The 72,089-nt window shown below is 36.7% G+C and overlaps 2 protein-coding genes across 2 annotated transcripts; both read right to left on the bottom strand.

Annotated features, from left to right (window-relative positions):
- Window positions 1-27,895: 27,895 nt before the first annotated feature.
- LOC129243103 (basic helix-loop-helix neural transcription factor TAP-like) lies at window positions 27,896-29,269 on the bottom strand. The gene has a single exon (XM_054880228.1). The coding sequence runs from the start codon at window positions 29,267-29,269 to the stop codon at window positions 27,896-27,898; it is 1,374 nt and encodes a 457-aa protein (XP_054736203.1).
- A 33,060-nt stretch (window positions 29,270-62,329) lies between these two features.
- Window positions 62,330-71,773, bottom strand: LOC129241941 (uncharacterized). The gene is made up of 10 exons (XM_054878491.1): window positions 71,601-71,773; window positions 71,081-71,522; window positions 70,736-71,007; window positions 70,058-70,666; window positions 67,164-68,031; window positions 66,539-67,105; window positions 64,260-64,318; window positions 64,040-64,195; window positions 63,754-63,943; window positions 62,330-63,678 (listed from the first exon to the last, which is right to left on the bottom strand). The coding sequence occupies exons 1-10, from the start codon at window positions 71,685-71,687 to the stop codon at window positions 63,188-63,190; spliced, it is 3,741 nt and encodes a 1,246-aa protein (XP_054734466.1). The 5' UTR covers window positions 71,688-71,773; the 3' UTR covers window positions 62,330-63,187.
- Window positions 71,774-72,089: the final 316 nt, after the last annotated feature.

The following is a 72,089-nucleotide window of genomic DNA, read 5'->3' as shown; positions in this document are numbered from 1 at the left end:
GTATAGAATTGGTCTTTTGTTCGATTAATTCGGAAGAGTGCTATAGAGCACGCATACACCTGTATTTATCTGTTATATACAGCTTTTTGACCTGCTCAGGGCTTAGGATTGTTTTTGTTGCAATATTAAAAAAATGTTAGACCATTGCTGAATTAATTTTTTTACTCGTACTTATACTTTTCTGCAACTCCGTAAAAAATATGTTCAACCATTCAATTTATTTTTGTAATAAAATGTTTCACCAAAAACACTTAGGGCTTGATAATTTTTTTTTAGTTCCAAAGCTGTCATAACGACAATTTTCTAACTGCCAATGCTGAAACAACCACAATTAACAAGAATAATCAAATTACAACAAAACCACTGGAAGAATAATACAACAAAAACATTGCGCTTCGCATAAAAATTCATAAATATGAAATGTAGTTAAAATAATGAGCAATTTTAAGCCCAGTAGACGAGATGAAAAGTAGCATTTGAGAGAAAAGGGATGACGGAATGGGAAGCTTGAGTGCTGCAGAAAAAACGCGGCCCAAATCTACAGGGCTGAAGCAAAATGAAGCAGAATGCCAAATTAATTCAAAGGGTGCAATGAATAATGAGTAAGGGAAGGGAAGCAGGAATGTAATACAACCAGTACAAAAGGGAGGGAAGTGAAACATTTCCTTTTCACATATACGAGTATATATGTAAGTAGTGGAAGTTATATTACCAGCATATATATATTTTTGTAACTTTTCGAAATGCTAAAATAACAATAACTTTACTGCAAAAACGGAAATCACTTGCACCAGCAAAAAAGGTGAAGGGATGTAGTCGCATATATCCATAAAGAAACGTGTCTAAAAATACAACCAAGTACCTACGTTTGCGATTTGACAAATTTCATATATGTACTTATATGTAAATGCGTACACTTTAATGCAATTCTCAATATATTGAAGAATTACAATAGCAGTGGAATTCAAAGAAAAGCACCAGAAACGGCAAGAACAAAATTAGTTGCAAAAAGCAAATATTTTAGTGAAATATGATAATTGAAGAGAAATTTGATTTTAGGCAGTGTAAAATGTGATTTGAAAAAATTGAAGAAAAATCAGACGTGCACAAAAAAAAAATAAACGTAAATTGCGCGAACACTTCAGTTAAGTGTTTGGCCGAGCTTCTCCTTCTATTTGTGATGTGCGTCTTGATGTCGTTCCACAAATGGAGGGACCTACAGATATGGTAGTCACGCCAAAACTCATTCGGCTACGGCGGCCGCATAAAAAAATGCGTATTATAATTATGGATATTATTGTTTTACAATAAATCATTATGAACATCTTTTTATAGTTCTCTTTTTCCTGTCCTATTTACAAAAAAAATTACAACTACTCTAAACAACTAAAGCGCCGATTTGATACCATTATGAGACCTCCAAACCTCTACAGCCAGCCAGAGCTGTTGGTATAATGGAAGAAAGATGGATTTAGATTGGCGCACTGCCTCAGGATATCGAAGACAGGAGCGCCCAGTGAAATTAGTCGTCTAACTGCCAAACCTGGACATTTACAGAGAAAGTGCTCTACAGCCTCCTTCTCTGAAAGGTCGCCACAGCTACTGCAATGGTGGTTAAATTGTAACCATAGCTTTTTCGCGTGTGTGCCGATCGTCCAGTGACCGGTAAACACAGCTAAGAGTTTGGAAATTGAATGACGAGGAGTCCAAAGGACTTTCTGAGTTCTTCGTATTCAGGCCCCTTCCTGGCAAGCTCATCAGCAATTTCATTTCCTTTTATGTTCCTATGTCCAGTCAGAGAAATGTTACCTGCACACCCAAGAAATTTGATCTCCTCCTTACAGGAGTTTACAAATTTCGTAAGTTCGAAAAGCAGATACTTTAAAAACGAAATACTCGAATTATGTGTTTTTCCTGCAGAAAATTTCGCAAATCGAACGCGTAGGAATACATAATATTTTTGAAGTCCTGAAAAAACTGGTATGGTAAGTATCTATTGGAACTGTAGGAATCCTGTATCTAGAAAAGTATCAATCAAACAATTTAAAGTTTATGCTCGCAGTCAAGGTGACATTTCACACTAAAATAAATTCTTTTACAATTTTTTGCTTTGTTCCATACAGTTGTAAGTTACAGGGTGTTAACAATGGAAATTAGCAAAAAGAAAGTTCGGTACATTTGACAGTTTTTCTCTGATTAAGGCGAAAATGTAAACCAGGCCGAAAATCAACGCCATTTTGTAGCCACTGGTAATTTGCACTTAATTATACTAGAATTGAAGAATTCTAAAATTCTGTAAAATTGCATATCAAGAATTATTCCAAAAATTCTGGTGAAAATTTGTAGAATTTTCATAATTTTTGCACACAGTTTGTGAAAACGACTTATACGATTTTTATTGTATAATAAGTTAAACTTTTGTAAAACTGTAATAGAAATCAGATTCCACTTACATTCGTTGAGTCTACAAATATGTATTCGAACACCATTTCTGTCTCCATTGCGTATGCTTCGCGGATCCCAGCATTTTTGGGACTTAAAAAATACCGAAATCCGGAATAGACATCTCTGGTTCATATGTAGTTACAATATATTATTAGTAAACTGACACTCCACGAAAGCCTCAATAATGATTCCAACAAAACAATCTGCATAATTTACGACTTCACACCCACTACAAAAGGTAAGGGTATTGCATAGCCTACAAATAAAACTGTGTGGAACATTAATATTTACGTTGAGGCATATACACAGGGATGCTCATGAGTGAAATTTCATTCGCGTGAGTATGTATGTATTTTTCGAGCTGTAAAAATTTACATTCGTATGCGTGCGCATTTACGACCAACTAAAGGATAAAGTTGGCGGCACAGTTCATTGTTATGCAAATGCAGTTAAACGTCCTTTTCCGTAGTAAAATGCCAAACGATTGTACATATTGTCATACAAGCAATGCACGTGCACTCCATGCTTAGGCATTATGCAACAGCAAAAACAAAGGGTAGTGTTTTGAGTGTAGCGCATTTCTGTCTCATTTCAATTCATTTCTATTTCCATTGTTGCTTTTGGTACTAATTTTTTATGGTTGACCAGCCGAGAAGTCACTGTAGAAAATTCAGTTGTTGTTGCAGAATTATACAGTGGTTGCTGGAGTAAAAAAATATACATAAACAATATAAAAAAAACATGCTTTACGGCAATCCAATTTTTATGTGAAAATATTAAGTTTATTCACATTTAGTGGGTTTTAATGTCAATATTTAGGTTTTATTAGCTCGAAAGTAAATGGAACCAAGTGTTTTCCTGATCTTTCTAACGCAGAGGAGGTTTTCTTCTTCCTCTACTACCATCTGATACCGCATCGAACACTTTCACAATCTACCGGTGGTTTTTGGGTTGTATGAGTGGGTCATGATTTTGGCAATCGTGCAAGATGTCGACGCATCCCCTAAAGTTTTTTTTATATTCTTTATATCTTTGGCCGCCGTAGCCGAATGGGTGGGCGCGTGATTACCATTCGGAACTCACAGAGAGGTCGTTGGTTCGAATCTCGGTGAAAGCAAAATTAATAAAAACATTTTTCTAATAGCGGTCGCCCCTCGGCAGGCAATGGTAAACCTCCGAGTGTATTTCTGCCATGAAAAAGCTCCTCATAAAAATATCTGCCGTACGGGTCGGCTTGAAACTGTAGGTCCCTCCATTTGGGGAACAACATCAAGACGCACACCACAAATAGGAGGAGGAGCTCGGCCAAACACCTAACAGAAATGTACGCGCCAATTATTTATTTTTTTTTTTTATATCTTTGACCGGGAGCTCTGCTCCCTTGGGTGTTCCAGTCCAGTGCCATTCTCGCAATGCTATCTGGAGGTTTTCTTAGCGTGTGACCTAACCATCGCCGTTTTCTGTATTTAACTTGCAATAGAATGGACTCTTCATTCGTTGAACTCAACAGCGCATCGTTACTGATGGTGTTCGGACAGAATAATCTAAATGATGCGAAGTCATTTGTTGACAAAAGAATGTTATAGCCTCTGTGTGATAGTGTTGGAGAAGATCAGCCAAGTTTCACTTTCGTACAATAATACAGACTTCACACATGAGCTGAATATTCGCAATTTAGTGCACCTAGAGATTTGGGAACTCGCCCATGCTCTATGCATTCGCCCGAACGCCGCCTTTGCTTTGGATAGGCTGCAGTTGACATCTGCATTTGCTCTGCCGTCTGTCGTGCAACCGAGGTAGCAGAAGTTTTCGACAAATTCCACCGGACACCCGTCAACCATTATAGGTCTTGTTTTATTGTGGCTGACACTCATAGCCTTGGTCTTGGCGATGTTGACGTATAGTCCGACAGTACTAGCCACCGTGACTACTCTGTCCGTCATCGCTTTCATGTCAATAAGTTTGTGGGAGAAGAGATAGATGTCATTAGCGAAACCCAGGCCTCCAAGATGTCTGGTGAAACTCCATACGATACAGCAGAATCAATTGGCTCATAACGTCTTCTAGAACAATGGCGAAGAGAAGGGGCGACAGGGGACAACCTTGCCTTACGCCTGCGTTGGTGGTGAATGGGTCGCTGATGTTGCCGTTGTGGAGCACTGTCAGTTTGGAGTTCTCGTAAAGGGCTCTGACGAAGTGCATTACTTTCTAAAGTAGCTGGCAAAACTATGGGCTTCCAACGATTTTAGCTAACACATTAGCTCTGCCGGAGCCAAACAATATCACGGCTAAATATTATTGTCGCCATTGCTTGTGAAAACTGCACACTGTAAATGCCACAATGAATGCTAAAAAAATGTGCTTATGGGAGTGTAAGAACACATTACTATTTTGCATACTCGCACCGTAAAGTGTTAGAAAAATATTTAAATTTAAATTTTTCATGGCTTTGTGCATGGAGTGGGCTCATTCGCAAACTTTGCACATACACTCAAACATATAGAGTGCAACAATGTACATTTATATGCTATACGTTTTTTTCGTATTGCCCTGATCGCTGTTAATTAAAATGCAATGTCACCGAGAGTGCTCGCAACACACTTGAGCGAATTTCAAAAAGTTGGAAGATGTACCTACGTTGATGCCTTTTTTGTTGATTTTGGATAATTAATGTGACATTTTAAATTTATGGTTGATTCTTGCAAATTAGAAGAAGAAGAAAAAAAAACATCCTATGCGGAGTTAATATATTACGAGTATAATGGGCATATGTATGTAGGTATGGGTGTTGAGTTATGATACGCTGCAACGCAATCTTTATTTTACCGACAAACGGTTGCATGCCTAGTTAGGGCGAATGTAAACAAGGCAAGCCAGCTCAATGTTTCTAGTTGTTTTTATAGCTCGCTAACGGTAAGTTTTGGAATCACGCATCTTAGGGGTGTTGCCTTGTTAGTACCTTTGATTGTAATTTTATGATTTGTGATTTTATGATGGTGCCGAATGTTGTAGGCATCTGGTAATGAATAATCATTGTTGCAGTTTTGCTGAGTACGGCGGTCCACTGAAAAGTAACGTATTTTGCAATATTCCACCATTGATTAGACGACGAGTTTTATTGATCAATCACAAAGCTGTCGAATTGTTTTGAGGTGGCGATAAAAAGAAGCTTAACTGGGCTTATCACACCAGTAGCCAAGAGGTGGCAAAAAACGCCAATGATGAAAGAAAGAAGAGAAAAAATAGCATGAAATGAAAGTTGAGAGCAGTGAAAATATACAAAAAGTAATTACCAGCAGATAAAAAACTTCTAAATAGTGCATTAATCCCCCTACTGGCAGTTCTGTTGTTCGCTTTTTCCTCTCAAATCACTTGCGTTATGTGGTACACCGTTTTTCTTTTTCGCGCACCACTAATTCAGCTTTAATCAACGCGGCATTGTCCTGCTGCTGCGCCATTATAACACGCACCACAACAGTTACTGCCAAATGTGGCTCAATTTTTTTGACATTTTCTTCCTTTTTTATTGCGAGCTATACTTTTTCCTTTCAACTGTGTTGATTTAGTTGTAATGTCCTTCATTATCCTCTACATACTTTCCTGTCATATCCCTATTACTTCCGCTATTGAGACACCCATTAATTATGTGTAGGGGTTTTAGCTCGTGCTCGGACTGTTACAAACATCTGCCTGCAAAACGGCTGGCGCGCAAAGTGTGAACGAGTCAAAAAGCCGTCAACTACATACTTACGTACTGACTCCCTGGCGCAATTGTACTCCGAGGCTGTACTTAACTGTTTCTACTTTTGCTCTGCACACCTGCCGCAATGCTTTGTGATTTTTTAACTGTTTTTCTTTTTATTATGTTTACTCACTTTACGCGTGCTACTAATTTCACATTAGTGACAATCGTGTGTCATTGCATGACCTGCATGGCTGAGTGGCTGCCTATTTGCTATTGCATTTGTTGTTTGTTGTGCACAATTAATTGTTGCCCCGTTTGAGTAAATGTTCTTGCCGATTCTCTGGAGCGAGTTGAAACAAGTAAATATGATTTGTTGCAAGATTTTTATCTATGCATTTCAGTTGCGGACATGACGTGTATGTACAGTACACCACTTAAGTAAGCGATGCCACCAAGAGGAAAAAAGTTTCTGATGATTCGGAAAATTTGATAATATTGTAAAATATCTCAAAGAGAAAAAGTCATACGTGAAATCGGTTGTTTAGTAGATACAAGTTTTTCTACAATTAAAAAGATCATAAATAAAAATAAAAGTGAAGGAAAACCTACTAATACGTCGCGCTCCGAGAACCCACGGACATTCAGTGACATCAAGAATGGCATAATCGTACGCTAAATAAGAACAAATTCCAAGATAAATCCCACCAAATTGAAATCTGAAGTAGAAAATGAGATTGGAAAGCAATGTAAAGGGTGATCAGTTTGTAGGTACCATTAGAACCTCTGACTAATGTCAAACTAAATACATAATTTTTTTTAGTCTTCTTTGATATTTCATTATGAAAAGACTTACGCCTCAGCAACGTTTACAAATCGTCCAAATGTATTACGAAAATCGACGCTCTGTGAAAAATGTTCATCGCGCGCGCTGGTCAACTTATGGTGTACATAATCGTCCTACTAAATGCACTATTCGGCAAACCATCGGCAAAATTGCCATATTTGGGCTGAAGAGCAACCCGAAGCCATTTAATAACAACCCTTACATCCATTGAAAGCAACCGTTTGGTCTGGCCTGGAAAAAGCATCGGCCCATTTTTCTTCAAAGACAAGGCTGGCGCCAATGTAACAGTGAATGGCGAACGCTATCGCGACATAATAAAAGACTTTTTGATGCCTGAAATTGAGGTCCGTGATCTCCACAACATTTTGCTCCTACACGATGAAATAACACAAATCCTATATTGTTTGTTTTCTTTTCCTACAGGTATTTGGAACACCTGGTGTGACGTTCGTGAAGTGACGAGTTGGCGAGGAATGCATTTCGAAATGTTCATTTTCGCGGGTCGCGTGGACAGTCAAAAGTACGCAAATGTATTGGAAATTGTACTTTTGCCTTCGATACTGCTCATTTTCGGCAACACTACTTTAGATGAATTTCAATTCCAACAAGACAATGCGACAACGATGCAGTGGTTTAGAGACAATAACATAGTTTTGTTAGATTGGCCAGCACAGTCTCTAGATCTAAACCCCATAGAACATTTGGGGACTATTTTTAAACGTAATATAAAGGAATCCAGCATAACATCGGAAATAGCCCTAAAAAATGCTTTAGTTCACGAAAGGAGGGCCATAAGTGTACGCAGCATGCCCCAGAGGATTTCTGCTGCCATCAAAGCAAAGGATTTACCTACTAAATATTAATGTTTTTACTCCTTTAATTCCTTTTATTTGTACTGATATATTAATAAAGGATCATTAATCCATTTTTTAAAACGAAAAATTCAGTAATTAATAGGGTGCCTAATACTTTTCGCCAGGGTTGTATGTATAAAAAATACTATTTTTTTTAATGCGATATTAATCCAATTTCATAATAACTTGGTTAATTAGAAGATACCTTTAATTTGATATATTGTAATGTATAAAAAAAAAGTTCTTAAAAAACTTTTAAGAACGTAATTTTTAAGAAATGCCGACGACAAGAGCAGGTAAAATCAGTGCACGTTACTGCGGTAAGAAAAATAAGTCTGTTCTATTATAAATATAATAAGAAAAGGAATAATATTCGAAAGTTATTTTAATTACCTGTAGAATCATATTAATTTCGTTAAAATCGAGAAAAACTATTCTGCCTTTGCTCCATTTTTACTGCAAAATGAAGAGAACCAACTAAATTACTTTAAGGTTGACAACAACATACTTACATATACATACTGTAGTGCATTTGTCCTGTACATATAGGCCATTTTTTGGTTCACACCTTTTTTTGCCGTTTTCAAATTTGGCGCAGTTGATAATAGTGCTCAGTATCATTCCTTGAAGCGGCCGCCGTAGCCCAATGGGTTGGTGCGTGATTACTATGCGTGATTACCATTCATTCGGAATTCACAGAGAGAACATTGGTTCGAATCTCGGTGAAACACCAAAATTAAGGAAAACATTTTTCTAATAGCGGTCGCCCCTCGGCAGTCAATGGCAAACCTCCGAGTGTATTTCTGCCATGAAAAAGCTCCTCATAAAAATATCTGCAGTTCGGAGTCGGCTTGAAACTTGAAACAACATCAAGACGCACACCACAAATAGGAGGAAGAGTTCGGCCAAACACCCAAAAAGGGTATACGCGCTAATTATATATATGTATATATATCATTCCTTGAATTCTCAACAACTTCTCTACACTTCACTTGTTCGAAATTTCCAGGTATGTCAAAAACACAAAACACCACACATCTTCAACGTCTCAACTTCATTATTTCTAGGTTTATTTTATCAAAAAGTAGCTAGTCTTTTAAACTTCCGACTGACATTAATCCTTTAAATATTGACTAAAGCGCTTTTAACGGATTAAAATCATCAATTGAAACTTTGAACAAAAAATTATCACAACTCAACAAGCAAACGTCACTGTCACTGCACACAAATTGCGACTGGTAATAGTAACAACAAAAACATTACAACGTCAATGTGACATATCAAAGGATTAAAGTAGAAATATAAAATAAAAAACGCAAAGCCGTAAAGAATACTTGTTAAAAACACTCGCAACTGTTTGTTTATCCAATGTTGTTCGGTTAAAAAGATACATAGACTCATATGCTGGGATGCACCATACCGAAAAATTAAATAAAAGCCAACAACACTAAATACAACACGTGATGCCACATCACAAGCCAACAATGATCTATTTATGTACAGATGTATGTATGTACAAACATAAATGTACGGTACGTTAAAAAATTGAAAACGCATGAATGGGTTGAAATTGTTACAAAATCCTTTAACCCGAAAATGCAAAATGCGAACAAACTGTGCGACGAAAGGGCATAGTGCACATTTCACAGATAAACCAATTCGAGCAGGGTAATAAAACATCCGATAAAAAGGTCGCTACATACTCATACATACATACATATTATGCATGTATGTGTGTCGATGAAGGGGTAATATGAGGCGGCGGCAGCAGCGAACTTCGCTGAAGGAGTGTAACTCTACAACCAGAGCAAATTTGGAAGTACGAAAAAACGTGCACTTTTATTTGCGAAAGGGTTTTATTTGATTTGATTTCCGATTTTGCGTATTGCAAAGGGGGTTCTCCTGGCATTTTAACTATTTGCTCTTTGCCATTTTCTTAATAGGCATGCCAGTGTATCAAAGTTACTTTTTCGACACTTGCGCGCTTCATTTATTGCGAAATTATTTATTGCCCACTCGCCGCCGCGAATTGAAATTCTGTTGCTGTTAAGTAAAGTTGCGTCGTTGCATTTGCAGTGTGTAGAGGTAGTAGTAAATTGCAGCCAAGTTAAGGCAAATTAATTTCAATAATATTCACAAATGAAGCGTTACATTGAACTTTTGTTGATTACTGTTTGGCGATTGGTGATGGTGTCAAATGGCATGCCAATGAATTAGTTGGATAATTTTTATTTTTTTATTGAGGCGGTACGACTGGTTTGAGTTGATACTCAAAAACACCGACATTTCGAACATTACTTCGCTACATCTTCGAGCGTTTTAGAATGCCAAACTCATAATTTGTGCTCCTTTCGTATCTGCACCCATGTGAACGAGGCTATAGATTTTGCGTAGGTCAGTTTTATGAAGGCATCTCCCACGTCTGTCTGACAGCAGAGTGGTTCTATGAAATATGCTGCGTATTTCAGAACAGTAGCGCCACGTTCCTGCTATCAATGGCTTCTGTAGTAATATCTAAGTTCCGCAGCAGTAGGCAGTGACTGGGAGGTCAAGATCCACTGCTTGCTTACATCCGGGTAATGAAGATTTTCTTGTTCAAGCAGAATTGTGAGACAAATACGAAAATCACAGCTTTCAGGCATGAAGTTTTCCTAATTTTTCTCAGCACACTTACCTTAAGAGGACAGATACCTGCAAAATTTCGAAAAAAAAACATTCTTCTTTTTTATAAAATGTTAATATAATCCTTTAAGAATGTTTAGAACGTAAATTTAAGTATTTCCTATATTATAGGTTGTCAACCGTGACGACTCTATTCTTTACGGTCGAGCGCTGGGAGATGCATAGTTACGTTGTATTCAAACTTTAGACGGGGTTTTTTTTTTTCAAAACTATATTTTTTGAATTGGCGTACACGACAACTCGAAAAGTTATTGACCGATCTCCTTGAAATTTTGCACACTTCTTTTTTATAATATTACTTATTATGTGAATACAAGTTTTCGAAAATTTTTCGATAAAATAATTTTTTCGAAGCAAAAATTCATTTTTTTTTAAGCTTATTCCGCGACTTTTTTTCCTCCCATTTTTGTTTCATCCATATAGAAATTATGACATTCAAAAATAAAAAAAATTTTGGTTTTTATATTTCTTTTTCTTTTTTTTATATTCAGGTCACTGTCGTCGATGTTACAATGCCCGCCGATCGAGAAGCCTCTATTATTATTATAATGGATAAATAAACTGTATGCCAATTTTGAAAAAAATATAATGACTTCTACTTTTACAGGTATCTGTCCCCTTAATTGCAAACAGGTCGATGCTGGATCCTTGGAAATGTATGTTACTTTTGGATGGGTGGGTGAATAAAAGGCAGCTGTTAGATGAGTTAGTTTAATTGCGCGTTGGTTGGTGCGCGATCGGATTTAATTAACGAGACCACATGGAGAAGTGAACCTTTACCTAGCCAAGTTTTCGAGTGAACATAGATGCTTCAAAGCATATTTATACAGGTTTAACTACGACGACAATCCCTATTGCTACTACTGCGTCGAAAACGTTTTAGAGGACGTTTTCTACATATTCTTCACATGCTTGCGCTTCCGTTCTGAGAAGAGAAATTTCAAAGAACCTTTGGAGAAACTCTTTCGGCGGAAACATCCGTGCATGTTATATTTGACGCTAGTTCCGCGGCCTCAGCCTGGTTGCAAAAGGCCACTGAGGGTAGCGCAGTACCATAACGACTATTTTTATTTGGTTTAGCTTCATTTGTGAATTTTAGGCAGATTTGAGAAATGGTTTATTTGCATTTCCTTTCTACAACTGTTTGAAGAAAATTTAATAAATATCATGGAAAAGCTTAACTACTCGTAGATGTATATGTATATGATTCTTGAATTGTACCTCGCCTCTTGCAAGCTTGCGTAAAGTTGAAAGTTCCCATGTTTTTATCGATATAAAGATAATTCACGCACTCAAAACTTACGTCGGTGGTGTGATTGGCGATCATTTTGTAAAATTATATGTACTATTAAAACAAAATTTTCTCAGCTTCTACGTAAGTTCATGATTATAAGTGTAGTATGTATTATTTAGTATGGTTAACATCTTTATTTCCTTTTTCCATCTACGAATCAAGTTTTCGAAGCCAAGCAGAGCAAGAACAGCAAGCAAAGCCAGCCTGCATTATGCCAGCACCTTCAGAGACGGATCATCAAGTGGCTGTACAACTAAGCGAGGAGGCAATCAATGGCTACATTGGCTTTAAACATCATCATTTAAAAACAAGGGGGAAAATTACGCATTCATTATAACAATATTTGAGTTACTGAATTAATATAATATTTAATAGTAAATAATAACACCGCTGTAACAATTATGAAAAGAAAATAAAAAGTAACCCTTTATGGTACTGGGAGTGAAGTGCAAAAATATATTTACTAGGTTGTTCATAAGTTTTGCGGTTTGGTTTATAAGCCATTTATTATCGACATGCTGAAGGTGTATAAGGACTTTTCGCCATCAATTAGTACAGTAAAAAGATGGATTTCTGAATTTAAACGTGGTCGTACAAGCTTTGAAGACGATCCACGTCAAGGACGTCCAAAAACGTATCAACATAAGAAATTGTAGAAAAAATACAGTATTGGAAACTCGTAGAGAGATTGCACGAGATTTAGTAGATGCCCTAGGCATCTCATTGACATCATCGCAATATTTTGACTGACGTATGGGGTTTCAGAAAGCTGTGTGCAAAATGGGTGCCGTATTCGCTAACAATGGAACAATGGAACAATGGACTTTCGACTTGCTGAGCAACATTTAGAGCGTTAAGTGGATTTCAAGTGGATCTTGTACCCCAATTAATCACTATGGATGTGGATTACTTGCAAACTGGTAAAACAATAAATTCTGAATATTATTTAACCTTTTAGACTATCTGAAAGAAAAAATTCGTGAAAAAATACCCATTTTGCAAAAATTATTTTTCATCGGGACAAGAGCATACAAGAGCTAAAATCCATGAAAGAAATTTCGAATTGCTCTAGCATCCACCGTATTTACCAGAATTGGCCTCTAGCAACCTCCATCTCTCTCCAGACTTAAAAAATCCATGCGTGGAAAGCGTTTTTCATCACATGAAGAGGTCAAAACAGTTGCGGAAGCGTATTTTGCAGCCCTTCCAGATTCTCCCTGCAGGGATGGAACTCATAAATTGGAATCTCGTTGGAACAAGTGTATTGGTGTTCAAGGATACTATACTGAATAATAAGTGTATTTCAAACCATATAATTTTGTTTTTTTATCGAACCACAAAACTTCTTGAACAACCTAGTATATGTATATATATATATTTTATCAAAATAGCATTATTCCACACTTTATATTACCATATTTGGAATTATTTTTCCATTTACCCCATTATTCTGCAATCACTTTGGAAAGTGTACTCCTTTGATTGCCTCAAGTACCGTTTGTAGCCACAAAACAATAACAAATCTGCCCGTTCAATTGCCCATTCAGCTGTTGAATTATATATGAACCAGCATATACTCGTATGTATATATGTATGTGTATATATGCATGTATATAAGCGTGTATGTATATATGTTTACGTCAGAGTTTTCTATTGTGCAATTGAAAGCGAAAATCACCAGTCATGCTGGAACCATTAAGTAGTCGTGCAAAGAATGTACGCGTACGTGAACTTTGCAAAATCTCTGAGCCACAAACAATAACAATAACAAAATGATCAAGTTAATTCCCAAAAGTATCAGCGACTACACTTCAGTGACACAAATGCGATGTAAATGTTGGATAGTAATTTGTTTCCTTTTGGTTTCCTTATCACTTCGCGAATATCAGAAAATTGTTTTCTATTAATAATTTTGACTAAACTGCATTAACATACACACGTAAGGTATAGCCAGAAAAAAATGTCGAAAATAAAAAATCAGAAAAAATTCAAAACGGAAAACCGAGTTTGCTCGTAACAGATCAGACGTAATTTGAAGGATAAGAATCTACCCTAGCCGGGCGCAGTGCATTAGTATATACGTATATATGTATGTATGTACACACTTATTTGCGCATAAATGTTATTATGTTGCCAGGAGTTGGCATAAGCCAATGTTGTTGTTGAAATGCTTTTATTTCGTTTTATTTTAAGCAGAATGTCATTCTCAACCCCTACCATTTTTCGCATTAATGCAGCAGTCGGTTGGAGGTTTGGAAATCCCAAATCTGTCCTGCTGTGTATTTGTGTGCCTTTCTATGGATTTCAACAAATGATGGCAAAGATAAATCCTAACACCTTTGACAAAAACTCACAAATGACATTTTGTGCCACACAACAGCGGTCCAAAGCGAAAGCCATGTGTTGAAGTTATGTACATTTTGTTGGCGCTACAGCACTCAAATTTGGTTTAAATCATTCGAATGGAATAATCACTATTTAGCTACTTGTTTCATTTTCGCATTTATAAGCCAAAATGTTGTTTGTAAAAAACTCAGCTAAAAATGAGTGACAGAGTTGAAATTATGTTTTGCAAATCATTGCAGAAAACACTTTATAATTCTTACGAGTGCACGAGAACACTGAAGCATTAAAATTTTAGCTTTACAAGACTCGTTTTTATACCCGCGCACTTGTATACCCCACTACATATGTACGAGTATACCTATATATGTATATACTCAAATGCTCAAGAAGATGAGAGGAGTCGATTTATTGTTTTTATTTTATTTTAATAATCTACAGTAAAAATTACCCCACAGACTAGACAAAAATCAAAAAAAGAAAAATAAGTCAAATTTGGCACCTGAAATAAATAATAGCAATCAGGATAAATACGATATTAAGCAACTAAATTTAAAATTTTTACAAAATTAAATTTAGATAAAGCGAAATCAAGCAGGCTGAAATTGGGTAATGAATTATAATCCCTAAGTGCACGAGCAAAGGGTGCATTACTCGCAAATTTTGTCTTAAAGTTTTCCCCATAAAAAGTGTAAAAATTCTAGAGATTCTACATATGTACATAGATTAATTATCTTTAGCCGAGAATTGTTAATTAACCATGTCTTTTCGATTTAGCCATGTCCCTCCATCTGTGCACACGATAACTCGAACAACCATCAATATATTTCAATTAGATCTGGTTAGTTCATATTGAAAATGGGTGAAATCGGCCATTAACTACCCCCACCTCTAGTGCAACAATAATTTTCATAAAAGAAAAAACGTGGTGTTTCTATTATAAATGAAGCAAAATTACTACAATTTCATAAAATTAATAAGTTAAAAAAATAACAATAATAACGCGATGAAATAAACAATTTGAAACTATGCTCACTTTTCATATGTTAAAAAGACATATCCGTCCGTCGGTCAGATGTTAAACGCTGAAAATTTTACTAAAATGTGCGCAGGTGGCCACCGTAGCCATGTTTGGAACTAACATTCGGAAGCGTACAAGTTCGAAGCGGGCACGAAACTCCATCAATTGTGGAAAAAGATTTTTTCTATAATAATTACGGTCGCCCTCGACAGGCAATGGCAAACCTCTTAGTGTATTTCTGCCATGAAAAATGTACTCATTAAAAACTATTTGCCCTTTGAAGGCGGCGTAAAATTTTAGGTCCCCCCATTTTTCCAAAAATATCGAGACGCGTACCACAGATAGGAATGAGCACTCTCTTGCCTGTTACATTTAGTATTGAGAAAGCGAAAAAACGTGGACCATCGAATAATTTAGTTTTAAAATTACACTAAAAACACCATTCAATGTTTTGCGCTATTACAAAGTGAAAACCTAATTACTTAATAAATAATGATTAATGTTATACGACTTGTGTGGACATCTTGATACGACTAGAGCACGCCCACAACTAACTATGCAGTACAGTACCAACCACATCGTTTTGCACACCTCTGTAGCGCTTTCCGTGAACCGTACCGTGTGTGACTTACCTAAGATCACATTTCGTATTTTATGACTATACATGAGTTTTCCCAGTCGTCAATGTCAAAAAAATTTTGCTCGTTAACATAATTCCTACTACAAAATCCATAAAGAAAAACGGTATCGAAGCAATTTCTGAATTAATTGATCATTATAAGTGAATAAGTGAAGAACATTATGCGGGATATTGGTGATCCCTACAGCCGAATACAGATATTTGCCTTCTATCCAGAAGCTACTTGAACGAGGTAGAAAATTGTGAACTGCTCGTACTGCAAGCGAAATAATAGTTTCCAGAATCTTAGTCAAAATCTTTTTCACAAATCAAAATCATTCTCCAAGTGTCAAAGTAGATTGTGATTTAAGGGGGGACCCTCATTTATCGGGTCAAAAAAATCGATTTTTTGGAAATAATTTTAATCTATTCTACAACTATTTAAGAATATACTTTCAAAATTTCAAGTCGATATCTGTATTTTTGAAGGAGTGACAAAATTTTTAACAGGACGCGACGGGTGGCCTGATCGCCTGTATCCAAAACTTTAAACGCGTTTTTCTCGAGACATCATTTTTCGAATTTGTGTACACAATTGAGAACGCTGTATTGAACCAATCAGGCTTTACAATAGCTCATTTTAAAGATAATTAAATTGTTTTCAATGTGACATTAAGTGTTTTTTTTAAAAAAAAGATTTTCATATTTTTTTGTAATTTTAAAGTCAATTTTTATGCATGAAAAATCACTTTTAACATAAAACTGGGTAAAAAATATCAATTTCGACATTTTTTTTTTAAATCAAAATGTCACATCGAAGGTATTATCCTAAAGTTTTAAAAAAAATTTGGTTTTTTTATTTCAGAAAAAAATTCAGAGCGCTAGAATGTACACAGATAGAATGAGGTGCCATGGACGAGGTGTATATTTCCATACTTAAAATGTTTTTTTTCTTCTCCGAAAATTTTTGTAGACAGTCAAGACATTTATTAAAGTACTTTATGAATTACAAAACGTTTGAAGTTATTTTACCTGAGAAAAAAATTCCCAAAAATGATGCATTTTTCGACCGTCTAAATGAGGGTCCCCCCTTAAAAGGAAATATCTCCACTTTCCACTTTTTAATATGCAATAAAAATACAGCATACAGAAAAGCCAATTTTTACTTCATTTCGCACCAGTACCAAGTACCAGTAAAATTCTTGATATTCCATTTTGCCTATCCCTTATCTTCTGGAAACGAAATTTCGGTTGATTTATTATATTTTGTATATTGCACATACACATACATTTAGAATGAAGTTAGGAGTTAGGCGTTCAGCTCCAGATTTTTGAGGAATCACTTATTTCGGGGAAAGTCTTTTGGGCTTCTCAACGGACCTCTGATCTGCCTGTTAGAAGTAATAGTGTGTAGTGTGGAAAATGGAAATGAAAATGGCAATATAAACCATTGCAAAATGTCTGAATGAGACAAGTAGTTTTATAAGAACGAAAAAGTAGATGAAACTAAGTTTTTAGAAGAGGCATGATAATTGCACCAAAATTAGCCAAATTTTCGTATGAATAACTCTGAAAGATTTTATCAGGACTGCGCCTTATTATGCTTATTTCGGAAAAACTCATCGTTTGTATCTAGAATTTTCAAAGGAACGCATCCACAACCGAAGGGCTTTTTGGCCAAGAGTTTGGTGGAATGACCAAGCGATGAATTGCGCCATCCGAAATGTTGGTTAACGTTTTAAAGCTGAACTGAGTTATGAAATAATATATGTATATGTATACAACCATTCCTATATAATGTTAAAAAATATTCTGAGACTGTGTAAAAAGTATATATATTACGAAGTTTGCTCAAAAAATAGGGTACATTTTTAAATTTTGGGGCTGCGTACATTCGAGTTTCGATTTTTTTTTCTTTTAAATGCGGTTCTAGCAATAAATCATATTTAGTTTGTTTGTGAGAGGCATAAATAAGACAAGTGTTTTGGGTGTTCGCCGATTTTTTGCTATCGAATAAAATCGATCAAAGAAGTTGCATAAATGTTTGTGTAAAAAATGGAATTGAGTGCTCAAAAACACTTGGAATGTTGACAGTGGCATAGGGTGCGAGTACTCTGAGTCAAGAAAGTGCGGGTAGCGTAGTACACATAACAGAAGTGAAATTTTCAAGGCAGACAAAGAAAGAGGGAGAGACCCGAGAGAGAATGAGAGAGAGAGGCATAGAAAGAATATATATCTAAATAAATGCACAACATTTGCAGAGAATACAAATAGATAAAATTTACAAAAAACGGAGAAGGGTCGACCGGTGTAGATAAACGCCGGACACAAACCTTGGCAACAACGCGCACTACTCCGAGCGTTTATCACCCGCACAAGCGCAGAGATTCTAGGACCGCAGCAACGGCACAAATTACCGCAAGGCAATACCAATAAATCCGACGCCGGAATGGATAGCACTTTATAGTACGTACAAACACTAGCCAGGAAACGGAAATAAGCGCCAAAAAAACCCCAAAAAAATTGGGACCAACAAACGCCCCAAGCAGTAGGCACCAAAGAAATATAATGCCAAAAAGTAGAGACCAAAAATATATTTCCTACAAGTTTGCACCAACAAACAAGTGTCAAAAAGTATGCAGTGTTATTTCTCACTAGAAATTAGCAACCACAAGGAAAAACTCAGGAAAAATAGCCTAAAGTGTATCTAAGATATATATAAGGTGTAGCTCTTTCTCTCCTTTTCCTCTACGTTACATCTTCTTTCTCTCTCGCTGAACAAAAATGCCCAAAACATTGCATGGCTTTGAAATTTTACTCTCCATTCTCGCTCGTTCATCGACGCCTAAGAAGTTTCACTTCAAAAATGACTAGTAGCACAAACTTTTCAGAGAATATGGAGACGCTTTGGACGCCCCGGCACATCAACAACCGATGAAAATGTTGAGAACGTGAAGACAATTGTTATGGAGAATCGCCGAATTACAATTAGAGAAGTTGAAGCGTGTGGCAGCAAAGTTCGTTCCGAAATTGCTGAATTTTGACCAAAAACAACGTCGCATGGGCATCGCTCAGGAGTTGTTGAACGACGACAACAGTGATTCAGATTTGCTTATAAGGGTCATAACTGGTAACGAATCATGGGTACATAGTTATGACATCGAAACCAAAGCCCAGTCGTCCCAATGAAAGAAGTTTGAAAATTCACCTTATTTTTTTGGCAAACCTCGTATGTAGGTATATTTTTATGTAATACACAAAACCAGATCAAAATGTACTTGCCCTTAAAACCAGCTTTTTAATCTTTAATTTCTTTTTATTAAATATAGTTGAATGCATGTAAATAAAGAATACGCTTTTTGACTACCTCCAAATATAATTCCTCTCGTCAATCTCCACACGAATTCCCCTCCAACACGAGCCACCAAATGCTGCTTATATTTTTCACCGAAATTTTAAAATCTGCGAAACTGTTCCATCTCAACTTATGCTCGACAAAGAGCCTCAGTCAGCTCAGCGGCTCAACTCTCTTGTCGATGCAGTCAACTAAATAATTTGAGTGCCATTCATATCTTTTGGGTTATTGCTCATGTTTCATGATTTTTCTTTCGTTCGTTCTGACGGGCGAGCTAAGTGTTTTGCAATTGTGTGTATGTGTGAGTGTTGTGCCTGATGTTTAGGGCAAATCTGTAATTCAGCGCTTGGCCATTGTGTATGACAGGTGACGTGAAATCGTGAAGTTCCCTACTGTTTTCCTGCATTCACTCACTCACTCGCTTACTAAGTGCTGGTTGGCTTACTCACCCCATAACGAATTATTGTGCGAGTATTAATGCCTATGTACGAGAGTAAGTGCAATACTAGTAAAGAACCCGCGGTTTTAACGCGTATATGGTCCACAATGTTCCTGGTTACTCGTACTGCTCGTTATTATTTATTTGAATTTGACGTCTCTTTGCAGTGGCGAAATCTGCAGTATGGGGCTGTTGTTGCTGATTTTACTGTTATTGTTGTAGACCGACAAAAGTGAAAAAGCAGTTTGCTAGTTTAATGACTGTAGCACACACACTCACAGATACACCGGGTGGTGCGCAGAGTGGTTTCCTTTTAAAAATTCAAACAAACTAACAAAAAACAAAAAAATGTCTCTACCTACATATATGTATATTATTAGTTTATTTTATTATATTATTTATGGAATACAGACCTGCCCAGGCTGGCTTAGCAGTAGGTGACGATGTTAACTCAATTTTCCAGGACCTTGGGGACGAGATGAAAATGCGCTTCGTCAGGAAAGATGATTTTGACTAATTTTCAATAAAATACTGATTAGGCTACACAACATTATCTGCGTTCCAATGGTCAATAATCGAGATCCGGGTAAAAGTTTATAAGTTTAAGTGCACAAACAACGATGTGATTGTAATAGAGATATCGTTAAAATTACGACTCATTCTGTCTCCTGAAAAGAGCTGTCACTACCGAAGAATACGGTTAAAAAAATCAAACACTATTATGAATCACCCTGAACATGCATATCCATATATACACACATATGTATGTATATAAACAGTTAAGGCTTAGAATGCCTACATATAAATATAGGAAGTTGAAAAAGATCTGCTTTGAAAAACGGAAAAATTTCGAAACTTTAGTGGACAATTCAAAGCTAAGCATTCAAAAATTGGTATCAAACGCCACAGAAGGTTGCCAAAATAACACAAAAACACATTTCATACACGTATGTATCTACAGTAGAAACTCAATTCTTGCACGTAGTGAAAACCGGGCTCGGTGCAAGTTTCGAAGCTGTCGCAAGTACTGAGATTTTTTTCCGTACAATTTAAAATAGTTTTTTTTACTGATAGCAAAACCAATTTATTTGCTTTTATTATAATAAATAAATACACTTTAAAGCAATAAGTTTTATTTGAAATTAAAGAAATATTCGATTTTGGCTTGTTTTTTACACACTCGCTTGCTCAGTCCCATACTGTTTCTGAGCCTCTATAGCATCATAATATCGCTTAAGCAAGCACTGTTTTGCTCTGCCCAAACCAAGCATATATTGGATGCTGATGAATGCTATATTGAATGCTCGATTTCTCAATAACCATTCTTATTTCTTCATGATTTCCAGCAGCGCTTGTACAAGCAAGAAACGTTATTCTCTCCATACTGATCTTATGTCCCGGAGCCAAGGTTTCTTTTGAGCCCACAAGAGTTTTATTGGGTAAAAGATTACAAAATAACCCAGCATTGCATATCTGCTCTTTTATCAAATTTGAATGCATAATTTTTTCGTTAAATTTGTCTAAAAAATGGGTTGATACAGTCACTCATATGTGATAATTTTTCTCCGCAAAGTTTTACCTATCGTATTCCATGCCTCTTTTTGAAGTTTGCCACCCAGTTATTGCTAGCGTGGAAGCCTCCAGGCTTGGCTTTCCCTTTTAGCATATACATAATTTGTAATTGGGAAGTTTTTGGCCCTTTAATCCGCAAACCATTTGGACAATGCTTTTTCCAACGGCTTGGAAACTCAGAAATCTTAAGAGTTTTCGTTTTACCTAGACCGGGTTCAGATCGCGTAAGAAACTTCTTTATGGACTGTTCATTTTTTTTAAGGCGAGTTATTGTTGCTTTACGCACGGGGAAGCTTTTAGCTAATGCAATAATACATAGAAATTCCCTCATTTAATTTATTCAGAATGTCAGCCTTTTCTTTTATTGTAAAAAGTGTAAATTTACTATTTGCCATTATGAGTCTACACCATGCAAATGTTAAAGCAAAACTGTCATTTCGTCAACAAATGAATTAGACTGTACTTGCTCTAAATTCATTCAGCTGAATTTTATTCTCGAGGTTTATTCTCAAAAATACAACGCAACAAGAGCAAAAGAGAAAGGCGAAACAAAACATTTTGCTAGTATCGAGGAACAAATTTTCTAAACTCGCACGTGTCGAGTTTGTAGAAGAATCGGGTCTCTACTGTATGTATTTGCCAACATAATTTATAAATGTCATTGCGCTAAAATATTTATCTTTAATAGTGTATTGCCCTAATATCTTTTATTCACATTTCAAAAAAGAGCTACAACCTGAAATGGTTTTTAAGTTTAAAAACATCATTAAAATTACACTACTCAAGAAATTCCTTATGTTTTCAATACCATAAAGATGTTATGGTGACACATATATGACACACAGCAGTTTTAAAGTTTCGAAGATAAAAGCTGCCTTTGTAAATTTTGCAGCAAAATTTTCCAACCAATTTTTTTACTTTTTGTAGTTGTGTCTTCAACAAAAATTGGCGAAATATTCGATGCTTGGGCAGCGGGCACTACAAGTAAGCAAACAGCAACCGAAATATTTGTCGCAAACAAAACAGATAGAGAATTGAGTAATGCAAAGCTTTGAATAAATTTTGAACTACATGATAAAAACTGTCATTGTACGAAAAAAAAAGGATTTTAACTAATTTTAAATGTACTGAGGAAATGTTAATCCACACAAGCAAAAGATTGCGCGAGTTGACAATAATAGGCCAAAAAATTTTAAATGGTAACAGTAGTTTATATTTATGCAGTAGTTTATATGTAACATACATATCTATGTAGGGGTATCAAATCTCAAGAAACAAAAACGACGAAGTTTATGAACGTACAATAAAAGCGTAGAGTTAAGGAACTTGTCGCAAATACTTCAGCTGAACGAATGCAAGCTGCTGCTCACGTTATAAACGAACGAAATGAAAGTACCAACCAAGTGTTTATCAAATAATCGAGCATTTGCATTATTTTGAGATCTTGGTTTTTTTTTCAAATTCATGCAAAAATTTCAAAAAAAAAAAGGGTGGCTACTAAATTTCAATTTCAGAGGAATATTAAAATTGTGTTAAAATGAAATTTTTACAGTGACCGTATATTTTTCGCTATCAATATCGTTAGCTATGGGTCAACAGCTGGGAGTGGTAAACTGTATTCACATTTCTGTTCGGTATAATTTTGCCAGTCTTCATGAATCGTTTAATACCCGAACAGGGCTTCCAAATTGTGGAATTTACTTTCACTGATGTTACAGTTCACCAATAAGATTGATTTTGAATCCTTAAAACAGTAGTTATCATCTTTCCAGCCGATTTTTATATTTAAAATTCTATTTCTGCCAGTGCATAGGCAGATCCTTCGACTCAGACTCGTAGTGGTAAAAGCAGGTTTACTCTGAAGTAACATTCATAAATTCATACCTGTTCCTGGAACGCACATTCAAGAACTTGCATCAGCCACTACCGAGCTTTTGCTTTTGAAGTGGCAACCATTTTTCGCTGAGCGGGGATGTTTAAGACGGTAATACATGATACTCCAATTAATTCTGGTTTATATTTGTGTATTCACAAGAACAAGTATTTCGACTTTTTCAACAAGGTTTGAAGACATCGCCCAATCGGCCAGATGTAGTCCTCAAACCGGGGCGGCCGCCTTGCCTAATGGGTTGGTGCGTGACTACCATTCGGAATTCAGAGAGTGAACGTCTGTTCGAATCTCGGTGAAAGATCAAAAAATTAAGAACAAGTTTTTTCTAATAGCGGTCGCCCCTCGGCAGGCAATGACAAACTTCCGAGTGTATTTCTGCCATGAAAAAGCTCCTCATAAAAAATATCTGCCGTTCGGAGTCGGCCTACAGTTTCAGGTCCCTCCAATTGTGGAACAACATCAATATATATATATATAGTCCTTAAATCGGCTACTTATAAACCACTTTTTTCCAGGGCAAAAGTAGGTACGCGTAATAAGGCGATATATAGGTTGTCTGGGGGCACAATCAGGAATTAAAAGTTTAAAAGATAACTTATTTCAATAATTATTACAAGGAAAAACAGGATGCCATTAATCTCGTGAAAGATATTTTCTTTTAGTACTGCACTGGTTACTGGGTTTTATTTCATAGACTTTAATTTTGAGGCGCTCCCACAGAAATAAGATCATAGGGATAAGATCGATCATCATTATCGGTTCCTGTTTCTCCCACTGGAGCATAGGGCCTCAGTAAAACACCTTCATCTGATTCTATTTTTTGCAAGAAGATTGATTTCATTCCAAGTTTTTTTTGACGTTTCAGCTTTTTTCTGGACAGTTCCGCCACAAGATATTTTTGGATGGCGAACCTTACGATCACCCTGTGGATTCCATTTAAGTTGCGCTATCATGCTGAAACTATTTGTGTACTGACGGAACGATGTTCTCTTTTTATTGATATAAAATAATTGTACTTTTTAAATAAATAGGATCAAAGTAGTCCACTACTTGACGATGTCACTTTGGGACTGTGAAGTGGCTAATGGCTGTTAATAGTGCGTTCTGCCTTTCAGGGGACTAAGAATGAAAATAGGCTTCATCACTCCAAAATATAGTGTTCACCGTAGAAAATCGCTTCAACATTGGCTCGCAAAAATGTTTACCAAATTGCGTCGTTAGGATTTAGCGCTTGCACGATTTCATTTTTAAAGGTATGAAAGTCTAAGATGCTTCCTCAATATTTCTTACACAATAGTGTTTGGAAGTTCCGCAGCAGCCGCTCTCTTGCGCACAAACTGACGCGGATTATATTTCTCTACATCCAGCTAGGTACCGGCAGTGCGCTGTTTGCTACTGAACTTGTTGCCGGAACCTTTGCACCCATGATCTACGTGAAAAAATCTACGACGAGCAGTTGCACATGAATCATTGGCCTTGAAATACGTTTCGAACGCGAGTTGTTCACCCCACATCACTGAGACATCGTGAATAAGGAAGCATGAATAACAAAGCTAACGCGGACTCCTCCCCGCTCATACATCCAGCGCTTAGCGAGACTCTTTAAATTTCAAACCTAATTCTGCCCGGATACCCTATATATTTCATAATGATGTCTATTGTTTTTCCTTGCCTAGACAGCAGCTTAATCACGACCGGTTACCTTTTTTTCTGGTGCTAAGTTAACGAAATATTTGGTATACAAACTATTTGTAAATCTTCCCCTTTCCAACACCACCCCCTTCGTAGTTTGTATGTACGTGAACACGAAACGGTCAAATCAACTGAGAGGAAGAAGTAAATAGGAAAAATTATCTACACTTATTATATTAGAAAAGTCGGGTTTGTGCATTGGTAATTTTTTTTTAAAGAATGACCGAAGGTGATGCGGGGAATTTAAAATAATATATTTGGGCCATTTTCAGAATTTGTATCTGTCTTTTGTCTGTTTGAACTCACTACTCTCCGAATCTACTGAATCGATTATCATGATGGCTATATATAGCGTTTTTCAATAGGTGCGCTTCAACTTTTTTCTGATAGGGAGGGCGAACGACGCAATATTTTTTATTTTTCGCTTGTCATTTGTAAACTTCATTAGTATACATTTCATCATGGAACGCTACACACTTGAGCAACGATTGCAAATCGTGCAAATTTTTTATGCAAATAATCGTGCAAATTTTGTATGAAAATTAATAAATTTTCCAAAAAATCATCTTCAGTGATGAAGCTCACTTTTGGCTCAATGGCTTTGTCAACAAGCAAAATATGCGTTACTGGGCAGAAAGCAATCCACACGTGATTTATGAGGCACCGTTGCATCCCGAAAAAATCACTGTTTGGTGCGGTTTACATGCCGGCGGCGTAATTGGCCCATATTTTTTCGTTGACGAGAACGATCGCCACGTTACTGTGAATGGAAATCGATACCGCGACATGATAAACGATTATTTTTGGCCACAATTGAATGGTATGGACTTAGACGACATGTGGTTTCAACAGGACGGGGCCATAAGCCACACAGCAGACGCTACAATTGATTTGTTGAAGAGTAAGTTCGATGAGCGCATTATTTCCAGAAATGGACCGGTCGAATGGCCGCCGCGTTCGTGTGATTTGACGCCTCTAGACTATTTTCTTTGGGGTTATGTGAAGTCATTGGTCTACAATAACAAACCGGCGACGATTTGTGAGCTCAGAACCAATATTGAACGCGAAATTGCTGGAATTTCGGCCGATTTATGCAAAAGAGTGGTCGAAAATTGGGTTCAACGATTGGACTTCGTAAAACGTGCACGCGGTGGTCATGCAAAAGAAATCGAATTTTATACTTAAATGTATATGTTCAAACTCGATAATAAAAAAAAAAATTAGTTAAAAAAGTCAAACCGTTTGTGTTTTATTAAAAAAAAAAGTTGAAGCGCTCTTACGGAAAAACACTTTTTATACTGATCCTGCATCTCTTTTATGATACTTGTATGACCAAAGCCTGGAAGATCCTTCCCATTTGCATTTTTAATACATATCTGGCTGCACATTTTTTTAAGAAAATATACAGTGCGATAGTCCTTCTATCGTAGGTAGGATCGTCAGAATCTAGTTTTATTAGTAATCAGTAACTAAAGGCCACATAAATGGTGACGAAGTGCCTCCTTGTGGTCAGACTTTCAATGCCTTGACTGAACTATGACTATAATTAAGCAAATTATCATCAAGCATAATTTTCACCCACCCTACAGTCGGTATATCGATTTTTCTATTAAGACGATCTCTTTCTATAGAGCAATAATCCGTGTTGTCAAAGCGTCTTCAATATCTGAGAAAGCACATAAGACGATTTCTCTAGAATTTAGAGTCTTATCTATCCTTATTACAACATAGTGAAGTGCTCCTTCCGTGGATTTTCCTTTGTTACAACAAATTGAGATTGATGGAAATTTTGTAGAGTAGAGAACGAAATAGAAAGCATTATCCCTCACTGATGGGGCAGTCCATCTAACAGCACCCCTCCACGGACTTAGACTACATACTAAAGTTCCTCGCGAAAATATGGTTACTCAAAAAATATCTGAATCCTGGAAGTGGACATTATAGATATTACAGTTGCACTTCTCTATACCCAGCATAATAATAATAATAAACCAGACTAAGCCACAGTAAGGCGTGACTGGGGATACAGCTAATATACACTTTTAGAAAAATAATAATAAATTGAACGTATTTTTCTTTCTTTTGCACTTTATTTTCACTGGAGTATATTTCTTATGATAAGTATACATTTCATTACAACCTGTATAAACTGATCTTTGCTGAACCCTCCCCTTTTGTAAAACTTTAACTAACCTTTATATTAAATACATGTTTAATAGTTTTTTTTTTATTTTAAGAAACTGACTAGCTCTTGTTAGATGTATTACAGTAAATACCTAATTTACAAAAATATGTTTTCGTATCTATTTACATATATTTTCTCTTTGGTAAATATCAAAACTCTCACATTTCATAAAGCTTGTAGACAGCTACGGTAAGGTACCTGATACATTGAGATAACCTGTTAGATTCGTGAATGTGTACTTAGTTTTATTTTTAATGTTAACTCTTGACAAGGATTTGGCTTTTAAATTGCTATGCTTCCGAGTGATCCACAGCTGAAACAGCTGCGGAGGATCACTTGAGAGGATAGCAATTTTTAGCAAATGGTTAATTTTACTCTTTTTGCATAGAACGTTGGTTGAGACTTTCTAACGTTAGGTTATAAAACTTCAAGTCAAGATTCTATGAAGATGTCGTACAAAAATTATTTTCTTAGTTATATTCGATCTATTGTTATGACGAAAAAAATGGCGGTACACGGTTATTTCGTCGTAACAATGCATCGATATTTTTATTAGTTTCAAACAATTCTAGATTTCATCAACATATTTTTGAAATATTTGCCCAAAATACTTGAAACTTTGTAGAAATACTTCAAAATTTGTGGATGACTTTTCGTAATTTTTTCTCAAAATACTACTGAAACTATTTAATAAAATGTTTTTGTTTTATATGCATTATTTTAGTCAAAGTACTTCAAACAGATGTTCAAGTCTTTAATAGGCTTACTATCCGAGTACTCAACTCCAAAACCATCCATAAAAATCAAAATTAAACAAATTATTGATTTCAGTGCACCTATAGACTGCTGTATACCTACATATGTATGTATGTATATAAATAAAACTTATTCCTTGCAACTGTCCATTTTAATATGCCCCAATATCCCGTTATACCTGTATTACTATACACTACAATCCATAGTAACACCCGCTGCTATACGTTTGAATACTGTTCGAAACTACTATTATTGGTGTTCGTCATTTGCTCACTATAATCCTTCCAAGGCGGTGTTTGGGTGTAGAAACTGCTGGCCTGATGCAACATTGATGACTGCGCTTGCTCCCTTACGGAACCGCTACGATCCATATGCGCACCTTGTGACGCCATGGATGGTGTTGATGTGAACGCTGTTGACTGATCTTTCGCCAGATAATAGTTTGTGTCCGCAGTTGGCAGTTGAGTGTATGTAGGCTGTGTTGTATAGCGAGCTGATCTGATGTCAGTCCCAGGCGACACGTCCATGTACGTGGCAGATGTGGATCGTATATTAGCTGCTGCTTCGAAAGTACTTTTATATAACTCGTATTTTTCCTGTGAAAAATTTGGATGCGTTGCCGTTGGCTCACATAACGGATTGCGCGCTTCGTGTTGTATATTATAGGGACGCATGTCACTGTCGTAGGCATAACCTTGCGGTGGTCGACCCCGTTGCAGTAACTGCTGTTGTTCTATGTATACGTGTTGTGCGTTCATTGGTGGCGCCTGATGTGGATATGGCACACGTCCAGCGAGGCCGCAACCCATGCCGAAGATGCTTGTGTAGGGTTGTGGATTGATGAAAATCGCATCGAATAACTCTTTGGTGATGCGTTCTCCGCTTAGAGTGAAATTCTGTAACTTTTCCAAATCCAGATTGATTGTGCCACCACTTTCCAGTACTTGCTCTAGTGCGAAAATGTAATTATGCGCGAAACGCAGTATCTCGATTTTTGTCAGCTTAGTCTCCTCCGGTAGTGAGGGTAGCGTGACGCGCAGCCTCTCCAACGCATCATTCAACGTATGCATACGATTTCGTTCACGATCGTTTGCCTTCATACGTCGAAACTTTTTAATGCGTACTACTTGCAGGGGACTGCGTGAGCGCGTTACACGATTTTTGCCGACGGCATATTTGCGCTTGGGACGTGGTTCAGTTGGTTGATCACTGTTATTGCCATCGACAGCGCCGGGAGAATTCTTTGTCGGCGTTGATGTTAATTTGGGTGCGAATTCTGTTTCCGTCGGCGGTGCTTTGCTGATCACATGTTCGACCAGCGTGCGCACACTGCGGCTGCTATGATTACTGTTCCCATCGAGTAGGCCTGGAAATGGGGCGCGCTCCATGAGGGGGCCTACGCCGTTGCTATTGTAGCTGCCAGCCGGCAATGATGACTCGGAGGCAGCATAGAAATCAGCGCCATTATCGAATATTAGTTTGCGCGGCGTTACATTACAATCGGTTTCAAAGCTTTTCTCGTAACCACTGTCGTAAGATGAATCTTCAAATTCGAATGAACGATCATCGAAACCGCTATAGCACGAAGACATTTTCTTGTTTTTGCTTTATTACCTGACAGTCTTTTGAACATTTGTCACTGGTACGGCGGGTAAGTCATTAACGCGGCATGCAAAGCTCTTTCACTGGTGTACCCAGTAACGGTACGTTTCGTTTTCTATGGTAATCATTCTTCAACGCGCGATTGTCAATGCTTTTCATGTGATCTCTCGTATACGAATTGCTTGTTTCACGTTGCCCGTTTCTTTACCAACTAAACAGGCTTTAAGGGCGCTCATTAGTTTTATATTCGTCCATCACAACAACTCGTTAGCTAGTGTGTACTCGTGAGCCGCGTGAGCAGTGCAACCCTCTGCGTATTGGTGTCGGTCGTGACGGCGCCATCTCAAATCTTGCCGATTAGCGCTGGGGGTTGGTCTATTTTGCAACATCAACAACAATAACAACCGCTGTAGTATGCACTGCGTGGAATGGCGTTGGTAATAACGTTACCACTGTCGCGCCACCCTTACTACCCACCCAATGCTGAAGCGCCGAAGTGAGTTGTGAGAGACTACCAATCGGAAGGATGACTTCGTCGAGCGGCACTAATGCTTGTTGCGCGATCAAAGGGATTTGGCAGCAATCAGTTGGCGGCTAAAGAGTTCCGTATATGTTTGTGTGTGTTAACTCGTGGTCTGCAGCATAAATATGAAGTTTGGGTTTATGTGTCTGCAACATTCGTAGGGATGCCAAGGCCTTTGGGATTTAGAACTTGTGAGCTAATTGCTTTAAATATTATCTAATGATATTTTTAGAAAAAAATATTAAAAAATCTTTTTTATTTATAAAAAATTAAATTTTATAAAAAACATTGTATTAAAAAAATTCCGATTTGAAGAATTTTATATTTCCGATGGAAAAACTGTACCCCTTTTTTGGAGAGTTATGCACCTTATTGTACATATTTATATGAATGTCTATAGTCTCGTCTGAAATTCATACTCTTTATCTAACAACTCTTTATTGCAGATCATGAAGAGGCTAAAAAGGAAGTTAATTCAACCATCATGGAGGTTTCCTCTGGTTGGGGGTTTTAAGATATGTTTAAATTCAGTTTTGTCCTTGATTTCTTTTGATTCCGCATGGTCTACCTGAGAAAAAATGAGAGCTGAGGAGAAATGAGAGCTAATCGGTCAAGTTCAAATTATAGACAAAAATCTATCAAGAGCCAATGGTAAATGAAGGAGAGAATTTCTAATGAAATTATAAAAAAATTCTCATGAAATGCTCTCGCAAGCAAAGTCGCTGCGGCCCACGCAGCTACAAGACTAAGGAAATGCGTTTAATACGTTGTCCTACGTATACTCCAGAATTCATCAAAGTCCTCACAGATAGCTTTCCAATAAACAGAAATTTAGTCTTCTGAATTAAGCTGTTTATTCCAAGCAGAGTTCGTCCCTAAAGATGCAGGAAATTTTCAGCTCACCAGAATCAGGCCTGAGGTGGTCGATGAGCTTCTCAGGCTAACCAAATCGCCCCTTTACTGGGCACTATCAGGATATATTTAAGCTTTTTATATATAGCTGGCGAAATCGTCTCGATATCTGCTGCTTAGCTTTTCTACTTTCAAGAGAGTAAGATTGAAAAATCTTGGCTCTAACTTTACTAACATCTCTGCGGATTTAGCACGGTTGAATATTGGATCGCTTACAATATATTTTACTTTTTCCCTCTTTCTGCTATTCCCTTTCCCCATTTTTCTTTTTCTAACTAACCTTGGAATTTTAAAGGTCACTGCTGGTTAGGCGTAAATGCAACTATACTCGACGTACCTTTTCTCATTTATAATACTGACCATGTAGAAAATGTTCTGTTAATTTTTTAGGTGAGCAAAGTTGCAAGCACAAATTTGGAATAGATGAATTAGTTTAAATGGAGGTACTAATTTCAAGTGTTTGTTGTTGTTCTTCTAACAGCATAAAACGTTATCCTTAAATTTTTTGCGAATACTGCTGGTATTAAGGTCCGATATAAATTAAGATGATTCCAGTAACGTGTACCCGACTGTCTGCCGAACGAATTCTAGCCGGTGATTTCCCAAGCCTAGTTTCTAATTATTTTCTAGTGAAATTTTTTTATTTTCTTCTAAAATGCACATATGATTGAATTGCTTTTGCCCATGGCATGCACGGCCTCTTAAGCCAAGCTACTTCCTCAAAAATTTCCAGCAACTCACTTCAATCTTATCTTCTCTTTTACAAAGGAATTATCTCACTTGGATAACTTTTAGTGTTCTATTATAGTATAATATTTTATATATAATTCTTGTTCTGTGAAATTTGTTGACGAAAAATGTTGTCTCTTGGCAACTCTAAATTATTCGAATATGGTTAAGGTTTTCTTTGATAATTGTTTTTGTTTTGATACTTATTTATGTTAGTAGACGAAATTGCGACGCGTAAAAGTGCACATACGAACATATATTATCAACACACACAAATATGTATGGACGTACATATGTACGCACATATACTCGTAGGTAAGTCCATATCAACGTGTCGCCTGGAGGCTTATCAGCGGCAATATCGGACGCATGGCTAAGGGTTGATACAGTTGATTTACTCTCGCTATTTTGTGTGTCCAACGACTCCAGACTGCAGTGAGTGGGTAGCGATTTCACTGCGCAAAGTACTTAGTTACTCACCCCGGGGGAAAACGTACAAATTTGTTTATTTCTACACAAAGTCTCAAAAGCCATGCAGAATGGTGAACCAAATCGAACCAAGTGGAAATAAAAGGAAGCGAAAAACAAACTTGAGGGATTATCCACTGCCCGAGCGGCACATTAGCGACTAATTGTGGAGCTGGAGAGTTGCGTTTAATGTCCACCAACCCAACCGTAGAGCATCTTTCTGCGATAACCACTTGCATGAGGATGCACTCAATGTGCAAATACTGTGGAAACTGGTAAGAACTGTTGTGTTGTTGTTCTTGTTTGGTTCAAATGCTCACCATGGTAGTGGCCATTTTGGTTATAGTCCTAATGGGGCGATTTTATTCTTTTCTTAAATACAAACCACAAATTATTATGCCACAGAGAATCTTGATTGTTCATTGTTTTGAAAATTTGTTTGTAATCATTTCAGAATCATCCATTATACGTATGGGGAATATATACATATGTAGGTATGTATGCTCTTAGAAAAAGATTATAGCAATTGAGATAAAGGGAGGCGTTCCTCAAAATAAATTATTATATTGTTACTACAAAGAGTAAAAAAACGGCTAAGTGCATTGATACAATCTAAGAAGTCTACTCTCGAATTGGATTTTTTTCTTTGCTCCATTTACAATTTGTTTTGTTAAGCAATATTCAGTCGCATTGGGAAAGGTAGCTTTGTATTCACTTAAAAATTGAACTAATTACTGTTTTTGTTCTACTTTAACAGTGAAAATAGTCATAGGCGGTACTCTTGAGTCAATTGAACTATTATTCCAGCTACGTCATTAATGGCTTGCAGATTATTAAATATGTTAAGCCTTCCAAATCCGAAAATTACAACGAATCTGAGTTAATAAACAAATTACCAATAATTTTTGTATGATCAAATATTAGTCGGATTGGGATAGGTAAATTCGTATTCATTTATAATTTGAATAACTGAATAATAATCTGGAATAACTCTCCGAGGAGTGAATTTATCGAAAATTCATACGAGACCTTTTTTTATAGAATATTATAAAAAATATATACTGGTCATTACTGTACCAGAGAAAATATATTAAATGCAAAAAGTCCAAAAATTCCATCGATTATGGCTTTCCCTATGCAACTTGCACGAATGTTTTTGAAATGTTTTCGGCTAGCCATTATTTTTAAAGCAAAAACCACAAATCCATAGGGTGGTAGCAAAAACCACCAACTTGGGATATAACGGACACCCTAATCTATACTAATATTATAAAGAGGAAAACTTTGTTTGTTTGTTTGTTACGAATAGGCTCAAAAACTACTGGACCGATTTTAAAAATTCTTTCACCATTCGAAAGCTACATCATCCACGAGTAACATGGATTATATTTTATTTTGGAAATAGGGCTCGAGATATAGGTCAAAACGTGGACCCGGGTAACCTTCGGATGTGTATGTACAATATGGGTATCACATGGAAGCTGTTGGTGAATGCTTTAGTCCAGAGTATTTTTCATGCCGCTCTGTGACTGGGGTCTCGAGATATAGGTCAAAACGTGGACCCGAGTAACCTTTGGTTGTGTATGTACAATATGGGTATCAAATGGAAGCTGTTGGTGAATGCTTTAGTCCAGAGTATTTTTCATGCCGCTCTGTGACTGGGGTCTCGAGATATAGGTCAAAACGTGGACCCGGGTAACCTTTGGTTGTATATGTACAATATGGGTATCAAATGAAAGCTGTTGATAAGTGCTTTAATACGGGGTAATTTTCATACCTATTGATGACTAGGGTCTCGAAATATATGCCAAAACGTGGACTCGCCGTGTCTTTGAACCGAATTAAACCAAACTTACACACATTGTTAAGTAGGTATTGAAGATGATTTTCGTATAGTTTGAATACCTATTGGTAGATAGGGTCCCGAGATATAGGTCAAAACGTGGACCCGGGTAACCTTCGGACGTGTATGTACAATATGGGTATCAAATGAAAGCTGTTGATGACTACTTTAGTACAAAGTATTTTTCATGCCGCTACGTGACTGGGGTCTCGGGATATAGGTCAAAACGTGGACCCGGGTAACCTTTGGTTGTGTATGTACAATATGGGTATCAAATGAAAGCTGTTGATAAGTGCTTTAATACGGGGTAATTTTCATACCTATTGATGACTAGGGTCTCGAAATATATGCCAAAACGTGGACCCGCCGTGTCTTTGCACCGAATTAAACCAAACTTACGCACATTGTTAAGTAAGTATTGAAAATGGGTTTCGTAAAATGTGGTTGTAATTCGGAGCACTGGCAACGGGTACATCGTTCTTTTGAACCAGCCATAATGTCGCTTACTTTTTTAACGCTTGGGGCGGAACTGAACTGTCAAATTGACAGTGTGAGTTACAATGTGTCAATATTTCTTTCTGATTTGGATGTCATAAGGAAAAAGTAAGTGCAACATGTAAAAATTGTTTGTGAATTTTTTTGGAGTGGATTTTGGAACAGTGAATAATTTCTTACGAAATTTGAGAATTTAATGTGAAATCCGAATGAAATTATGTGTTCGTGGAAAAAAAATTTTTTTCGTTTTTTTTTTTTTGAAAAATATAAATGGATAATGGTTAAAAAAGCTCCAATGCTTAATAAAACATATAAATTGAAACGAAAAATTCATGGATGATCATATGCGTTGATTTGAAATTTAAAAACAATCTTCTTTTTTCCTGATTTTCAATTTATATTTTATATTTACTCAAAAACAAAAAATATTGTTAATGCCAAAGCGCTTGAATAAAGAATAAAGAAATAAATAATATGAAAAGCATATATTTTCTGTTCTAAACCATATCTATTCTATTTTAGTGTGCCCAGCGAAGGGGGCCGGGTTTGCTAGTATACATATATAAAGGGTGGCAGAAAATTAATCAACCAATCGGAAGATTTAAATTCTTGCAAATAGCATCGTACGACAATCAAATTTGACACTTTGGAGCAATGGAGCACCTAAAGGTTAAATTAAGATTTCGATCAGTCCAAATCATTGTTCTCTTTATTTGGTAAAAAAGTTACTCAAAAACAGAAATGGATGATTATTATTGCGCCACATTATCAGGAATTTAATAACCGGCAAATTTTATAACCGAAATTAAAAAAAAAATTGTTTTTGACATTTAATTATATCAGTCAACCGCACGTATGCTCTGCGATTTTCACTATGGATCAAAATATCGAACAAAGAATTTGTCTAAATTTTGTGTTTTTAACAGGATTTCGTGGTGAAGGAAGCCTATGACGAGTGTTCCTTATCAGAAACACTTGTGTACGGGTGGTATAAGGCTCTTGCAGAGGGCCGAGAAATCGGGAAAGATTTGCCCCGATCTGGTCGACAATCAACGTCTTCAACGGATGAAAACGTCGACAAAGTCAAGGAAGTGCTGGAAAACCATCATTTAAGATTGAGGGAGGTAGCTCGTGACCTTAGCGTGTCTCACGAATTAATTAGCAATATTTTACACCATCACATGAGGCGCGTGGCAGCTCGACTCGTTCCAAGAGAGTTGATTTACTTTAAAAAAATTCATCGGAACAAGGTCACTGAAGACATGCTTGAGCAAGTGAATTCGGATCCAACGTTTATCCAGCGCATCATAACAGGTGAGTTTGACATGCAAACCAGTCAATAGGCGGCTGGAACCCAAAAACCACGTCAATGTCGGTCAAAAGTGAAAGTAGTGCTACTCGTTTCTTTGATTATCATGGTATTTTGTCGGAATTCATTCCAAATGGTTCTACGGTAAATAAAGAATATCATTTGGAAGTTGTGCGACGTTTGAGCGGGAATGTGCGTAGGAAACGCCCCAATTTGTGGAAAGAAAACTCATGGATCTTACACCGTGATAACGCACTATCTAACAAAGCTCATATTGTGAACACTTTTTTGACAAAAAACTCGACAAATATCATCGCATAACCACCATATTCACCGGATTTAGCCGCCTGTGACTTTTTCCTTTTTCCAAAACTTAAATTGCTACTCCGCGGATGCTGCTTTGAGTTGATAAAGGCTATTAGAATTCGCTGAAGGAGCTGAAGAAGATCTCCTCCAACGCACATAAAAGGTGCTTTGACGACTGGTCTAATCGTTGGCATTTGTGCATTGCTTCGAATGGAGCCTATTTTGATGGTTAAACAATTGATGATAAACAATTATTTGCGTTTTATTGCACAATTCCCAGTATTTTTTGGCAGAATGTATTGTTGAAATGATCTTTTTTTATTTTAATTTGGTAGATAATTTCATGGAATTTATTTTTGAATATATCTTCTGCTCAAATATGAACGAGACTTTATCAATAAAACGGTCCGCGGATGACATATGGCAAAAATAAATTTTTTGTTTTTTGGTAGGACTGTTATAAGCTTACATGGCAAATTTCAGCGTGATATGTCACATAGTTTGTTTTCTGTGCTACTGTAAACAAGTCAAGCTCGAGTGTGTTCTTCGAATTTAACGCCTTAAAAATGTTGCAGACAACCTGTGGGGACTCTGCTCTATCGCGTGCACGTGTTTTCCAGTGGTACAAATCGTTCAAAGAGGGCCGTACATCAACCCAAAAAACCACGCCAAAGTCGCTCAAAAATTAAGGTTATGCTGACTGTTTTTTTCGATTACGAAGGCGTGGTGCACTCGGAGCTCATTCCGCAAGGCCGATCGGTTAACGCTGAATATTATTTAGACGTTTTAAAGCGTTTGCGCGAGAACATTCGTCTTAAAAGGCAGGAATTGTGGGACAACAAGTCATGGTTTTTGCATCACGATAATGCACCAGCTCACACATCACGTCTTGTTCGCGATTATTTGAACAAAAATAATGTTAATATCGTTCCGCAAGCACCGTATTCGCCTGATATGGCACCATGTGACTTTTTCCTGTTTCCCAAGCTCAAGTTGCCGCTCCGTGGAAAACATTTTGAGACAATTGAAGTCATAAAAGAGAATTTGAAGAAGGAATTGAAATCCATACCGAAATCGGCCTTCCAGAAATGCTATGATGATTGGAAAAAACGTTGGCATATGTGTATCGCATCCAATGGTGATTACTTTGAAGGAGATAAAATAAAAATTGAAAAATAATTAACCGTTTGTGTTTTATTAAATCAGTCTCGTTCATATTTGAGCAGAAGGTATATCCGGCATATGCCCGCCACCGCTTTGATTTGCATGGACCGTTCGATCAGTCCATGTTTTGTCTACTTTGTACAACAAATCTGGCCGTATGGCATCAATGGTGGATTGAATATTTTTTTTTTTACAATAAAAAAAATGAAAAGTGATATTTAAGTTTTTTAGGCTTTTTATCTAACTTCTTTTACATACAAAAAAAAATTTATTTTAATAATTCCAAAATGTTGAGACTGAGGTTCACCCTCCCGAAAAATTGTGCGTGGACGGTGTTGTCGATTTTGGCTCTTCTATTTATCTGGAATACAAAAATCAAAAAAAAATTTTAATCAGTATGACTGTAGCTATGCACTAGAACAAAAAAAATTGATAAAATGGTTCTAAAAATCGGTTTTTTCAGTTTTGAAGTAATAACACGTTTCTAGTACGGGCGATAGCCATTGATGTTGTGAACAACATATTCAAATTTCAAACGATTCGGGTGAATAGTTTTTTTTTTTTTGCAACACCAGGCCAAAAGGAGTAGTTTTGATATAATTGAGTTTAAAGTTTTGAGAGTAGCCGCGAGAAAAATCTGACTCTACCTACTAAAACAGCTATAGAATCGAAAATACTAGGAATATCTTTCCAAAGATTTGACAGTATTTTCTTAAAAGCCTATACTTTTGAAATATCAAAAAAAGGCGATTTTTCCAAAATTTTAAGCCACCGGGACCTCTTAATAGAGTCACGCTCAGCAGCATGACATCTCAGCCTATTCACTCTTCATGTCTGAATGTAGTACCTCTTAAAATTAATAACGCTGTATATTATGATGTTGGGCCACTAGCTCTGCTAGAATTGGAGTTTGATATGAAAGAGAGTTCATTCAGAGTGAGGTTTTACCATCGAGTTAATCTGATCTTAGAAAAGTTTGTTCGAACTGCAGAACTAAATAACTCAGGCAATATCGTTACAAAATATGAGAGTAGAAATGCTGGGGTACATATGACGCCGATAATAATATAATCAACCTCAAAAGTGTGATATTAGGTCTATCTGTTTCAAAATGAATACAAAATCGGAGTGAACGAGTCTGATGGTAAACGAGGAGAAGGCAAAATAAATCTTATCATCAAACAAACTATCAGCGCGTTCGCTGTCCCTCACGTTACCGTTGACAGTTATAATTATGGAATATTAGAAATACTTTGACACTGAGCAGGCAATTGGGACGTAAATTCTGCCATAGGCGAAGAAAAAACTCTCTTCATAATAGACAGAGAGCAGTGAGTAAAGATCCAACGCCTTCGCTGACTAGCTCATGCCGTACGAAAGGTTACAAGCGCTCCTATCAGAAAGTCTTCCAAGCAGACTGCATACAGAGTAGGGTGTGGAAAAAAGGGACTACACCTGCTGATTCTAAATGGAGCCACTTATCGCGAAAGAGGAGGAATGATTGGCGAGTTTTGTTGGATTTAGCTAATACTACCTAAGCGGTTACAGCATAATTTAAGAAAAATGTTGCATATCTAATCAAAATATTTACATATATATTGAGTGTTTCATCAATACCTAACATACGAAAACTTTGAATAACTTTGCCAGTTGTTGCTCGACGTTTTTGAAACTTCTGTGCAGTATAATTTTAGCCATGTAGTTGTGTATATCCGCAAAACTCACAGAAACTGTAAAATTCGATTTCAAAAATCATTCTTTGAATTTGGCACATGGATTAGGCACATTTCGCTCTCAGCGGCCGCCGAAACCGAATGGGGTGAAACGTGAGCGCCAGTTGGTAGTGCCTAGCCTCACAACCTCGGTTCTAGGGCACTGAAAATCCTTAAACCATGCATGAAAAACTTCTGCATGTTGTCACAGTCACTGTTTGGTGTAGTGTTTGCGCTACGAACATTATCATTATTTTTCGAAGATGCCTTGGGCAATATGAATCGATTTCGGTCCATGATCACCGAATTTATGCAACCATAAATTGAGGAAAATCAGTTGGAGGACATCATACATCATTCGTATTGTTAAGAATCATTTAATTTGTGTGTGTATGTGTGTGGTTTTAAAAGTTTCATTGCACCACAACTTAAAGGTCTATTCTTGATTATTTTTTTTATTATTCACGAGCTACACCCTTTTCAATAACATTGTACCTAATTGCTTTTCAAAGTACTTCATCAAATTTATAGCCAACTTCATCAAGGAGTGAATATTCTACGCCTCAGATAATTTCCTGTAATGCACTAATTCAATAAATTAACCCTTTAGATCTACACTTGGTCATAAGCGTTTGAATAGACACTTTCAACAGTTGCTTACACTTAAGTACCCGTGTGTCAGCATATTTGTAGGCGGAATGGCGGTAACGGAACATTTGCGGTATCATAACAAGACCACGTGACAGACATGCGCCACACACGCTGAGCCATATTTAAATATCATAATAACGTAATTACATGACAAAAGGCGCAACAGTCCATGCAAGTGCCGGCCGATGACACCGCCACCATTTGCCACGGTAATTCATCGCAGATAACAAAGCGCCCATTTAAGAGGTAAAGTGAAAGCAGCATCAAAAAACGGCAGTAGCTGGCGCCTGTTAGCACTTACCATAACCGCACGTGTCTCCCAGGATCTTCCAACGCAAACAAACAAACCGCCAGCGAACAGCCGACGCAGTAATTTGGTATTACATAACTGGTTGAGTGGTTCGTGGCACAAGTCTTTAAGTCATTGTGTTGGCGGCGTGGTGGCGTTAGAGTCGCGTGCCACCAAACACCCGGTGTTTTGCTGCCAATACTGCAACTGTTGCGAGCGGCTCAAAATTAAATAAACAAAGCTGTGAGCGCCGATGGCTGGCGCGACAGTTGTTAGGAAGAGGCTTAAACCACTAATAACAAATTGTCTTGTTGACATAATCAGCGGCACGTGTGGCTAATAAAAATTTAAATAAATACAAAGAAACAAATTTAATAACTTGAAAAAATGAAATTTGTGGATGATTTTGAGTGGAATTTTTAAGAATCAAGTAAGTAAGTACATACGAGTATATAGAATTGCATACTTAAATAAACATACATATTTATGTATACCTACATACCACCCGGCCGCCGAAACCGAATGGGCTGAAGCGTGAACACCAATCGGTAGTGAACAGCCTCACAACCTCGGACATGAAACACCAAGTGATAGAAAAAGTTTTTGCTAATAGCGTTTCCCTCTTGGCAGGCAATAGCAAGCATCCGAGAGTATTTCTGCCACGTAAAAGCTCTTCATCAAAAACCAAATGCCGTTCAGAGACGGCATAAAACTGTAGGTCTCTCCATTTCTGGAAAAAACATAAAGCCGCATTATCACAAATATCAGGGTGAGCTTGGCCAAACACCCAACAAAGGGTGTAAACGCCAATTGTACTAATATTATTATACATACCACACAACCAATTCGGATTTAAGAGTAAGAGATGGTCATCCCGGTCGTGGAAAATGCACTTAGTATTGCTAGAAATTTCATGGTGCTTCAGATCTTAAAGGTTGAGGATCTGGATTTAGGGTGATGCTTTATCGAAAGGCAAATTCAATAACTATGAAGTAATGAAATATCTGAATCAAAATTTATTACAACTTTATGAGGAGCTCACTCTAATTTAATAAAGCACAGACTAGGGCGTGAAACCAATATTTAGTTCAATTCAGCGGATCTTCGAATTCATATTCCTGTTGGTATTTGGAATGATTATTTGAGCAGGTACTTGAATCGATTTTTGATCTATAAGCTACAATTTTGTTTTTCTGCCTTTCGATTTAAGTATGTATTATAGTATATTATCATGTAGTCTAGTCTCCATATTTCTATAGAAGTAGCAGCAACCTTAAAAGAGCTGCTGTTAATAAGAAGTATTAATCAGATTATAGGGAAGATTTATAAAATATAACGATAGAGGATCTCCGATTTATGACTGGATAGGACTGCAAAAAGCTCAAAACCGAAATTCTCGATAGCAAAGTTTAGGCAAAGGAATTCCCACATCTTTATTCTATATGCACCGGCTAGTTTTGTCTACTGAGTCAAATAAACTTAGTACTTTTGATTAGTGCAATCGGTCCAACATCTTTCATATAATGGAAACTTTCAAAAAAGCATAATTATTCTTATTATTATGAGAGGATTTAGCACTGTGACCTAAAATATCTATTGTGCTCTATTCATGGATTCAGAGTATTTCTCTGAGCTCAACTTCTTCAATGGATTTTATTATTTGTTCTATTGAATTTTATCGAGTATTATTTCATCCTGTGGTCACATAGTATGTTTGCCCAGGGTTTTGATCCGCTAATACATCAGTGTCGGGGGCGATGCTGGCACAAGTTTCCTCTTCCTCTTTCCTCTGTTAGAATCCCAGTGTTTTTTTAAGTCGATACAATCTGTAAAACAGTTTAGTTAAAAAGGCTTATATTTGATATTGGTTGCCATAATCTAGACTGTGCCGGTATGATACAATAAAATTTTCTCCTACTTCCTGAATAACAAAGGAGAAATTTCATTTTCCTAGGCCACTAAATGGCTCTGGGCCTGTAAATGGGGAGACCTTTGGCTAATTTAGGTCTCTACCCAATAGCAGCAAAATATAGCATACGATTTTTTATGTGAAGAAATTTTCGTAGAGGTATCTGTCAAACCAATCGTTCAAGTTAATATACTTTTGACGTTTTACTGTAAGATTCTCTGAAAAATGGCAATGTCTGAAAGAACACATGAATAAAGCAACTTGCCTTATTTGGGAGAAAGCAGTCCTCACTGGATCCTCGATCCCATATTACATACAATACATTCGGAGAAAGTCATTGTCTAGTGTGACTTGTGACTTGTGACGCTAAGTCGCTTGGTTTGGAATACTCGTAATTGCATGGCAGAAGGGTTTATTTTTCAATAATATTTATATTAACGTTTTTAATGGTCTAATAAACTAAAAATTTGGCAAATTTCGTTAAAATATTAACTCCACTACGAGACCTAATGTACCTATACCGGTCGCTAGGTGTGTTAAGCTATTTAACACAAATCGACTTTGATCAAAGTACTATTTAGTTTAAAAGGAATTAATCTTTGGTATTTAATCAATTCATTTTAATTAGTCTGTAAGAACTCAATTCTGTAAACCGTAAAAAAATAAATAAAACTATTTTAGTAAGTATTTTGTCGATCAAGAAAACCTTCCCATTTATGAGTATTTTGGCTTGAAGCTTTTAGTGGCTGTACGATTTCTTTTGCGGCTGTCATCTCTTTAGAATGAATCTAAATATTGCAGATTTTTATATGTTTCTTCTACCGATGAAGTGGAAGTAAGGGAAGACCCACTTTACATTGAAAGGGCGAAATTGAGAAACACTTTCTCCAGTCTGCATTCCCAATGAGCATGAATTTGCCTAATTAAATTTATTTCACCCTTTGGTACTTTTCATTTCAATTTTAGTAATTTTAGTGGTCTATTAGCTGAAAAATTTGCTTGTGCTAATCGCATGTTCATATAAATACCCTGCCGGAAAAAACATCTACTAAGGGTTTTGCTAATGGAAGAAAGTTCAAGATGTATTATTACACCAAGAATATATTGTGTTCTCAGGTAAGTTTGACTTTTTCCAATAGGAAATATTAATTTATTCAGGTTTTATTGCAGATATGTAGAAAGATGATAGGAAAATTGAGTATAATAGCAAACGAATGGTATTTTTTATCGGCGCCAGTTGGACACACCAAGAGAAGCCAAGTCCCTCTCCACCTAATCTTTCCAACGCAAAGGGAACTTTCCTTTTCCTTTGCTACCACCAGCAAATCCCGCATGGAATACTTTCAGAGCCGGAGCGTTTGTATCCATTCCGACGACATGACCCAGAAAACGATATTCGCTGTCGTCAACGTACAAAGGCAAAACTCGTCTGCAGAATCTTTCTCTCAAACACTCCAAGCGACGCCTCATCGGACAATGCCATAGTTCAAGATACCATCAACCTCCTTAATTAATGGTAAAAAGGATTTAGTAGACGAATTCCTAAAACTTAGTGGCTCGAGTTTACAAAGTGCCTGTTTATGGTCAGAAATTTGCACAAAATATGCTCGGATGCCTTATAATCGTCAAAATAAACCCTGTCGTAATCAGTTGCAGTAAACAAACCTAACAAATGGGCTGAAAAATCCCGGACCTAACACATAAATGACAATAGTTTTATTGCATTTACCTCTTTTTGAGTTAATACTTACCTAAATAACGAAGACAGCAGTTAAAATTATTCATTAGTTCGTGAGTTGTGATAAGGGTGACGCTACTTTAGTTATTTTCAAAACAAGGGATCAAAAAGAATTTCGTGTTTTAATTTTACACCCATCAAGAAGGAAAAAATACTGTTCAAGCGAAGCAATGGCTTGAAAAGTGTTACGAGGACCACACTCCATTAAAAAAAAAAACAATAAAACGATGATTTGCTGACTTAAAATATGGTAGTAGAGACACCGATGATGCACAAGATGCGCAGTGGTCGGCCGAAATTGTAAAGAAATGTCCGCATATGGCAAATGAGAGAATTTTGTTTCATCAAGACAACGTACCATGTCACAAGTCAAGGAAAACAATGGCAAAACTACGTTTTGCTCCGAGTGACTACTGGCTGTTCGTAGACCTCCTAAAAAAATGGTCGCCGGTAGAAAAATTTCGCTCGAAAAGGTTATAGCTGAAACTGAGGCCTATTATAAAACAAAAGATAAATCGTTCTACGAAAGTGGTATTGAAATGTTAGAGCGGCGCTAGAATGATTGCGTTTTTCTTCATGGAAATTGCGTTGATAGATAAAGCTAATTTTAAACAAAAAAAAAACGTGTTTTCTTTATTAGGCCCGGGACTTTTCAGCATATGTGCTAACATGTTTTTGTATATGAAAGCACAATCGAATGTGACTGGTTAGGTAACTCGTAAAAAATCCAACGTCTACCTAACGACTTAATGTTCAAACGATCGTACGGCATGTCAAAAAGCTTCGCTAGTTGGCTTCAGTCTCACAAAGATATTTTGGGAGCTCGCTAGTCGACGAACCAGTGAGTTCCCAGCACACAATATCACTCCTTGACATACTTAAACTTAAGTTAGATTGCAGGAGAGCCTAGAGCAAATTGTGCATAAAATATTTATTATCCTTTTGAAATTGAAATATCTCTGCATCCATCGACAAGACATCGCTGTGAACAATTAACTTGTTTACTTTTAGGGAAGAGAGAAGGAATGTAGCCTAATAATTTCACCGAATTTATTAGATACTCATAGGCACTGTAACGTAACTTGAGCATTTTCCTGAAGGGTATGTACAGATAATTGATATAGAAATACAAGTACATATGTAAACATACATATATGTTAGTATTTACATTGAACGCTCTATCATGAATGCTACTGTGCAAATTGCGGACAATATACCTATCACATTAAAATTCATTTCGCTCATTGTCCTTGTCCAATGTCATTGTGTCAGGGTGTCATAAAAATTTTGTGGCATAATCGTCAAAGCAGCCGCTACTGCGACGGTCAAACAAATGAAAATAAACGGAGAAAGCAAGCAAGTACTGGGATATGAAATTATATTTACTTTAGGTGGGTATTTGAATTATTATCATTATTTACATTCAAACTAGTTAACGCGCAGAGACAGGACCAATGGGGAGAGGACGAGATGGATAGATGGTTTTTGGTCAATCGTTGGAATATAGGGGCTTAAAAATTTGCTAACATATTTATATGCGCGTACATATTAGATTTGCCAATATTAGCGACAATTTTTGATTTCGGGACTGCAGATTACTTCGGGATTAATGGCGTGCCATAACTTTCTTAAATGCATTTAATGTTCAATAAGCCTAGCCTAAAAACCGATTTATTAGAATAAAAAATATTTTGAATATTAATTATTTATTTTAAATTACCGCATTAAGCCATTAAGCTCACATTAAAATGAGATACCTACAATTGAAAATCTGATTAGCCATTTTAAAATCGTTTAAAAACGATTTATATTACTTCATGAAGCTATAGCTCACCCTGAACTGTAATCGTTACCTGATGATGAATGTAATTGAAGTATTTAATACCTCAAAAAAACGATATCTGTGACACAATCCTGCTCCAAGATAATTCCATCACTTGTGTGGAAAAGATACAAAGAAAAATTATTTAAGTCTATTACTTTGCACGCATCTATTCCATGATCAATGTATCCAGCCTCTCCTGAACTGAGATGACAGTATTTCGGTATTTCTTTAAAACAAAAAGAAAATTAAAATCCTTTTGTGTAGTTTCTTTTGCAGATACGGAACAATGTTATAGATATAAAAAATAACTCAGAGGAAGATATCAATAACCGATGCAGCACGCGGAAAAAATTGCCATCTAGAATCGTTTAACGCCAGAACAAGGTTTCCAAATGGTGGAACACAATGTTAGAAGTTTTCGAGTAAGACATTTGAAAGCACTTGGACATATTCAGCGAATGACGTAAACTCTGGCACCACAAGTAAAGCCGATATGGATCGGCTTGAAGATTAATGGCATGAGTATTGATCGCTGAGAAGATCTTCAGGTCATCAGCATAAAGCAAAAATTTAGTAAATGAGAAACAACTTTTGATATCATTAATAAATAACACAAATAAGAGCGGTCCCAAGATATTTTTTTTCGGAACAACAAAGGTGGCGGCAAATGGAGTAAATGAAATACTATCAATTATTGCAAAACAGAACCTATTACACAAATAAGTGTTAATCCATTGCAGAAAAGCATATTTAATTCCAAAACGTGCTATTTTTTAATTTAGATTTTATGAGAAATTTTGTCAAAGACTTTTGTAAAGTCAGTGTAAATGCAGTAGACCTGCCAACCAGCCGAGAAAGAATCAATGAAGTATTCACTAAAAACAGCCAGTTTAAATACTGTAGATCTGTTGGCAACAATATTTATCATTTTAAGTTATCAAGCTCTTAAAAAAACACTCTATCACACAAGCATTTACCTTAAGAGATAATATTGTGCCTGATCGAAACTTTTTTTTAAATTAATTAAATAATAATTAAATATAGCAGCTTTAGGAAATATTTTTCAGATTTTCGAAAAAAAGACCAACAATTAATTTGTTTCAAAAAAAATCGAAATTTTGAAAAAAAAAATCCTTCGATGTTTTTCAAAAGCAATATAAATTTAATTTAACTCTACCAAGCGGTTTTTAAGTTACAGTGATCACCAGTTCAAAAAACATAGTTTTGAAAAAGACGCATTCAAAGGTTTGCTATCGATTTATGTATGTAGAGTCATACGAATTACTTATTTACTTACACTGGGTCATATAATAGTTCAGCCATCATAGCAGCTTCCAAAATATCGATTTGCTGTTGCATACGTACAATATCATTGTACCTTCTCGAGTGTTAGCGCGCTTATCTGCATCCATTTTTTAAATTTATTAAAGTATAATATCTTGAAAATATCTTCTTCTCAAATATGAACGAGACGTTATCAATAAAACGGTCCGCGGATGACATATGGCAAAAATAATTTTTTTGTTTTTTGGTAGTACTGTTATAAGCTTACATGACAAATTTCAGCGTGATATGTCACATAGTTTGTTTTCTGTGCTACTGTAAACAAGTCAAGCTCGAGTGTGTGGAAATTTTCAGAAGAAAAAAATTCATGAAAAATTTCATGACACATTTTCAGTGAGTTTTGTAGCTCTATTAACCCTTTCAAGGGTCGTTTTGGGGTCATTTTTGAACACTTTTCGATTCTACACATTTTGATGTTTTCTTAAGCTCTTTTTAATGGATTTAAAATACTTCCTTTTACACTTAAATTTTATTTTAGCAAAAATCATAAAAGGAAGCAACAACGAAACAAAGTTGGTGCTTTAAAACGTTTCCCCTACGGCTTACTTTTGGGTTTGCAGCCGTTAGCATATTTAAGCACAAACTCCAGCAAAACCACTGGTCAAATCCCATACAAATATCATAGCCCAAACTAATTGAAACCCATCAGACCCATTACAGAGTCTTTATGTTGAGTTTGCATGCATTTTAATGTTAAATGGTTTCAATAGTGTTCATTTTTTCTCTTTTATATTATTCAATGTTGTTGAACAATGGCTTGCTGAAAGCTCGTGTAATCTTGCTCTTGGTAACTTCGAATTGCAAAGATAGTGAAAACAAATTTACTTCTCCCCACTCTTCCACAAATTCGGCACTCGTTGTTGTGTGGCATGTTTAAGCTCACCACGTGCCTCCGTACCTTCCAGAGTCCTGTGAAAACCGTCATTAGTCTTAAAATATCGTATCGATAATACCCAAGCATTTGTTTGATTTTTGATGTATTAGAGTCAAGCCATGTCTTCCTCGGTATTGCGCATTCCATCGTCGACTTGCAATGCCGTAATAGTGAGATTCTAATTCCGTTTAATCTGGCTGAAGGGAGCATCTATTAGCTTCGGTTCGGCTGAGCTTAGGGGGATTATAGCCTAGCAGCTCATCCACCTTCGATGTGCCTATGGCCTGTAACCCATACTAGGCAGATAATAAAGATAGAAAAGAGTGACATCGAACCATTGGCTGAGCGAGCTGAGTTCCTCTATCCACTGCATTATAACTTTGGAAGTTATGTTGAATAAACTTACCGCTTTTATGGCAGCCTGACTATACGTGAAGATAGCTATTTTTGCGCCAGCTTGCGTGATGTCGGATATGGCCTTGCAGGTTTCCCTGAAATACTAACTGTTCTGTCTGGAATATGCCAGCTTTGTCTGAAAGGCGCATTGACTTGAAAAATAATAATTTCTCCTATGCGCACTCTACTCGAAAACATCGGGATCCAAGCATTACAGGATAACGGGATTGGCATTCCTAATACGAAAAGTATACTCACAAATATATGTACATATGTATGTTTATTGCTGACTTGTGTGTTGCATGTACTACATATGCATATGCATGCATGTATGTATGCATGTGTTTTTTCGTGCATCAGCGTAGCTTAATGATAATCCCAAAGCGGGGGTTCCTTTCATACATCATAGCATTGTTTTCGTTATTGATGTTCCAACAGAATTGAAGTGCATTTTTTCGCTTTTTCTTTCAAACAAACATGAACGGGGATTTGTGTGTATGTACATTTTCCGACTTATTGTTGTGTGTGTTTACTTAGTGGCTCTCTTGCAAGTGAATGTCAAAAGGCTATATAATCTTGATTTGGGTAAACATTAAAATGTTGATGCTAATGCATTATTTGGAATGCAGGGAGAGTGAAATATTGAGTCGGTGAACTGATTTAGGTGCAGCGGCAAAAATATAGAGAGGAGACATGTAAGGAAGTGATAAATTCAGTACGGAACGAATTTTATGTTAAATACCCGAAGGATTTTTATGTTAAATACCCGTACATTTTAATAAAATTTAATTTGGCAGGCGGTGCCACACTGACTTTTGGGTAAATGCGTATATCTCGATAACAATTTAATAAAGCTCACCCAAACTTGATACACGTATTGCTCCGCAACTGATTTACGTGCGACTTAAATATTGTTTAGATCAAATAAAAACGATACCCAATTTTTATACATTAAGAATAAATTTCCGTCCGAAAAAAAAACCATCTACAGCCATCTAGTGCTGTTGATGTAGTGGAGGAGAGAAACGGATTCTATGCTGGAGACTTGTCTCAATGAACCTCAAGCGCCTTGCCGCCAGACCCGGGCATTTGCAAAGATGGGCTGCTGAAAAATTTCTGATTATGGTCAATGGTGAACAATGTTAATCAAATTGTTTGTTGCTTAAAAACGAATTTGGTAATATTTGACGAACTATTAATTCCGTAGGATATATTCGCCAGGACGTTAAAGAACGTTTGAGATAAAACTTCTGACTTTTTTAAGATCGTCACCCGGTTGTAATGCAATTCCACATTGAACTAACCAAAGGTAAATATTTTCCCCGATTGGATTAAGCCACAAACACCAAGGATCTCAAAACTTGGCTGTGGAAAAATCCACTTGCTCCTATTTTCAATTTTTCCAGAAATATATTAGGTCTGGTTAGGTTACGTTGGTTGCCACTTTCCATAAGAATCTAGAGGAACCCACTTAGGTCTGGAGCCCAATTAAGATACTATTGTGGATTATGGTTGCAGATTCCAAGTCTGTCATCGATTCAAAGAAATAAGAGTTTAGATAGCGATGTTGTTTTCTGGCGAGAGTGGTTCAGTGGTAGAGAAAGAGTTCAATACTCTCCACTTCTTTCTCGTTTCTGCAGCTGTGACAGAAGTCATTAGAGTGAAACTCCATACGCTACCCATGCATCTCTATTAGACAGTGCCCGATTACGATGCCAACCACTGTACTAATAGAAGATCGATAAAAAAATGTCCGATAAAACCAAGTAATCGAAGCAACTACCAGTTGTTATTCCAGATGACTCCGAGGAGAAAACCCTCTAAAATTATAAGTTTCACAAGTCCAGTTAACAAACAAACTCGGCCAAAATCGCGTAAGCGGTTATCGCGCCAAATAAAGAAAAAGGAATTAGGTTCATTTTATTTTCAAATTCAATGTGTTTTTTAACTTTACAATATGAGGCCTATCTGGCACTTTTCACAATAACCTGTTGTCACTCACCAAAAACCAACGACTGACCCGGCAATTTTACAAACGATGCGCATCTAAAAAAAGGAATTTATTCGGAATTATCGATTTTTCTTCTTTCTAACGGGTCATCTTCTTTTTCATTCCTGCTTTTTTCGTTGGTTAGGTGCTGCCAATTGGCTTATAAATACAAAAAACTTAAAAAAACTTAATAAAAATTAACTACTTATTACAAAACAAACTGAATTGTTGATTTTTGTTATTTAGTAGCCTTTTATTTTGGCAGAACAAATAAAAAATTTAAAAAATAGATTTTTTGTTTTTCTTTAAATATATTTAAGAATACACACAGACAATATAATATTGTTCCGGTGAATATTTTCGAACTTACACGCAAATTTGAAAAGGCGTTTCAAAGTGCTTGAAAGTGATTTTCAAACTTTAAACGCGTTTTTCTCAAAATATTGTTTTCAAAATCGGTGACCAACATTTCTCGAAAACGGCTAAACCGATTAGTCCCAAATTTTAACACGAGCTGCTTAAATATATTTTTTAGTAATTAATCGAAGATTTTTTCTCACCAATAAATATTTTTTTTATAAACAATTTAAGACCCAAAATTTAGTCAAAAATCAATTTTTTTTGTTTTTTTGAAAAACCGCCATTTTGTCAAAAAAATTTATTTTGCTCATTTCTTCGATTAATTACTGGATTAAACATTACTTTAACGAAGTCTGTTTGGTTTTTTTAATTTCAGAGGATCCAGTTCGGAGATATAGTGATCACCGCAAAACGTCTTTTTGAGAGGAACCTCGGAGTTTAGCTGTAGCTCCTTACCAAATAAATATTTTTACTAATACTAAGTCTTAAAATACAATCAAAAGAAAACGTAATATGTGCACAAATTTTTAGATCAATAAATTTAAAAGTTTTCTCAGAAAAAATTCTGGAAAATTCTCTTTTTTCAACCTTCTAACTGTATATAACCCCTAATACTAACTTCTAACAATATTTTTTTTTTTTTTAAATAAAATAAAAGTCAAAAATAACTCTCTCAGAATTTTTATTATAAAAGTCATAACCGGTTGAGTTCCTACGCTAAAGTCCACAGATGTTAATAATAATCCACATGTCTTCTTTAATTTTCTTCGCCAAAGAAAAATGTACTTCTCAACTTTTCATTTACAATTTCTGTCACACTCTTCGTTCGTTCAACTGGGAGTGCAACAAATTCAATTGTCCACCAAAAAACACGCACAAAAGCCAAATCGAATTCCAGGTGCAGTCAAATAAAAACGATTTACACGTTTTCCATTCAACACGAAGGCAACGAGACGAATCGGGGTGGGAATTCTTTTAACAACAATGCCACCATACCGCCACTATAATGTAGTAAAATCTCAAATTACAACACTAACTTTCACGCAGGCCAACGGGGGAATATAATGGTGTCGATGTTGCAAAGGTCGTTCGTTGATGCTGATGATGAATTCGTAAGTAAATGCATATGTATGTAGTTATGTGTGTGTGTATCTCTGTATGCATTCTAGCTTACATGAAAGTAAAAATATACATACATATGTATTTATGCATGTGTATGTTTGGGCCCTAAGGGTAGTAGGAACAAACATAAGGAGCGCTACGAATTGAATTTATGCCGCTTGTTAGAACACAATTAGCTTGAGGCAACTAGTATGCATGCCAATGAGTAAACATACCAACAATCAAACATGCACACATATAAAAAAATTGGTGATTTTCTTTAAATAAAAAACGCAATGCATAATTTATTTGAATTTTAGCATTATGCTAGCAGTCTATCCGTAGGCTATTTGTAAATATTTTCCAGATAACGGTTCATAAGTAAATAGTTTGTCCATTCAATTCAACTTATGTATGTATATATATATATATACATGCATATGTGTACAGAGGAGGATATATGCATGTATATGTGTACAGGGTGTCCGGTAGACAGGTACACAACTCGCGTTTCCAATAGAAGCGTATTTCAATTCCAATAATTCGTGTGCAACTGTTCGTCGTAGCTTTTGTTCAGGTTGCTCTATTCAATGTTTACGTGTTGTTCCAAGTGAATATTTGCTTCGTACATGGGTGCAAAGGTTCCAGGCAACAAGTTCGGTGGCAAACAGCCCACGGCCGGCGCTGAGCCGGGCATCGGGAACAAATGGAAATATTAAATGGGATAATCCAAGCCAGATCATGCGCAAGAGACCGGCTGCTCTAAAACTTCCAAAAACTATTATGTATGAAATATTGATGAAGGATGTTATACAGCACACCTTCAGAATTGAAATCGTGCAACCGTTTAAGCCTAACGACTACAATAAAAATTGCTTAAAATTTTCTGTGTGACAATGTTGAGGCGATTTTGTACGGTGAACACTATTTTTTGGAGGGCTGAAGCCTATTTTCATTTAAATACAAGCGTAAATTATCAAAATGCCGTTATTGGCCACCTAAAGGGCAGAATCCTTTACTAAAACATCAACAAGCACTATCCACTTCAGAGTACCAAAGTGACGGCTTCTTGTGCATTGTCAAGTAGTGGAATAATTGGATCACTTTTTTTTGTGACAGTGACATGTGTCACATGACAGTGTCTCTTATCGGCTCATGCTGCCAATAATGGGCGAATGTCCTTCCTTCAGTACACACACACTGGTTTCAGCAAACAGCTAAGCATTTCGGTGGCATATCCTGTGGTGGTACCTCAGAAGTTAAGTTTATGAAATAAACCCAACGAACATCTTAGCACTCAAAAATTATCATTCACCAGGTTAAGGGCATCCCGATGTCTTTTTTTTTGTTTTTGTCAGGACAGACTAGCAAGTACGGAACCTCAGACCCAAATAATTCCATTGTACTGCACTCGGATTACCTTTTTAATTTTCTTTAAATCTCATCGACCTCCGAAGAAATCTGAGTAGATCTTGTGGTGCCAAGGAGCCAAGGTGGTCGCTTCTCAACACATCAGTGCCAAAGGCATCAAGCCTGACACGAGCAGAGGAGACGCACAGAAAGTGGTCCGCCGTCCCATCCTCCTGTCCACATTGCTGGGCAGAATGCATTGTCTGAGATATCCAACTTTTCTATATGCTTTGCCCATAGAAAGTGGCCCGTCATCAGTCCAACCAGCCTCCTACAGTCCCCTCTACTTAGTGATAGAAGGAACTACGACAGTCGGTCAGACATGACAGGTAACATCAGTTTTGTCTATCTGCAGCCTCTCTCAGCCTGTCAAGCTCGCTTCTGGGTTAGAGTATTCCGTTTGCGAACCGTGGCTTTGATGGCTGCAAAAGGAAGTGGCAGAACGGACCAAAGAAGTTGCCTCAGAGCCTATTCTGGTTAAAGAGTCAGAGATTTTGTTCCCCGGGACACGTTCCAATGCTGCAGACACATATAGATCTGCCTCCCGATATCATTTCACCAGTTTGTGGCACGAAGTGCAGAGGCCAGATTTCATGAGTGTAAATAAAATCCGCACTTGTTGACTTCTTTGTAATAGTTATGAAAATAAACTGTTATCATTAGAAGTTCGTTTTTAATTACTAACTCTCCCGCCAAACACCCTGTACATACATTTGGACAGGTTCTATCATTGCCCACTATTTTTGGGGTGTGTACTTAAGCGAAATTAATGTAAATTATCTCAATAAACCCAATTCAAATTAATGGGGAAGAACAAAGCAGCAAACGAGAGAAATTTCATGCATTCGCAATATTTATGAAGATTTTTTAACGCCACTCCTTTGTTATTGGTCAAACTTTCAGAGTGTCCCTTGCCTTTTCTTTTTCAAGGACAGCTGTTTTGAATCTTTTGAATTCCGATTTTTAGTTTTTGAAATCATTACATTTAATTAGCTTCCATATCCTTTGAGCTATTCGTAGTCTGTAAGATTGTAGTTTCTTCTTGCTGCCTTTGTGATCTTAGACGAAATAAATAAATACATACATACATAAATATGCATATGTACGAGTTTGGGTTTTGCTTGCCTTATACAAGAACATAGAGAAGAACGCAAACAAAGAATGTCTTATTAAGTAAGAATTTTTCGTGTAAAGATAAGAGCAATAAGTACACAATAAGTATTAGAATTAACCAAGTCCGACTGTGCATTAAAAGTTCAATGTAATCTTTATTGTACTGTATTGTACAAGGTGGCTCAATATTAATTATCCAATTTTGTTTTTGAATAATTTTTTTACTGAATAAAAAAATAATTTGGAGTGATGGAGACTTTTATTTGAACTTTACGCGCTGTATTATTTGTCTGTTCGTATACTGCAATTGTCTTGTTCACAAGGGTAAAATAATACTGAAGTACGATGCCATTTGCAAAAATTATTAGTTTTTCAATAGGGTGACTAAAATTGCTCCACCTTGAAAAAACATCTCGAGGACGCAAATAAACAGTCGCTAATAACAGACTTATTACTCGTACAACAAAAAAACCAACGGCTTCACCGTTAATAATTTAAATAAAATCCGACAGATGGGCTGGAAATATCTGATATATCTACTGATGGAAGCATTTTCGGTCCACCCCGTAAACGTACGCGCTTGTCATCAAGTAGCGATGCATAGTTGCAAAATTTATGTTTTTTCCTAATTTCAATTTGAATTTTTATGTTTTGAACTTATGGATTGAATTTTCACTGTACACAAATTTAATTTTTTGAAGTTGAGTTTGAGTTGTCTTTGTTTTATAAATACTTATGTAATTCGAATTTCATTCCTTGGGGAACATATTCCCAAATTTTATCCCCAATTTTTTTTTTAAACTGCATTCAACTTTCATATCTAATCAAATAGCTAAACTTTTTAATAAATGTATAGATAACACAGCTTTTTTAAATCTTTGGAAGTTATGGTGAATTGTTTCTATTCATAAATCATGAATATAAAAATATATGCAATTACAGACAGAACGTCAAACGAAGTACTTTTTCGAAGCTGTTTGATTTCATGCTTAAAACGATACTTTTTAACTAGGTCATCATGGTTTTATGACATGTCTAAAAAGTCTACCTGCACCAGTTTATGTTAATTTCCAATAAAATTATCAATTATCAATCATTTGGAGATCAAGTCCAACGTGATTTTATTTATACAGATTTTTCAAAAGCCTTCGACAAGGTTAATCATACTATTCTTATGAATAAACTCTCTGCCTTCGGAATTAAAGAAGTGTTTTTAAAAATTTTCAATAGCTTTTTAACTGGAAGGAATTTCTTGCTCAGTGGATACACTGCAGTCCGCTATTGCTTCTCATTGATGATTTACCATTTTCTTAAAGCGAAATATTTAATATTCGCGGATGATGTGAAATTGTTTTTAAGAATCCGTAACGTGGGTGACTGCAGTAATCTTCAAATTGACCTTGAAAATTTTCACACGCGGTGCACAGTGAATAATTTACTTCTAAATTTTCAAAAATGTTATGTTGGTGCATATTCTATAATAGGAGTACTAGTCCTTATACTTTCAATTGCAATTTGGACGCAAGATATTGAAAAAGATAATAAGATAAAAGACAAAGATTTTATATCCTTACCGAACATTTTCCATTGTCCAATCCATGCGGTTACTTTTGGGATTGCTTCTAGCCCTTTCTGCAGAAGGGAGGACGAGGTGGGATCATCTCATCACCTTCTTCTCAGTTGCCCTGAGCTCTTATTTTTTCGCTACACCAGCGGATATTGCGAGTTTAAATATCACACACCTGGTGAAACTGAAGTTGAAGCGGTATTAGTAGCATGAAGCGATTTTTACGAACGTAAGTAGTCACTGTGGCCGTCATCCTCTAATCCAAAACCTTTTCTTCCTTTTTTCCACCTGCCTGGTTCTTTTCCTTCTGTACCGTGAGATTCAGATATCGATGGGCACTAATACAACGATCATCAAAAGGTGTGTACACAAAGTAAAAAACGCCCTGAAAACGCGACTGGGCAAAGTGTTTCGCAAATTGGTTCTGGCGTAAGCAAAAGTGTGTTGATCTTCACGTAAAATATGTTAAAAAACAATGAAAAAACCTTTTTCAACACCGATTCACTTATATGAGCCTGCATATTTATATCCATCACATTTCAATGTCTTGTGAATATTTTTTTTTTTTGTTTATTTGAAATGAAGGCATTACACTACATTAACATATTTCTGAAAGAAGCTAGTGGTAAAACTTTAGTTATTTGGTGAAACTATCTGCAAGCCATTTTCATCTGCGAGGGTTGCCTTTTATATAATATAATATTTTGAACTTATGAAAAAAAGCTGTAATTTGATACTTTAATTGAAAAATCTTGTATATTTTAGCATAAACTTACATATGAAGCTTTTCACTCAGCTCGCCTCGCACTTACCCGCTGTTAAACGCTGATAGAACGAGTGAAGGCGGGCCAAAAAGCATTATAGATTATTATATAGGCAGTATTATAAGAATATTTATAGTAGAGAGTGGATGTATGTGCCTTATCGGCCGCTGAGTGTGCCAAAAAATGTAAAGGGAAAGAAAGTATTAATAAGAAAAGGGAAAAATTATCAAATGCCGAGGGATATGAAAAATATCGTAAAACTAGGTCTGTTCATGCAAAAATTATCCAGTAACTTAATTTCCGAGAATTCTCCTTCAAAGAGAAAAATATCAAAAACAGTGCGTGAACGCAAAACCAGTAACAATTTGCAAGTTTTACAAAATTGTCGGCAAGAAAAATGACAAAAATTAAAAAAATTTCATTTGAACTACCTCGTATTAAATTAAAAAAAAAAAATAAAGCGAATAAAATGTAAAATAACGAGCATGGAAATCACATGATTTCATTTTGTCAACAAAAACAACAGGTATTATTAACAACTAGTCGTCACTAATTATAAATTCGGTAAGGATGATGATGATACAATTGGTTTTATTTTAAATTCTTCAAGTAAATCAAAATTATAATCTTCATAGAAAAATGGGTCTTTACCATGCACACAGGAAGAAGGCATATGTAAATACAAATATGTGAATTTATATACAAATGCGCATAAACATACATATATGTGGTCACTCAAGTAGGAGAGAGCCAGATGCCGAACGTTGCCGAACGCGGGGCCGATTGTGCCTCTTTGTTGTTCATTCCGCGCTCTCGTTTGCAGTTCAAGCAAGGAAACGACGCATGAGCAAGATAACGACGCATTTTTTGGTGCGTGCAGCCGGCTAAATCGAATTATAAGACGTTATCACGTCAAAATTTGTTCCATTTCATCATCGCCGTCAGATGAAGAACGTTCCATTAGAAATTGCAACTCGCAAATTTTAATTCGTGTTTATTTTTACTTTGCAATCAGTTGTTTTTCTCACTTGCAAATTCTTACAAGTAGAAATTTATCCAGTAAAAACTTGCAATTTCCCCTCAAAATGAAATGTCGTTTTGCTCCCTCACTTTCCCCTACTTGGCAAGGTTTTTGGGTGCATGAACACCAAAACGTAATAATTTGTAACAAGTATTACAAACTATTTGCTTCATGAACAGACCTACTGTAAAAAAAGGATATAGAGATTTGTAGCCAATAAAAAATAATTCGTGCTAAGAGAGACATCGGAGGTAGTTTTGAAAAAGCCTTTTATAGTTCTTCGATAAGTGACGATGGAGAACCCAGTAAAGTTAATAACAATAACAAATACGCCAGAAAGTGAAGACGTGAAAAAATGTCCTGAGTCTTGTTATTGATAAAGCGTATTTTGTTCAAGGCAATAATTGAATTTTATTCAATATAAAAACAATTAAATTTGCTCTCATTCGAAACATGTTCGGTATTTGTGTGAGTAATTCCGAAAACTTTGCCGCAAAAACAAACAAAGTATGCAAATTATTAACGCTTTGCAGCGCAAACGTTGAGGCTCCATTTAGTTGCCAACTGTTCAATATAATTGGCACACGGGAAGTGCTGTGTTGTTTGAAGGCCATATTCGAAGGTTTTATCGATGACTTGCGCAAATTGTCCACAAAATTCAACGAATTCAAGACTAACCTGGTATCGCAAAATATTCAAATGGATAAAATTGAGGGTATTTTGGAAAACTGCGTATTAAGCTCATCACAGGCTCGAGTATTTATATGAGCAATACAAAACCGAATGTATTCGGTATAAAACTTTTCACGACTCAAGACCCGCCGGTCAAAATTACGCCAACTGTAATGGAGCTCAAAGGAAAAAAATTAGTTGAAAGTAAATTAAACCAAATGGAGTAAATCCGCAATCATCTTATGTTCACGCGTTGAGCGTTATAAAGTTTACTGGCTTCAAAATAACAAAACATGGCATTTCTTTGGATTTATCTCCCGTTTTCTTAGCCTAGGTTCGGCTGGAAAACATTGGCATTGAAAAATCAAAATCTTTATATCTGACATCTGAGAATGTTCAACCATTCAAAAATTGAAAACTTCGAATGGCGATGAAAGCAGTGACCATGAAAGGGATAACGAAAATACTGAATACCATTGATATTCAAACATTCAAAAATACACCTTTAAAAAAAAACAAATAAATAAATTATATATATAATATAATATTATATACATACTAGCGTACCCTCGCCCGCTTCGCTAGGCGAAAAATTCAATGATTTGCTGAAAGAGAATAAAATGAATACGAAACAAAGCAAATTCTTTGATACAATTTCATTCGAACTTTATTGTAACACTTTTTGGTAGACAACGCTTTTGGTTTTCCTATTATATCTTTTGCGTAAATAAATAATGACGATGGTTTGCCTACTCGTGAGCAAGCTACATACAATTGTCCATGAGAAAAAAATGGGTATTCTAAATTAATACCGCACATTTGTAGAGACTGTCCTTGCACCTTATTAATTGTCATAGCGAAGGCAAGGCGAATAGGGAACTGCAAACGTTTGAAATCGAATGGTAAATCCGTCTGAATCAGTGGAATTCTGGGTATCAAAACGTCTTCTCCTTTGTACTTCCCTTTCAAAATTGTTGCTTCGATAATGTTACCCATTAGCTTCTTCACAGCGAGTCTGGTACGGTTGCAAAGTCGTGGCACATTAATGTTGCGCAGCATAATAATCGGTGCTCCAATAGGTAGGTAGGTAGGGTGGTTGTTATAAAGACACACTTAGACCTTTCGCAGGTCCATTGTGATACCACTGGAGCTTATCCTTACCCTACGTGTTCCTTTTCAAACCATCCGGTAGTTTTAATAAACGAGCAGAGCTTCGTTAGTTTTAGATGGGCTATGTCCGCTACATCGGTTAGAAATGCTGTATCAAGAGTGCGCAGCCTTCTCCTAGCTAGGCTTTCACACTCACATAAAAGGTGTCTGACTGTTTCCTCTTCTTCTGTATTAAGACAGCTTCTACAGAAATCGAAGTACGGGAGTCCTAACCTTCTAGCGTGGCTGCCTATTAAACAATGACCAGTTAATATCCCTATCATTTTTCTTATAGCTTCTCTGTTAAATCTTAGCAAGATCTTCGATCGACCGCTGTTCCAGTTCGGCCATGTCTGCCTGCTTGTTCGCATGTTGTGAGGTTTTGCCAGCTTGTATTTACCTTTTTGATGGTTTCCCTGTCCATAAGTAATTTACAAGTGGCTATAGGCATGGGTATCAGCGCCTTATCCGGTTTGAGATCGAGCGTTGTACCGGTTCGTGCAAGTTCATCCACCTTGCAGTTTCCAGCTATATTCCTGTGGCCTGGCACCCAGATAAGGTGCACTTTGTAGCACTGTTTTTGACGAGTGCGTTTTTGATTCAAGCGCTTTTATTGCCGCTTGACTGTCCGAGTAAATGAAGACTTCATTTGTGGATAATACTCTCGTTTTTATTTCTTTAAGTCCCTCTTTTATGGCAGTGACTTCCGCCTGAAATACACTGCAATGATCAGGTAGGCGAAATGATTGGCATACTCTGAGCTTATCGGAGTAAACTCCTTACCCTAAGCGTCGAAAAAGTTGGAGCCTGCCAGGTGAACCAGGTCCACCGACAGTGAAAAAAATATTCATGCTTCATCTATTATGAACTTCTTAAATCATTTGAAACTATCAGTGGCGATCGTTACCGACTACTGCTAATGCGTTTGAATCGAGCTCTCAAAGAAAAGCGCGCGGAATGGGACAGTAGACATGACAAACTGATTTTGCTGCCGACAGCGCCAGGCCACACGATGCTAAATCGGTCAAGGAATTTTTAAAGGGATTGAATTGGGGAATCTTGCCCCACCCGCTGTATTCCCATACCCAATACATACAAATAAAATTAAATAAAAAAATAATAAAATGAAAGAAAAAAATAATAAAATTAAAGAAAAAAATAATAACATTATATAAAAAAAATTGTATAAAAAACAAAATAGAAAAAAATTTAAAAATAAAATAAAAAAGTTTGAAAATAAAATCCTCCTATCTGACTCAGCTAAATATCTAGGAGTTATTCTAGATAGGAAGTTGAGTTGGAAATTGAACATCGAAAACAGATGTAAAAAAGCTTTCATAGCTCTCTATACTTGTAAGAAAGCTATAGGCAAAACCTGGGGTTTTTCACCTCGGATCATTTATTGGATATATACCTCGATCATCAAACCGATACTCTTCTACGGTGTGGTTGTATGGTGGACAGCACTCGAAAAACGGTGCAGAGTAGCCACAATTGATCGAGTTCAAAGAACAGCCTGCCTCCTGATAACAGGATGCTTAAGTACAACACCTACTAAGGCTTTAAATACGTTGCTTCACTTGTTCCCTATCGATCTGGCTGGCAAAGCGATTGCAGCGAAAGCAGCGACACGCATGAATGCTATATCGAAATGGAATAAGTATCTTGGCCATTCGGCCATACTGAACAGGAACACTGTTATCTCTTCCGACATAGACTATCATGTAAGTCTTCCATCACCACCCTTGCTATTCTCCTGTTCACTCCCAACTAGGGAAGAATGGAAGACAAATCTAACCGAAATCGATGGCCCACTGATTATATATACAGATGGTTCAAAACAAGACGGTAAAGTGGGATTTGGAATCTTTTCCAAATCCCCTCACATCAATCTATCATTTAGATTACCCGACTACTGTAGCGTATTCCAAGCGGAAGTATGCGCTATCTGGTATGCTGCGAAAACTCTCTTAGAAAATAGAATATCACTAGAGGATATCCGCTTTTTCACCGACAGTCAAGCGGCCGTTCGAGCACTCAGCTCCTCTTATACCCACTCAGATGTGGTTCGATCCTGTCTCTTATCTCTTAACGAGATAAGTGTTCAGAATTCTGTCCAAGTTATCTGGATACCGGGTCACAGTGGATTCGAAGGTAACTGCAAAGCTGATGAGCTCGCAAGAGCTGGAGCTGCGCAATCAAATGTTAGTAACTTACCCACAATCCACATTCCGCTCTCAACATGTAAATTACTCATTGATCGAGAATTTCACAGCATTGCTGATCGGAGGTGGCGAGTGGAAACTACTTGCGTTACGACCAGACAAATCTGGCCATCCTACAATCTGAAACAGACAAAAACCCTTATAAGTCTTTCGAAACACGAACTAAGGCATATAATATCTCTTATCACCGGCCACTGCCTGTTGGGCACTCACGCACGTCGGCTCGGGGTTCCTCAAAACGACCTGTGCAGATACTGTGAGGACGAAGATGAGGAAGTATCGAGCAGACATTTGCTGTGCAGTTGTCCCGGTCTAGCCAGAAGTCGCCTCGCTCTTCTTGGCTCTCCAACAATTGACAATCTTTCAGTACTCTCGAACCTGAAAATCGAATCTCTCATCAAATTCTCGAAACGAATTAATATCTTTGACCAAAATCCACAATAAAAATCTCGGTTAGGTGGGGAAATCATGTAACATAATGAGCTCCAGGGCAACACAACGGACCCAACTTGCGGTCTATGTGGCACTCCGATGCGGGGTCACCCTTAAACCAACCAACCAACCAAAATAAAATTAATAAAATTAAAAAAAAAAATAAAACTAAAATTAAAAAAAAAAATAAAACTAAAATTAAAAAAAAAAATAAAACTAAAATTAAAAAAAAAAAATAAAACTAAAATTAAAAAAAAATAAAACTAAAATTAAAAAAAAAAAAAATTAAATTAAATAAAAAAGAAATAACAAAAAAAAGGTAAGTTCTGTGGACTAATAGCATGCAAAAGTTTTTTTTTAGTATCTATACTTCATTATACCCAAATTTAATAGACAATAAAGATGCATACCCGGAATTTTTCTAAAAATTCTAATTGAAAAGTGTGAAATTGTGAATTTTTTTTTTTGCAATTGGCACAAAGTTTTAAATTATATTTGTATGTTTTTGTACGAATGAACCATATTTTCTTAAAAACAAACTCTTACAATTAACTGAAAAACAAATAAATTGTTAAAACTCTTACACAAGTCCCTGTGCTATAGTTTTAAAACACAGTGCGCTATTATTTCTATGAACTCTAGTATAAATGGCTATTCGTCGTCCATTTTCACTCTCTTTGATGCACTCACTGTATGGAAATTTTGTTTATTTATTTATGAGGCAATTTTGCCATACACTACCAGAAACACAAAAAATTTAGGCTTTTGTTCGAACGCGCGTCGAACGGCTTGTCAGATATGAAATGGCTTGGGCAAAGACGAGTTTTTGTCTATTGTGTATTATTGGAAAAGAATTCAAATATATTTTATTCAAATTTTTATAAATAGTATATGTATATGCATGATACGCATTCCATTTCTTCCATATACTTTCATCTTTAGTTTTACAAACCAAAATCGCTTAGCTTAATAGTAAATGTTAAAAAAATACTTAGAAAATGTATCATACGTCTTATATTTCGTTCACGTTGCGCCACACTACTTTTAATAACAATAAAACTTAAAAAAAAAAGAAAAAGGAGAGTCCAATATGAGAAATTAAAAGAGCAACAATGTGCGTCGAGTAGACGAAGATTACCCGTTACGGGTCCACTACTTATAAGCTCAGAGTATTACATACAAGTCCACTCTTATTTGGTGTTGTTATCTCAAACCTTTTACTCTTTTGTCAAAAATTTACCACAGTTTTGATGGTTCGACAGTTCGCTCTCATATGACAACAAATATAATTCAAGTAAAACCACAACGTCGCCAATAAATATAATATTTACTTCTCGCACAAGCATCCAATTCTACGTATTTATGTATCGTTTGTAAATATGTACTATTAGCATTCGGAGGCATTTTCCCAAAAATATATAAGGAGAATGCGAATAAGAGCAAGTAAACAAACAAATGTTAAATTGTATTCTGAACTTTCTAAACACCCCAAAGGGAGCACTTGATAGTTTTTCATAAACACAAAACGTTAAGCTGGTGTTTATGACGCAACGTGAACGTTTTATTATTTCCATAAATAATATTTATTCACTACCATGATGTCTTCACTCATTTCAACTAAAGTCTAAATATAGGTATTTCCTCCTCATATAGTGGATCGATTGCTACATCCATTTTCTCTTCCTCTCGCACCACGTCTAATTGACTGTAAGGCTCCAACTCGTCTGACGATGACGAGGAAGAGATTTGTATATAATCAATAACGGGCAAGCTATTGGCTTTTACACCAGCCATATTGGCATTTGTGATTGCGTTGGCGCCACCACTACTTGATATTTCGCTGGTTGAGATCCGAAATTTCAAGCCACTTGCACTGCGTGGCGTCACCTTTAAGCTCTTCAATTGTCCACCACGTTGAGTTCGTACGTGTCCACTCGAGAGACCTCTGCCGCGAATTGCCCGACCCCCACGCCGTCTTTTGTTGAATTCGTCCGACTCTGTAGACGACTCGGAGGAGTATAAGCGTCGTTTTAGCGTATCTGTTAAGGTGCGTTCACCACAAAATGAGTTATTGCTGGACTTTGATGTTTCATCCAAATCAATGTAGACTGAAAGAGGTGCAAGTAATGCATGCAAAATATGAAAATAAGTTGAAAGTAAAACGGCATTTTATATGAATGTACCTTTCCTTTCAGCACGCCGCGGCTTCCCCATCTGATTAGCTACCTCCTGCAAATTCATGCGCTGCAAACGCACACTTGGCTGTCGTAATTTTTGCACATCTGCGACTGTCAATCTGCGCAATCTAACACGCAATTTCTTTGCCATGCAAAGTTTTAGTAGATCCTCTTGTTCTGTTGGGTGCGATTCGTTCTGTGCTGTACTTGCAGTCGTTCCGCCCTTATCATTATTCGAATTCTTTTCATTTTTAACGCACGTGACTTTGGATAAATTCGATTCATTTTTGGCGACTGCATGATTTTTCGCCTTTTCAGGGCTTTGGCGCTCTTTGTCTGTAGCGATGAGTACATCCTCGCTTTGTTCCATTTGTTCGTCTTTACTTAAGTCATTTACTTCGTCACTGTCGCGACGCGCAGTTGTAGAGACGTCGCTTTCATCTTCATGCTTTAAATAATAATAATAATAATAATAAATTTGAAATGAGTTATTAGAAATTTCAAAGGTATACCATTTCCAAATCGGTAATTGACTCTGATTTGTCCTTATTTGTGTCTGCGGAAGCTGAAGCTGCAATAATTCATAAAAACAATATTTAGACATAATGATTCAAACTAAAATAAATAAATTGCATAATTCGTGAAAGCATAGAAAGCGAAAATTAATTTTAAAAAGCCTTGCAGTTATTAGTATTCTAACAGCATTAATGGATAATGGTGCTAAAGTAACTGCACTTGACTGGATATAAATCTGGTTTGTTTCCGTAACTTACACTCGACTGCTATGGGGATGGCTTTAGACTCAGATGAATATGATTCAAATCCCTCAGGTTCCCTGATTTTGTTCTAAATGGATTTTTTTTTTTGACAAATTATTTTCGATATGGACGAGTGGCATGTTCGAAGAATTGTGATTTAACTCTTTTTTTTAATTCCATTTTGTCGCAAAGTTCGTACACCTCATAGTTTCATCAAATTTATAATAATAAATGAGAATCAGTTCGCAGATCTTTTCATAAATATTTCACAAAGATTTTCTTCGTTCGTTTTTAGTTCGTTATGAGCTCTTGTTCAATTGACTGCTGGGCTAGGGTCAGATTCAGATTTATTGCAGGTTTGCACTTTGCCTGCACAGCCCTATGTGGCTTGGGCTATGGTTGATTTCAGTGTTAAAGTTGGCATTTCTTTGCCGTCCACTAGTTCTTGATGTCGCTGCTAACTTCCGATTTCTGCTCTTATTCTTACAAGCATTTCTCGAAACCTTATTTAAGCTGTCATGGTTTTGGGTCGGATTTTCGAAAGCTTCTGCTATACGAGCATATCAGTATCTCAAGATCTTCGTGCGCTTGTGCATCGGTATCGCTCATTTCCTTACGTGTCTCTCATTTTTCTCACACCCGATAGCAAATAGTGTTAACGCCAATGAGTTAGTAATGGCACCTTATGCATTTCGTTCAAGGCTTTTCGATATGCTATCGACATCAGACATTTTCGAATATATAGGCTTTTCCAATAAGAGGTGTTATTCAATGTTAAGATCAATGGTTCCGTTGCTTGTGTCGCACGTAGCGCCGACTTGTTGAAAACAAACGTTGTCCAGATCAATATCGTCCAATTCCGGACATAAAAAATCGTTAATCATCTCTCGATAGCTCAATCCATTCATCTTTAACTCTTGCTCCAGCTTCATTTTCGAAAAAGTAAGGTCCAATGACTTCGCCGTACCATAAACTGCACCAAACAGTCACACGTTGAGGATAGAGAGGCTTTTGAACAATAACTTTTGGATTTTCTGAGCCCCAGATTTTGTTGACGAAACCACCGAAGTGGAAATGGGCCTCATCACTCAAGAGGATTTCATGCATTTCAACGACCCAATCAGCAAAGACACGACGTTGTTAATGATTGGCCGGCTTGAGTTCTTGTGTTAACTAGACTTTATAAGCCTTAAGACCCAAATGTTTAGGCAAAGTATGGCGTAGTGACGTTTGTGGAATGCCTAATTCCAAAGAACGATGAGGAATGGACAAACCTGGGTTTTCTTCAACACTTTCGGCTACAACAGCAATATTTTTGGCTGTTCTTGAGCGACGTGCACGGGTTTTATTCTTCACATCACTAACTTGTTCCAACACCTCGCATTTTTTTCAACAATTTCTGTATTGCGGTCCGACAAGGTGCTTCACGATGACCCAAAAATGTTCGAGTTTTACGAACCGTCTCTGCCAAATTATCACCATTTTTATTAATGGCGTAGTTTCTACTTGTCAAATATCAAAAAATAACAGTTTCAAAAGTGGCATCTACCGAAATAGCGGCTATTCAAAATTACACCTGTTATTGGAAAACCCTTTATATCGAAACTACGCCAGTGTGTTCGAAGATATGGCTTCTGTCATGTCTACGAAGCTACTGGGTTTCAGCAGATGTCTGTTGGATTAGTCCCTGCTGTAATACCCTCCATTAACTGGGAGCATAACGATAACATCAATCCGTTGAGCAAATCCACTCTGTAAAGAACCCCTGCATAACACCTACCATCGTCATACCAAAAAAGCAGTGACTTCTTTACTGCATTAATCTAAAACAACAGAGGTTTTAATTCCTAAACTTCAGTACACCAATTATGATTGCAGTATCATCTCTTACGGCTTAAAATAAGAGATATTGATGTTTTGCCTTAGGGCGTTGATAAAGTCGCGCAAATTTTTCGTGGAGTGTTGTATGATGTTACAGTAAAAAACAAAAAAGTATATAATGAAAATAAAAATTTAATTAAATGTATACCTACTTTCCTGCATACTTCCTTCCTTGCCAGTCTCTTTGTTCTTTCCAAGCTTCTGAGCTTCCTCAGCTCGCATAATAGCTTCCGCGTTCCTTATTTGTTGACGCCTCTCTTCTAACATTTTATACTTTAATCTCTGCTCGTTAAGTAGTTTGATGCTATTCGTTTTCAATACTTCTAACTTGGCGGACTTATTGAACAAGGTGCTAGTCTCCAAATGAGGTACATTATTCTCTATGGTTTTCAATTCTTGCCCATTTAAACTCCAAATATCTGGAAATGGATTGAAACCGCTGGTACTATTGCTGAACACTTTGCGTTCATTTAGAATTTCGTTAAAATCACGTTTCGTCTCATTTATTGTGGCTGTGCCAGCTTCACTAGTATCACAAACTGATTCCTTCACTTCTTCGGTTAGCTGATCTGATTTCTTTATGTCCTCCTCCTTTTCTTCGTTTGACATAATTTCATCCTTTTCCAAGACATTCGCAATCATGGCGGCAGCACGTGCTCGTGTACGGCGTGTACTCATGAAATACGTATCGAATAGTAGCGAGTGATCGGTTTTCTTAGCTGAAATTGAAGAAACCATTATGGTTTAAATGGTTGTAGATCATTAAATTTCACTTACGTTCATGCTTAGCCGGCTCATCCAAATCGGAATCGGCTTCAAAGTCTTCCGAGTCTTCATCCTCATTCTCATCGCTACTGTCTTTGCTAAAATTTGGCATGCCTGTATTCTCATAGCCCTGCTCGATACTACCATAATCCAACTGCGGCCGATGTTTGTACTTTTCATAATCAATTTTCAAAAATTTAAGACGATCATTTGCCTCAGCCATATTCAGCTCTATAAAGTGGCGTTTCTGTTCGGCATCTTTTAGCAGACTTTTGCAACGCTTGCGCAATTCGACCCAATTAAGAGCCCAAGCAAAACTTTTATTTCGTGGCAGAAAAATAACAGTGAGAAGATCTTTAATCGTATTTTCGGGCAGTTTGAAGGCCCGCAAAGCGTTGCACAATTGTCCATAATCAACCTCGGGTGCATCGTGGTTTGCTAATTTTACAATTTCCTTTACATCAATAGTTGAACTAAGCAATCCGTACTTAGCATTAATAGCATTCACTTTCTCTCCTTTGTCACCTTTTTCGCGCCGATCTCTTCTACTATCGTATCTTTCCTCATCATCGTAGTTTTCACCAGTTTCAAAACGGTGACTCAGACGATTCGCGCGCATACCACTACGTATTACAGTTTCATAGTACTTTTTGCAGGGATTTAAATAAAAGCCAGTCAACCAAAATTCTTGTTCCATAAAAAGATGTTCTTGGAAAATTAATGCCAAATCTTCAAAGTGTTTGGAGAGTTTTACTTCGAGGTTTAGTAAGAATTCAGGTGTTAAACCTGGATGATAGCGCCAAGTTTCAATGGCATTCAATTGCAGACCAATAATCTTTAGCAGTACTATCAGCTTAGCGAAGTACCAGCCTCTGTGTGTCTAGAAACGCAGAAAATAGATAAGAAATAAATATTTATAATCTGTATTTAATAATATTTTCAACTGCTTAATGCCACCCAAACACGTAGTATGCCCTTTACCGGCGACTTAAGTAATTTAAGCCATACAGGTTGCAAAGCACAATTCAAGGAAGATAATGGTAAAGTATGTGGTAAGCGAATGAACCTCAGTCGTTTGCTTCTCGAGCTAAGAAATATAGATGTTGTTGTTGTCGTAGCAGTAGAAATATAGATCGTTGGATTCGGGGTAAGTTCTTCATAGTTTAAAAAGTACTTAACTAGTTAGAGTACTTAATTATGTAGAGTATAAGGCAAGCGAATGAGTCTCACTAGTTTGTTTTTCGAGTTAAGAAATATAGACCGTAGAATTCGGGGTAAGTTCTTTATAGCTTAAAAGTGCACTTTGTATTATAACGGGTGATCAATTAAGAGGAGTTTTTTTCATTTGCGTTTTTTTTACAGATCGCGCGCGAGTTGTGGCAAACTGTCATCATGGATTTGTTGAACAGCGTTTGGCATTTCATCATGGAAAGACTCACAGCGCAACAACGTCTACAAATTGCTCAACTGTATTATGAAAATCAGCGTTCTGTGACAAATGTTTTTCGTGCGCTTAGACCGCATTATGGTCAACATAATCGGCCTGCCTTAAACACTATTCGACATACCATCAACAAATTTGAATCCGAATATTCATTGGTGGATAATTCTCGACCGAATAGACCACGTCCAGCAAGAAGCATTGAGAATATAGCGGCAGTAGCAGAGAGTGTACGTGAAAACCGCGATGAATCGACTCGGCACCGTTCTCAGCAACTTGGACCGTCGTATGGAACAACTTGGTCAATTTTACGGAAGGATCTTCATTTAAAAGCATACAAAATACAGCTCGTACAAGAACTAAAGCCAAATGACCTTCCTGCACGTCACCGTTTTGCTGATTGGGCTCTTGAAAAAATTGAAGAAGATCCGCTGTTTTCGAGCAAAATTTTGTTCAGCGATGAGGCGTATTTCTGGCTCAATGGTTACGTCAATAAGCAAAATTGCCGTATTTGGGATGAAGAGCAACCAGAACAGGTTCAAGAACTACCTTTACACCCAGAGAAAACAACGGTCTGGTGTGGTTTATGGGCTGGTGGAATCATCGGTCCATATTTTTTCAAAAATGATGATGGCCGCAACGTAACTGTGAATGGTGCTCGCTACCGTACCATGATATCGGACTTTTTGCTACCTGAAATTGAATCTAATGATCTCTACGACATTTGGTTTCAACAAGACGGAGCCACTTGCCATACAGCTCGTGAAACAATGACTTTATTGAGAAGTCATTTCGGAGAGCAGCTGATTTCACGTTTAGGACCTTAGAGTTGGCCACCAAGATCTTGTGATATCACACCTTTGGACTTTTTTCTTTGGGGATTCGTGAAGTCCAAGGTCTATGCTGATAAACCAGCTACGATTGAAGCTCTGGAAGCCAACATTACGCGTGTTATTCACGACATACCAGTCGAAATGCTCGAACGAGTGATTGAAAATTGGACCTTCAGAATGGACCACCTTAAGCGTAGTTGCGGCCAACATTTGAATGAAGTCATATTCAAAAAGTAAATGTCAAAGAATGTCCTTTCAAATGATAAATAAAGGTTTTGAACATAATTTACATTTTTTTTTTTTTTTTTAACTATTGAAAAAAGCACCTCATGATTGATCACCCGTTATTATTCCAAAAGCCTATTGTTAATACATTTAGTACTTGTTGTTGTTGTTGTTGTTGTACCAGCATAAACATTCCCCCTACTTACATACGGGGAATGCTGCCGGAGTGACACTCCTGGCCGAATATAAATCCGGGTCGTTTCGGTAACGTGGAACCGACTGTCGTGGAAACTACAGTATGTAGTGTAGTGGTTATCACGTGTGCTTCACATTTAGTACTAATTAATGCTAGTGCATGCACCAAGCGCGCAAATTTCTTTGAAATATAAATGCTAAACCTCACTTACCCGCTTCACCAACACAGTATAAACATAATTCAGCACATCTGAGTTATTTGGCAAATTTTGGAAAACTGGATCAACGCGACGTTCGTTTTCCTCATCCGCTGCAAAAAGTTGTTTGTTTACACCATCTGTATGCTCCGTACTGCCAATGTTGCTCAAGCGATTCCCTTTACACATTTTAGTATAGAAACATGTAAGATTTTCTTTTGTAATCGACAAGCTGTGGCTACGGCGTTTCATTTCTTTTTTGTGCAATTCGTTCATCATAAACTCTTCACTTCGTTCCCTTTCAATTATGTACAAATGAATGACACGTTTAAAATCTTCTATGCACTTATTGAAATCGTCCTCATTCAATTTATTCATTTCCATTATTTGATGACCAAGCAAATAGCTCATATAGGATTGTGATATAACACCAAAAAGGCTAACGAAATTTTCGTCGTATGAATCGTATATGAAGGCATCAATGAACTCATTACTACTTATTTGCAAATTAATACAGGTTATGGCAATATAACGGGCTGGCGTGTATTCCATTTGCTCCGCTGAATTTTCTTTAATGCTTGCACAGTCTATCATATTTCGATAGTAAAAACGTATGTTATTTAGCTGCAAAAACAAAGAAATAAAAATAGTAAACCATCCTTTACCACGTCCCTTAATTTCCAGTATACTCACCACATTATCAATAACGAAACCGCGTATATCATCCATTTCATATATGGCCATTAAGTAAATATGACATATAAGTATTAAACACGTTTTGTGTTGGCTTTTCACTTCTGGATGCGCAAGTTTTGCCTCGAGCTTGCTCTGTTCATACTCATGATTCCAGGCAGCAATGATGCGCATCGATAATTTACGAACACCTTCGAAAATGCCGCCGTCAAAGAGTTTGATGAGACGCAATAATAGCAAAGCTAAACCCTCCTTTTGAAGATGTTGGATATCTAATTATTAAAGGAGCATTAAATAAATTAATATTTGTGGCACAAAATTCAAATAGGTACTCAAGGAATCTACCTTCAACTGTAGCTGGTGCCTCTACATGCTCACTCGACTGCTTCAAACTTTCAGCCAAATTTCTATTACATACCATAAACTGATTTAAATATGGTATATCCCACGGTTTGACACCCAATTGTAGTGCGTACTCCCAATTGAAGATATCGCTACCAGGTAATTTTTGCAACACATTTTTTGCACGCTTAATACAAACAAGGAGCATAGCTTTGTGGTGGGGTCTGCACTCCTCCCACTCCTTGCTAAACCACATGTCCAGTGAATATTGTACAATTTGCTTTAGGACAGTGTTCAAACAGGGTGGTATAACGTTCTTATTTTCCAGGTCATCCCAATGCAGCTGACATACCTCCCAACCATAAAACAGTAACTCCAACCGTTCGCGTCCCATCAGTTGGAACACATCCAAATCGGAGTCTTTCATAGTGTACAGCATTTTAATCTGTTAAAATTAGAAAAAGAAACAAATGACAATTAAATCAAAATAGTAGCATAAATTTTGGGAACCTTTGCAACTCACCGCAACAAATTCATGAAATCCAACTTTCAGTGCAGAATTACAGAAGTGCTCCCGGTTCTGCGTATTATATGGCAATATGATATCCATTTTTGGATCTTTCGAGTTGAATTTACAACAAAATATATTACTACAATTGCATTATTTACGACTTCCCCGAAATTTTCAAACTATTATGCGACAAAGCATACAAACAATTGTAATCAGCTGATTTACGCGCGCAGTGCTGGTAAGTGTGAAACACGCTGGTCACGTAGACCGTACAACCTTTTGATTCAAATTGTGAATAATTTATCGTATACAGACGCAATCAGTAGAGCCTCCGAACTATCGATAGTTGAGGCCATGGTTTTCGATAGTTGATAGTTCTAGGCAAAATGCTGACAGTTTGCGGATGAACATTCCTTTAAAAATAATTTTCGGATGAACCTTTACAAGATGAGTTTTTTTATAGATTATAAATTATAAATGATAAAATCAAGAAAGTACTTA

The sequence above is a fragment of the Anastrepha obliqua genome, chromosome 3 (genome assembly GCF_027943255.1).
Source record: "Anastrepha obliqua isolate idAnaObli1 chromosome 3, idAnaObli1_1.0, whole genome shotgun sequence".
Classification (NCBI taxonomy): Eukaryota; Metazoa; Arthropoda; class Insecta; order Diptera; family Tephritidae; genus Anastrepha; species Anastrepha obliqua.
The sequence above is the reverse complement of the archived record's forward strand: the minus strand, read 5'-3'. Positions and strand labels throughout refer to the sequence as shown.

Excerpts from the sequence above, each read along its gene's own strand:
- LOC129243103 (XM_054880228.1), bottom strand. The coding sequence starts at position 29,269 with ATGTCTTCGTGCTATAGCGGTTTCGATGATCGTTCATTCGAATTTGAA.
- LOC129241941 (XM_054878491.1), bottom strand. The coding sequence starts at position 71,687 with ATGGATATCATATTGCCATATAATACGCAGAACCGGGAGCACTTCTGT. Across the intron at positions 68,032-70,057 it reads ATACTGTGTTGGTGAAGCGG|ACACACAGAGGCTGGTACTT; the intron begins GTAAGTGAGGTT and ends CTGCGTTTCTAG. Across the intron at positions 64,196-64,259 it reads CAATTACCGATTTGGAAATG|CATGAAGATGAAAGCGACGT; the intron begins GTATACCTTTGA and ends TATTATTTAAAG.